This window comes from Pseudopodoces humilis, chromosome 1 (genome assembly GCF_049639895.1).
Source record: "Pseudopodoces humilis isolate 2021_Gansu_Grassland_sample_001 chromosome 1, ASM4963989v1, whole genome shotgun sequence".
Taxonomy (NCBI): domain Eukaryota; kingdom Metazoa; phylum Chordata; class Aves; order Passeriformes; family Paridae; genus Pseudopodoces; species Pseudopodoces humilis.
In genome coordinates, this window is record NC_142200.1 from 3,442,464 (window position 1) to 3,513,422 (window position 70,959).

Consider the following 70,959-nt stretch of genomic DNA (forward strand, 5'->3'; position numbering starts at 1 on the left):
TGGGGAAATGTGGAGATATCTGAGGAGAGAAGATACCCAGAAGTTTGGTGCTATTGCAGAGCACTGGGCTTGCTTTCCAGATTGAAGTTCCTGGTTCTATCTTGGATATCCTGTCTGAGTGTGAGGAAAGGAGGAGCTTCATTTCCAGCAGAAAAATCTCCCACTTGCAGAAGTCACCCACAGCCTCACCATCCTCATCCATGATGGGAACAAGCAGCAAACACACCACTTCTCACTGAATCTGGGCTGGTTCAGAGGAAAGCTGGAATCCATGGGATTGCAGGAGGGCCCGGGACATCAGCACTGCTGTCATCCCGCTTTGGTGCTGCGGGATTTCCAGGCACATGGAAATGTGGTGAGAGCTCCGGACCCACAGGCTCAGATGAAACACCAGAAGCTCCACAGCCCTGAGTGGGACTGGGCTGAAAATCTGTCAAGCTTTCTCATGAGATTTCCTCTCTCCCTTCTGGTTCTGTTTGGACTGGAAACACCATGAGAATAACTTTCCTCCTTGCATTTCAGCAGTTTTGCTTCCGGGCCTGGGCTAAACAAGGAAGTGCAGAGGCGTGGGAACCAAGGGGAGACACAAACACATGGGAGCACAGGATGAATGGCTCCAAATCCCTGCATTCAACTCTCTGCCTCCATCAGAGGCTCTCCTGCTAGCTGAACTCCTCTACATGGGCTGACACTTTCAGTTAGAGGTGGTTATCTGTGGGTCATATCCTTCTCTCCCTTAGGCAGAAAAGCACTCCCAGGAATAACTCAACTTTTACTGCTTTGAGACAAGAACATTTGGCCCAGGATCTTGGTGCATTTTAAAGACACATCAGCCATCCCACAGCAGAGCATTTGGACACAGAGCCCAGACCTCCAAACCTTTGTCCTTCTGTGGTAAAAGGGTTTGACTTCTTGATGCACTCATCATCTCAGCACCCTGAATACAGAGTCCATTTCAGGTGTGGAGTACCACAAACCACTTCATGGGAGGCTGACCCATTCCTCCAGGATCCAAACTTCTTCACTGCTCCACGCCATCAGCATCCACTGGCAAAACAAGTTGTGCCCACAGGAGCAGGTATGGCATGCAGGGATGAATAATGATCCTATCACCACACACATATTTCAGGATAAAATTCCAGCTTCACCACAGCCTAATGCACCACCCAACTTGTGTTTACACCAAACAATCAGTAACTCAAAGCTACAAAGAATGAGGAAATGGGAAGGAGTTTTTCCCATCCCAAGCAGCTTGCAATTTAAGGCATTGCTCTCACCCATAAGTCTCCACCAGATTGGCATGGAAATCTCTTTGGGATTATGTGGATCTATTCAGCAGTTCAAAGGTTAATTGGAGCTACACCAGAATTATGAGCAAAAAGGAAGGGACAATTTCTAGCAGCAAGGTCATGTATCTACTGAGCACTTCCCTCTGGAGCATTCATCATTATTTAATTATCACTGTACTAATAGCTAGCATGAATTAAAGTATTCAGGGTCTCTTAGGCTTTGTGGAAGAAGAAAACCTTCTGGGTTTTTTAAGAACCTCACAACAGGAGATAGTGGAACATCTTCCTGGCCCTGTCTCTGAGCACTTGGGGCAAACAACTGAACTTACTTGACTCTACATCTTCTAGGCAAGACTGGCCCAGACCACGGGCAAAGTTCCAGATGAATCTTAAGGATGTACAGACAGCACTGGCACAAGCCAGGAGAGGACTCAGTGACTAGAGAGGCCATTTAAGTGGCTTTAATTTGAACCAGAATAGGTTTAGATTAAACAATAGGAATGAATTCTTAATAGTAAGGGTGGTGAGGCCCTGGAACAGGTTGCCAAGAGAAGTTGTGGGTGCCCCATCCCTGGAAGTGTTCCAAGGCTGGGTTGGATGGGTCCTGGAGCAACCTGGGATAGGGGAAAGTGTCCCCTTCATCCTGCCAGAGGCTTCACTGAGCAGGTTACATCTGAATTTTAGCCCATTAATACCTGTTGCAAAACCACCTTTTCCATCTGGATGATGCTACCTGGTAGCAGCACCTAGACAAGTTCTGCTGTCCTCTTGTCTGCATCATGTTCCTGCTCTGAATACATTCCCAGGGGCACAAGCACAGCTTCTCCATGTCCTTGGCTCAGACAGAGAAGCACAGCCCTCAGCCATGTCCTCCTCTCCCTGTCAGAAGAAGCAAGAGAGGCAGAAATGCACCCAAGAGACACCCTGTGACTCTGGTCCCTGCCAGCTCTCTCCAATCTGCCCTGCCCAAGGCACTTTTCCCTGTCACAGTCTGGCACATCTATTTCAAATGCGGAGGATTGCCACATATCACAGGGAACAAGAAACAGATTCCCACCGGGGAAGCGGAGCCCTGGAGCAGAGTGGCGTCAATGACATGCCCTTGAGGTTCAGAGAAGGAGGACACAACCGCTTGTTAATCCTGCTTCCCAGCTGGTGATTTCTAGGGATAACCTAGCCAGGGAATTCTAGGGAAAATGTTAAAAGAATTTCTAGTAATGCACTGTGAGAATAAAATCCCCATCGCTGCAGCTCACAAGGAGGCAATGCTGCTGGTTGCACAATAAACCATGTGAATCACCGGACACAGATCCAAGGATCAGGAAACAAGCAACAAACTCTCCAGCAAAATCACCTCTTTCATTACTTGGTTTTAGGAACCCAGATGTGACTTTGCATGGTGGCCCCAAGCCCACCTTTCTACCCCACTTTTTGTGAGTCCAGTATTTTCTCATGTTATTTTGTGCTTTTAATTATTCATGTTCACATGTTCACCCCTACCACATTTGCCCCCTTGCCCTTATTTCAGGCCCTCTCCCCAGCTTCCTGAGCCACCATGAGCCCTCAGCCTGTTCTTGACCTCTCAGCGTTGCAGTCTTGAGCTCTTCAGACTTTGCTTGTGACTTTATGCTTCAGCACTTTTATTAATTCAGAGCTGCCTTGTCTTAGAGGACAGAAACCTGGAGGCACAAGGCAAGGCCACATGGTTGCAGCCCTAGAAGACAAGCACATGCTTCGTGCCCAGCTAGATGCTACCTGGCACAGTTCTGCCACTGAGGGCCAAGAAGTGAATCAACAGGACAGTGCTGCACCTTTACACAGGCAAGGAAAAGAGGTGAAGGTAAGTCACGAAATCAGAGCTGCATTACTCAGCATAATCAGTTTGTCATTGCAGCACAATCCACCACCTGAGTCACAGGAGTAGAATTCATTCCACTTAAATTTAGACCTCTAAAATGTAGAATCTTATGTCTGGCCATGCAGATTCAGCTTCCTTTACAGTCTGTGATTCATCTGACCTCCTTCACACACTATTGTAGATTGAATCACACTCCGGTTCTTCCTATTTTTCTGCATTGGCACCGAAGAGAGCTGACAGTGACTAGTTCAGCCAAAGCCAGACATCTCAGCTCTACGTGCCAAAATAAGAGCAAAGGAATCCCACTCTGGGTATTATCATTTCTCCCTAATTGAAGGGCTTAAAACTTTCAAAGCAGAGGAACAATGACAGCTGAATTTGTGGCGGGGCTTTTCATGCCAACATTCAGAGACTCTTTCTACCCTGCCAGCTCACTCAGTTTAATTCATGGGTATGTCCAGAAACAGGAACCCCTGGAGCACAACAAAAAATTGAGACAGGCTCTGTAATTTCTGTGAGCAACCAGTTCTTAATTATTTGACTAACACAAGCATTGTGCAGCAACCATATGCATTGAGCGATTTGTGGAAGTTTCTTTGTCACCTGTGTACAAACCTCCACAAGGGTCCAGGATTTCTGCAGAGCTTTGGGTACAAGAGCACAATGCCAAACTGCAACTCTTCTCATGGTGTTTGAGGAATTTACAATGGAACTGACCTTAAATGTAATTTGGGTCAGGAAGGATCAGAGCACCTGGAAAGATGGGCTAATGCTCATCAAGTAGGAGGTGTATCATGGGCATGAGGCAAACCCCTACCAAGTTCTGGAAAGGGCAGGAGCATACTGGAAGCAGGACTGATGGGAAAACCACAGGAATGGAGGCTTCTGCACAGAAGGGACAAAATTACCCTGGGAGGAAGCTGCAAAGAAGCTCTCTGAGCCATGAATATGGAAAAAAAATCACTCACAAGCCCCTGGATATTGAGTACCTATGGAGATGTTGGCTCTCCCTTCACTAGGAAATAGGTCAAGTATGGTTAGAAATCCATCACATAGGGTTTTATAATTTCAGCTTCCCAGCCCCAGCAGTATTGCTAGGTGAGGACTCTGAGTCAGAGCAGAGCCTGTAGGGAAGGAAATGCCTTGGGCTGTGCCCAGGGGCTGCACTCGGACCCCACAGGGCTACAGCAGGACCAGGAGGATGGAACTGGGGAAGGAAGTCTTACAGCAAGGTCAGACAGCAGCTGTCTCCAGGAATGAATCCAGGAGCAGCATCCTCCGGGGATGGGCCAGGAGGATCTTGCATTGACTGACTGCCCTTCCTGAGTTTGGGAGGAAATTAATCTCCCACCATGGGCTCCAGTTTATTTTTACATTGCAATTTAGCCCAAAGGGAAAAAAAGAAAATCATAAAAAAATTCTGTTCCGTAAAAGGAATCACAAATTTCACAGCGACCTAAGGAGATTAGTCAAATCCCTGTGACCGTCAGCAGTTTCACTTAGGTCAAAGCCTGGCATAACTCAATCTCTGTGAGAAGGGAGGAGTGGCCTGAACTGCCCAGCTCTGTAGGCTGGCCAGCCTCTCCAAGAGGGCCCTTCTGCAATATCTGGAGGGAAATATCCCTTTTGCAGTCCCACAGCAAACAGCCAGACTGACCCGGAGTGCAGACTGCAAAAGGGAGCGTTATCTCTTGCAGATACCACAGTGAGACCTTCCAAGCTGGGAAGCAGGAGGAGAACAAATTTCCCAGGCTGGGAGACATCAAAGGCTGTGTGAAACCTTCCGAAAATGCTCACCCTGAATTTCTCATGCATGGGTGGGCATATGGGATAACTCTCCATAGGGTCAGGGAAATGTAGAAAGTGGAGCAGTCGCGTTCTGATTTGCCTCTTGCTCTGGGGGAGAAAATGAAGAGAATTTAGCTCAAAACCTAAAAATAAATATGCCACCACCAATAGGTTTGGCTTTGCGCAAAAACTGGCCTGAGCTAGGTAACCTACGGCATTTTTTGGATGAATTCATTTCCATCCCCTGGCAAAAATGTCTGTGTTAATGGGCTCGAAGAAGCATCAGCCCTTCAAGCTGTGCCTCAGACTTCATCCAGAGGATCAGTAATGTGGTGCTGCTGCTGTGGTGCTGCTGCTGCAATGCATTCAGTGAGCAGAGAGGTGCTGGAGAAATAAACTGAGAACAAACTTTTGGATTTGGAAATGTTAAAGACCAGGTCGGATGAGTAACCTGATCTAGTGGAAGGTGTCCCTGCCCCTGGCAGAGGGGTTTGAACAAGATGATCTTTAGGGACCCTTCCAGCTCAAATCATTCTATGCTTCTATGATTTCTCTAAGTAGAATTAGGGCTTTCAGCTCATACTCCATGGCTTTAAAAAAAATCTGCCTCCTTTTCAGTGAGGAAGGGGCCTCTTGATAGAAACCCAACAGAAAGTCTCCTGCTCTCTTGTAAAAATACAGAATTTGCTTTACATGGTATCATGAAACCAAAAAGAATAAGAAGTTCTAGTGTTCTTTCTCCACTGCAAAGAGGCAGGAGACTTTTGCAACTGTTTCTCTCTCTGCTAAAGTTGTTGGTGCAATTCTTAAATGAAATAACAATTTTTTGCAATTCTTAGCTCTCCTCCCAGAGACACTCTCTCTTTGTGGCTTCTCCATCATTTGAACTCTTCCAGTAGTACCAGACCTGAAGTTTTCAAAATTACAAGTCAGGAACTAGAAAATCCTTACACTGATTTAGAAACTAAAAGATTAAAAATGAAACAGCAAGAGACACACCAACTGCAGGGACTTTTGAGTTGTTTCTGGTCTTTGACCTAAAACCAAGAGTGGGACAGTCCCGTTGCATTTTTTTCTGAGTACTATCACACCTGCTCTATCTGCTGCTTCTTTCCTGGTGTTGAGTTCTCTTCAGACCAGAAAGCATATTTCTGTCCTATGAATGTGCAGCATTTTGCACAAGGTGGTCTTCAGGCAGCATGCATCTTCTGGGCACAGGAAAAATGAAGATGAATTGTTAGGATCAGGTGTTTTACGTACAAAATACATAATCCCAGAGTAAACATTTGAGAAGTGAAGACAGCAGCTGGGATAAGGAAGACAGACAGCCTTGTTGTCCATCACAGGTGGAAGCACTCTCACTCTTCAGTATTTGCTCCTGACCCAGTGACAGCTTTCCAATGGGGGAAAAGGAGCAATAAATAACAGAGAATTATAGACTTACAGAACGGTTTGGGTTGGAAGGAACCTTAAAGATCATCTCATTCCAACTCCCTGCCATGGACAGGGACACCTTCCATTAGACCAGATTGCTCAGGGTCCCATCCAACTTGGCCTTGACCACTTCCAGGGATGGGGCAACCACATCATCATCACCATCATCATCATAATCAAAAATATTACTCATTGTCAACACATCAGAATATCCTCTGCTATTCCTCTAACATCAGGGTGACCAAAAACATGAGTTTGTATTAAGTGGGTTCAGATTAGTCAGAGGTAACATGGCCCTTTGCTCCTGATGATTTCACCAACATGACATTTGTTCTCATGCCTTTCTTCAGCCTCCATCTCCCTCAAAAAACCTGGAAATGCAGTTTCCCTAACTGGAAACACACATTTCATAGTAACATTTTCCAGACCACTTTGCAAGAGGTAAAGTGAGATGAATTTTTTCAGCACAGCTTTTGTAGAAGCTCACAGTTCTTACCTGGCCCTTCCTGTCTGTACCCTCACATACACCTTCACTAATCCCCAAGTCCTCTTGGCTTCATCTTTTTGTGGTGTTTGTTTCTTTGCCCTTCTTAAATAAACTATTGGCAGTTCCTATGGTAACCCGCCTCATTCTTTCTCTCTCCTTCCTAAAAGTCTCTTCCCATTTAACAGGCTTTTAAAAAGGCTCTATTTATACCTTCTTTTGTTATGCTGCCCCTGCTCCCTTGCAGTCAGACAAGGGCAGGCACGGAGCATGCACTACCCTGTGTTACTAATAATGGCCATCCATAAACACGAGAGCGAGCTGTGGGGATCAAAGCTGTGACCTTCATCGGGAGATGCTCTGCTTCTTCGAGCAAAAAGAAAGGAAACCTGAGACACAGCTGGCTCGGGAGGGAAGCACTGTTTGCAGGGGCCATCCCCACCCTCCCACTCTCCAGCAATGCACTGAGGAGCTGCAAGCCCCCCAAACCAGCCAGCATGTGAAAAACAGCCTCGCTGTCTCTGCAGGCAGTTTCCACCTCCCCTCTTTCCTCAGTGTCAGACATTCATCTACATTACTGGTAATTGGATAAAGAGAAAAATATGAGCTGTGCTTCTTTTTGCTTCCTATTCCGTGAAAAGAAAGGCTCCCCTCCTCACTGTGCTTTTTAGTTTTAAATCTCAGGGCTATTACCAAGCATCAAATTTATTTCCTTAAGGTTCATCATATAATTTAAATGCAGATTACAACTTATGTTAACCCTTAGTTGAAGCAGTAGGTGGATTATTACGATGACAACTCATTGTTTCTCAGGCATTTCTCCTAATGCAAAACAAAGGGTCTGAAACAGTCCAAGTACAATTTGGTTCCTTTCTTCATTGAGAGGTTTCACTTGTACAGTCAGGCTGGTGCCAAAAACCACACGTTTTTTGGTCATCTTTAGGGTGTTCCAGGAAACATATTGTCAACAGATCTCAATTTTTCAGTAGGAAAAGCAAGTAGAAGAATGACTCTCCACTCCAGCCTTCCCCTTTTTTTCTCCACATGAAGACAGCTTTCAGGGCTTCTTTATTGATGAAGAATGACTCCAAACAGTTGTAAATCCTTTTTTTTTTTTCTTGCTTATGATCTCTCCTACCTGGCCAGCACAAGAAACTGTGATGCCCTCAAAGTGCCACTGCAGAAAGGGTTAAGGTTTATCAAACTACAGCCTCAATAAGCAGCTCGCAAAAGTGTTCTGTCCCCAGGGTAGGATCAGTGTATGAGAATTTGCTCAGATCATTTAATGTTTGTAACTTGATTTCCTGCCGGAAAGCTTTGGTGGGCGGAGTTTATGCTGAACCAGACAGAACTAGAGCTATTTCCTTCTCCAGATTGCTTGTGCATGTCCAGTCAAGCTCAACTGAATTAATAGCAACTGCCTTGTTTCCCCCACACACTCCTACCCATTCACCTTTTGCAGTGAAAATATGGGAAATGAGTGATAATCTTGATGTCAGGGCCTCAGGAGATGGGATGATCCCACAATCTTGGGGAAGTCCTGTTCATTCTCTGCACCTCTGGTCCACTTCTTGTTAAATTCTGGAGAAAGGATGCTCTAATGACCCCGCTCCCGCCCTACTGATTTCCTACATGACCTTGGGAAAGTCACTTAACATTTGCCTGCCTCCACCTTCCATGAAATGGAGAGGAAATCATCAGAAGGCTTCGCTCACTCTGCTGCCACCACCAGTATTTAATCATGGCCCATGAGGACTGAAAGTATAATTCTTTCTCATTTAAGCTTAAAGACAAGTTGCTGTTTTCTTCTGATCTGTGTTGGATCACCTGAAGTACTTCTGCAAGGAAAAACAGCCCTGTTATCCCCTACCACGCACCTAACTGAAAATTGATTCACTCATCCCCTGTCTTGGCTATCCCAGGAACCATGAGTTTCTTTCACATTCATCACTGGATGCAACCAAACCTCCTGGGAAAGGCCAGATCCTGTTCCAGGTGCTTGGTCTTTTACCAAAATTTTAGGTTTAATTGAAGTAGCCTGAGCTAAACCCCACCAAAGATGTTTTCATCAGTAGTGAAAACAGAGGTGTAAATGCAGGACCAGCCAAGTGGGATCCTACAGATCTCACAGGAGAACAAATGGCTGGGACCATTTGAGAGATCTACCCCATGCACAGCCTTGGGATTTTACTGGTTTAAATGGTGTCAGGTCAATTTAATTGAGGTTCAGTTGAAAATCCAGACACTTCATTGTTGAGGTGAAGGTGGGCAAGCCCCCTTCCCTCACTCAATTTTCAGCAGCACCATTGGAAAATCCTCCCCAGAGAAAACAGCAGTCACTCCAAACAAAAGAAATTAAGCACTGTGGGTTTTTTTTCTTTAACAGGATCAAAGAGGAAGCTCCTTTGAGGCACAGAGAAATTTCTGAGTGCCTTTTCTCACCCTTTTCCAATGCCTGTCTCCACACCAGCCTGTGAGCCCCAGTGCTGGATGCCTGGGGCAGCACCCTCTCCCCCCACCCAGATAGTATCCTGCCCTTAGGATGTGTCTACACTCCCAGGTGGAGCCCATTAAGCAGAATAGTCCGTTCCTTAGGCCTGGCTAAATCTGGAGGCCTGGGTGTGAGACAGAAAGTAGGCACTGTTCCTTATCATACAAGAGAGATTATGCAAGAATGTCCTGTAATGAGGAAAAAAGGTACTTTGAATAGGTATGTGGGGTTGGCTGCAGGTAACTTCTGGCAACGGTAGTGCTCTTGCAGCAGGGACCAGCCCTGGTTTCCAGTGCCAGATGAAGTGGGGCAACCCGCTGCCCCACATCAGCCTCCCTAAACCAAATGATCACTTCAGCTTCTATCAAAAAAAAAAGCACAAAATTTGAGTACAACATCAATGAAGGAACCATCACCAGGATCTAAAACTCAAAATCTTTATCTGCTACTGTTACTTCATCCTCCTTTCTGATTGCTGGCTCGCGTGCATGGGAATGCAACATGTATGGTTTCATTTTCCTAATTGTAATTATCCTGCAGACCACCTTCAGGCACACTGGGGACCACCAGTAGTGCAGGGACCGCATGTGAAGAAGCCCTGCCCTGGGAGATCCATCCCGCCTTCCCTGATGTGGTTAAAATGCCATTCCTGATTGTGGTGCCTGCAAGGATTTAACGATGTTCTCAGCCCAGAGGAGAGCTCTGGACTATGCCCTGTGCCTGAGAAAGCAGGACTGAGCTTCAGCTGTGTAGGAGGGCAGCTGCAAGAAACCAGGATATCTGCAGCAGTGGTGGAGTTCCCTTTATAGCCTACTGCATCTCTTTTACATCCAAGCGCAACCTCAGAGTCTCTGGACCGAGCTCTTTCTGTTCTGAAGCCTTTGCTGGCTATTAATACCTGGGGAATCTGTGAAGTAGGCAAACAAGGTTTTGATGAGTGTGGGAAAAAGGAAGGTGTTACCACGTATGAGTAAACTTCAGTTTCGCTCGTGCTGAATTAGTCAGTGCCTTCAAGTGAATTCCAAGTGCTGGTCCAGCTATTAAATGACTTCTTGAAGAGCTAAGTGTTCCATTTTTAGCCTCTACTGGAGAAAAAGCTAAATTTAAAAAATAATATTTGAACCAGAACTATTGCAAGGCTTTGGTGTTGTGTTTTTTTGGTGTGTTTTGGGGTGGTTTTTTTTTTGCATTTTTCAACTTTTTTATCTCTCCCAGAAAAAAATTTTAAAAAATGTAACCAATAGTCAACACACAGCAGTTTCTGGGACCTCTGCAAGCTGGAAAAATCCAGGTCACTTGTCATGCCCATGAATGTGATGTCTGAGTCAGGAAACCTCAGTGAGATGTTGCAGCCCCAGAGGAACATGATGTGATAAATGCCTCACCAAAGGACCAGAAGTAGCTGGTGTAGAGGATCAAGACACAAGCTCCAGTGACTGAGAAATTCGGTGGAGGACTTGCTCTATTTGAACATTTAGTGGATAGGAAGGAGGTATCAGTGCTGTAACATCAACACTGACATCTCAAGAATTCATGTTTCACTTCCTACCCTGGAGGAGTGGTTCCTCCTGCAACCTCTCCAACCCAGAGTTATCACTTTTCTGCTGCTCCCCCCTCTAACACAGCAGCTGTGAGAAGTGCTGTCTGCAGATGGCAAAAAGCAGAATCATTTTTTACATCAGTTCACTGTTAATGGTGTTGTGGCTTGAAGAAAGTTGAGTTTGATTGAAATGGAAATGACAGAAGGGGCAGGAAAGAAAAGTTTACAGAACTTCAGACAAAGCAGGTGTATGGATTGCATTTCTATCCTTTCTGCAAACATGGAGGCTGCGTGGGCTAGATCCAGGGAAGTGTCCCAGCTGTAATACGAGCACTTTGACAAGCACACATTACAACATAGCCAGGCTTTCCACTAACACTAAGGCAAACACAGCCTGCTGGGATTAGCATCTGTGCAGAGGTTAAAATCCTTCCACATTGCTTTTCAGTGCATTAGGCTGAAAAACATGCTCAAGGATGTTCACGTGCATGGGAGATTGTCGATATTTGTGCTGAAAATCCATTCAAATTCAGAAATCACAGCTAAGATGAAGACATTTTGATCCTCTTAAGGCTGTGACCTGATTGTGGAAACATTTCTCTTTGCCTGTTTTTCTAAAATACAGAGAAGCAAGGCAGAGGCTTGACTGAAGATAGATTCAGTCTTGCCAGGAAGCCTGAAGGTGTTCCCCAGTTGCATTGCCCATCAATTTTTAATGCTTCCATTTCCCCTCCAGCTCACAATGGACAAAAGCTCCCCTAGTCAGGATATTCTCTGATTCTGTGGTGCCCAAGAGTGTCAGCCAAACTGGTATGAATTTACACCCCCGGCCAAGAAACAACACTCCCAGGCACAGCAACCCTTCAGCCTCACCCATGCAAAAGGGAACAAGCTGGGTTTGACAGCACTTCTGAGGGAATGTGGTGGAGCCTCATGCTGTTGGCCCTTTTTCTTCTGCCAGAGCTGTCAAGCTGAGGCTGTACTCAAGCACTACAGTTTGCCATGTGACATTTCAGATGGGAAGCAAAAGAACGGCTTTGCCAACCACCGCTCTCAGGTTCTCCACTAAATAAAATCCAGATTACTGACATTTGCTGTGTCTGAGAGAAAGGCAGGTCTGTCATTTTTACAAACAATAAAGGGTGCAGAAAAACAAACGTATTCCCTCAGAGCCAAGCACAGTTCCCTTCATGCCTGGGAATCCCATGGAAGGGAAAGGCATCATGCTGTTCTAACAAGAAAAGATTTGACCAAAAATACCCAACCAAATTCAGCAACTGCGACACTTTTCTTTGGATTTGTTTGTCTGTTTCAGTTCTCAGGTTTTTTGGCTTTTAAAGAAAGCAGTCACAGGCAGACTTCTCCGTGGGTCCCACCATCACCTCTGCCCTCCAGAGCTTTCCCTGGGCTTTGCCAGACTGATTTTAGCACCACCAAAAGTCACGCTCTGAGTTTCATTAAAAAAACGCTGATGTGAAAAACAGATAATTTTCTCACTTTGAAAAAGTAGCAGGGAGTCAGACAGCAGAACCTAAATGTCAATTGCAAGGGAAGTCACAGTTTTTTTCTGTTCTCAGCAGACTTCTTTCCAAGGTGTGAATTTGCTGATGCCTAACCAAGGTTAAACTTATGCTCTGTGTTGAGAGGGGAAGGGGATGGAGAGAAGGAAAAAGCATTTCATCCAGCGGTGTGTTTCAAACTTGCAGACACCAAATGTCTTGAATATCCTTTGAAATCAATCAACAGATTCCAAAATTTTTATCCAAGGATCCATTTTATACATTTACACATATAACACTGTAGTTGCATAAGATTCATGGTGTTAAGAAACTTTGGTAAATTTTACTTATTTCCTTTACTCTTTTGAAACCATCATATGCCAAATCGCCCTTCTCAAGTCCTGCTGGAGGACTTGCTGTAGGTCCTAACAGGCTGGGATGTCAAGGCTGTGTTGTGCAACAGCCTGAAGCTGTGTCAGGGAAGGTTTAGGCTGGATATTATGGAAAGGTTCTTCACTTAGAGGGTGGCTGAGCACTGGAATAGGATCTCCAGGGAAGTGGTCACAGCACAAAGCCTCACAGAGCTCAAGAAGCATTTGGACAAAACTCTCATGTGTGACTTTTGGGGTTGTCCTCTGCAGGGCCAGGAGTTGAAGTCGATGATTCTTGTGGATCACTTCCAACTGAGGATATTCTATGATCTATGCTTTCAGGTCATCCCTTAACCACAGAGGAGGACTGCATACTTTGAACAATGTTCGCAGAAGCATAAAGCACTCTCAGACCATTCTGGTTTAGAGGATACCAGTTTAGTGCCTTTCAGGGAAGAGGTAAAAATATCCTTAAAAAGCAATAACATCTGAGGATCTCCTGATATTCATCTCTACATGTTTGTGTCTACTGAGGAATCACCTCATCCCTCTGTGCCTGTGACCCCAAGCCCCCTATTATTCTTTTTCAGTTTTTGAAGCCCTTGGCTGCCTCTGCAGTGACTTCTGGTAAGAGAGACCTCGACAAGTTAGAAATGAATGAAAACTTGTGATGGCGTCAGGTGCTCTGCTCCTGTTGCTCTGAATTTATGGTGGTTCTTTACACCACAGATCTAGACATGAGTTGTAGACACAAAGGTTGACAACCTGAGGCAAGGGCCTTGGCTATAAAGTGACATCAGCTCCTGAATCCCAGCTTGAGTCTGTGACAGCTGGGTCACCCCTGTGCCTCACACATACTCAGAACCACTAATGGGAGTTGTTAAATATATCCTGTATAGCCTCAGGAATGGGCAGCCTCCTCCCTTCATCCGTCAGGGGACTAAGGGCATCTCCTCTCAGAGGACAGGGGACACTGCTGCACTCAGCCCAGGCCTGTGTGGTCTCCCCTTGACTCTGCCCCCAGGCTCTTCTTTGTGATCTTTGTTTTCTCCTTCTTCTTCTTCTTCTTCTTCTTCTCCCTCTTCTTTCTCCTCTTTCTCTTTCTCATCACTTTTTTCATCTTTATCATCCTCCTCTTCCTTATTTCTTCTTTTCCTCCTCCTCTTCCTCCTTGTCATCACCATCTTTCTCCTTGCTCTTCTTCCTCCTCCTCTTCCTCCTCATCATCTTCATGTTCTTTTTCTTAGAATCATAGAATATTTTGTGTTGGAAGCAACCTTAAGGGTCATCCAGTTCCAACCCCTGGCCATGGGCAAGGACACCTTCCACTATCCCAGGTTGCTCCAAGCCTCATCCAACCTGGTCTTGAACACTTCCAGGGATGGGGCAGCCACAGCTTCTCTGGGCAACCTGTGCTAGTGCCTCACTACCCTCAAAGAGATTTTTCCTAATATCCCATCTAAACCTGTCTTCTGCAGTTTAAAGCAATTCTTGCTTCTCCTGTCACTCCACACCTTTGTCCAAAATCCCTCTCCAGCTCTCTTGGAGACCCTTTAGGCATTGGAAAGGGCTCTAACTTTTCTGTGAAGCTTTCTCTTCTGCAGGCTGAACAGTCCCAGCTCTCCCAGTCCTTTTTCCACAGCCGAGGTGCTCCAGTGCCGCTCTCTCCATTTCTCTCTCGTTCCTTTCCCCCCCTTCCCTCACACTCCCCTCACCCCCTTGACCCCGCCCACTCCCATAGGCCCCGCCCTTTCCCCGGCCACGCCCACACAGACCAGAGACCACGCCCCCTCGGCCGGCTGTTATCTCCTCATTGGCTGCTGCAGGCTCCACGTGACGCGGCGGCGGCGCGCGCGGGGGCGGGGCTGGGTGCGCGGGCGCGCTCGGGGCGGCGGCGGTGGCGGCTGCATGTGCGGGCGGGGGGCGGCGAACGGGGCCGGGCGGGCGGCGAGCGGAGCCGGGCGCGGGGCTAGCGGAGCCGGGCGCGGGGCTAGCGCAGCTCAGAGGAGCCGAGCCGAGCGGAGCCGGCGCGCAGGTCAGTGTGCGGGCGCGGAGGCGGGAGGGCGAAGGGAAGCGGTGGCGGTGGCCGCACGTGGGTCCGCCCGCGCAACAATGCGGGCGGGAGGGGTCCGTGCGCCGCCGGCTGCGGGGCCACCGCGGCGTGCGGAGGAGGCTGCGTGGTGCGATGTCCGCCCTGAGCGGGGTAATGGCTCCGCTGTAGCCATCCTGGGGCTGTGGTGGGGGGGCAGCAGCGTGCGTGCCCCCCCCCCCCCCCGATCCCCAGCGAGGCGGTTCACCTTCAGATTGAACCCAAAGTTAAGGGAGAGGAGTTACAGCCCCGGTGTGCTGGCATCACGCACGGTGCTTCCTCCCCGCCGTAGCCCCGCTGGGAGCCCACGCGCGATGCCGCAGTCCCCCACCCCATGGTGCGGACACGGAGCATCCCGGCGGAGCCCATGCCGCCGCGCTCCGTGGGTGGGACCCAGCGTGGGCACTGTCAGGGCTCCGCAGGGCCTCTCCACCCCCGTCCGGGGCCGGACGCAGCGATCGGTGTCACAAGGGGCCCAAGGGGGGAAGCACCGTGTTCCAGGCTGTCCGGTCTCGCCATCCCTAAGGATGTTTCCCTCTTCGTCAAGCGAATGAGGCTAACCTGCGTCGGTAGCTGCGGCAGGGATGGCCTCTCCTGGATCGTGTTTGGAGCAGGCTGCCGAGGGAGGTGGTGGAATTACCATCTCTGGAAGTGTTCAGAAAACATGTGGCTATGGCACATGGTGACATGGTTCAGTGGTGAACATGGTGGTGGTGCATTCATTAATGGTTGCACTTGGTGATCTTGGAGGTCTTTTCCAACCTGGATGATTCTGTATTTGAGCCTGTCTCATTAGGCTAACAAGCCATTCCTAGCCTTGCTATGGCATGGGGGCTTGGGAATGCCAGTAGCTGCCATTCCCTGGGCAGGCAGGTCACATCGTAGGAGAACAGCCCGTGCCATGCCTTTCTCTGCCGTAGCTAAAGTGGATTTTTGCATGCGCCTGGAATTACTAATCCAAGCAATTAGCTGGAATCTGTCAAGTTTGTGCTGCTGCCAGTTTCTCCAGTTCATTTGGTTACAGCTTCATCTTTCTGGTCAAAGAACTCAAATGTAAATGGGCAACCGAGTGTCTGGAGCTGCTGGGTTGGGTTTATGTACGTCTTTCTGGCCAGAGGACAATCAGCAAAAACACTGAGCCTTGATGAAGTTGTATGTTTATTGGCAGCACTGGAAAAAGAGTAATGTGAATAAATGGGGCTAGTGGCTTGTTTGTATACAAAATGTCGTGACTCTCCCTACCAGGTTGTGAGCTGGATTTAAACTCCACTGTTGTAAGACTCACTCCTCTTTTTTTCTTTTATTTTTTTTGTCACATCATTTCTGATAGCGGATGTTTAAAATTCTGCAAGTGGATTTAAAGCTGAGGGCCTTGTGGGCTCACCAGTGTTCTGCACCAGTATTAACAGTTTGTTGTCAGTTGGCTTCAGAGTTAACCACCCAGGTGCTGGCTGGCAGGGGCTGATGCAGCACAATCCCCTGACCCAGCCACTTTCTGGGGATCTCAGATGCCAGCAAATTTGACAGTTGGGCAAGTGAAGAGACTTTTAACCTCTGGTAAGTGCTCCAACCTGAAATTTGTTCCTTTTGGGAATATTAAAACTTTAACTTTGGTTAACTTGTGTCAAAGGTGTGTGCCTTTGACATGATGAGGCATCACCTTGTTGGCTTTGCTTAGGGAGAGGGCTGCTTACAGCAGCAAAAAGCTTTTGTTACAGCTATTTTATTTTTATGTGTGCCTTGATAGCTCAAAGGCTTCCAGTCAAGGCAATCCTGGGTGAGAACCATCCGCTGTGATTGGCCTGTTAAGTGCATTTCTTTGATTTGACAGCAGAAGTGCCTAGAGAAACATCAAAAACCCCAACATTAAGGCATGTTTCCAGCTTCATCATCTCTTGCAAGCCATGGAAATCAGTGGCTTGAAATCCAGCAGCACTTGATGTTAAAACAGTAAACATTGTGTCCTATCAATAACTTTAATTATGGTTTGGGTTTTGTCTTAAATAGACACACATTGTCATAGGGAATCAAAGTTTAGCATCCAGATGTGCTCAGTGGGGTGGTAGCGTCTTTGGACAGGGTGTGACACGCTTTTATAGCTTAAATTAAAATAAAAAAGGGATTTAGCAGCGTAGCATGCTGTTGTGTAAGAAAACTGCCAACTTTTGGGCTGAGACTGCGTGGTTTCTGGGCATCGTGTGCTGTGGCGTGTTGGCGGGTGGTGTTCCCAGGCAGCTTTGGATGGGGAGAGCAAGTTTTACCACTCTACAGCTGAACCCTGATGGGGTTTTTCAACCATAAAACGAAGTGCAGAGGAGGCTTTTTCTGTGCCACAGATAGCCAAATTGAAAGCAAAAATAAACACCTGTGAAAGCTGGGGTTTTTTGGTCATTGACAGAAAAGGAAAGTGCTGGTCTAGGGGCGGGTGTGAAGTCCAGTGTTCATTACGTTCCTAATCTGGAAAATACAGACTGTGGCACGTGGCAGCAGCCTGCATGGCTAATTTTACATCTTGTCCTTTTCCCTTTCTGATTTAATCCAAAATTAAGGAAAGGAAGCAGCACCCATTGGCCTATTAAATGTTCATTTTTGCCAAGTTACACCACTTTGCGAACACGAGACACAACCGGATTCCTGTGGCAAGGAGCCCTTAAAATTTCAACAGCTCTACCTATAAATATAGTCACCGTGAAAGGCAATCCGGCTTTAAAAGAAAAAAAAAAAAAACAACCATGCTCTTTTTTTAGTCCCACTGTATCTGCTTGACTTTAGTGCCATGCGATGCATCTCCAGCCGGGCGGTGAAGCCGAGGCGGTGTGGAACATTCAGTCTCCTGATTCCTCTTGCTAATTTATGTGAAGAATGGGTGCAAGCAGAGGAAAAAAAAAAATCGTTTTAGTTCTCCTGAAGATTTCTGGAGATGGGACAGTGGGGCTGGATCTCTGCAGCCACATCATGGCCTTTTGCAGAGGGACCTTTGGTGATTGCTTGGTCCTGGTGAGCTCTCAGGAGCTGCTGCTCTGCAGGGCCGTGTGGGATGGAGCCTGAAGCATCCCTTGGCTCTAAAGCAATGTCCCAGATGAAAATTAAAGGGAAGAAAGAAAGAAGCTGGCTGCCACCTCACCCCAGAGGTGTCTGGGCTCACCCACTGCTCTCTGACGCAACCACAGCAGCTTGGGGAGCTTGGGGGCTGGTTTTGGACATGCCCAGGGTTGCCCAGGGACAGGCTGGCCTCGGGAGTGGGTACAGCATGTTCTGGGCACTCCTCCAGGCCAGTGGGACCCCCCACCAGCCCCAGATGATGCAGTGGGGTGATGGCCACTGGCACATCCTGATGGAGAAGACAGCACTGCCTGCAGGGCTGGGATTTAGGTGGAGAAGCTCCAAGGGAGGGTGGTTTTGCAGCTTAGTGATGCTTTTCAGCTTGCCCTGTTTGCATGGCAGAAATCCACCTTTGTGGCCAGAGCAGCTGGGTCACCTTGCAGTGCCAAAACCTGCTGGGTACGGTTGGGATGGGGCACGGGCTGGGAAGCGTGTGGGAGTGGGGAGGGAATGCTCAGAGCAGGGAATTGCTGCGTATGCACTTGGGTGAAGTGCTGAGCCCGGGCTGTGCGGGAGCTGCAGACAGAACCCACACGTGACCGTCTGAATTTCAGATGATTGCTGGACCACTTTGCCAACAGTGTCTCGCAGCTCATCAGCTGCAATATCACTTCTTTTCTCCTTTTTTTTTCATTTCCTTTCCCCTTCCCCACCCTGCCTGATTTCGAAGCCGAAGCAGGAGGGATGAATACAGCACGGAGGGTGGCTGCAGCTGCGCGGGGTTTGTATCCAAATGGTTTCCTGGAAGGCAAGTTTTTTGTTGTTTTTCAATCTTAAAAATATTTTTACAGTGCGTGTCTCATATCGGGGCTGTTTGGATGTCAGGTTTAGTTTCCCATGACATGGAGTGATTAGAGGAGGGAGGGGAAGGAGGAGCTGGGTGCTGTTTTATGTGCAGATCTCTCTGCAGCAGTATCGTTGCCTATTGATGGTAAATGTGTTTCCTCTCATCTCTGTGATAGTTCTCGGAGATTTCCTCTTTTACGTCACTGCAGTTAATAAGATGTTTAACTTATGAGCTGGGGGCAATGTGCTGCGTTATCATGTTGCAAGGAACTGGGGGATGACGAAGTCCCGCACAGACTTGTGCTGGGAAGATCATATCAGTGCTGGGGAGAACAGCTGGGTTTGGAGTCAAACCATTGCCTTTCACCCTTAATGAACCTGACCTGGCTGCATCGCATTTTTTTTATCGTGACAATTATTATTTTCCTTCTAATACTGAGAGAGGCAACTCAGTCCTCTGTCTCTGCTGCATTGCTGGAGTCAAGGGTGCACCTTGATTTTTTTAAGCAGATTGTATCTGCCTGGCTAGATTTAAGTCCTTTTTTCCTCTTTTTTGGGGACCACTGAAGCATTTCATGAGAGTACCTGATGGCTTTTTGTGGTGATGCTGCAAGTGCAGTAACTGCAGATCCAGAGCCCTCTCCAGGAAAGTCCTTGTCTATGTGTTTTGCGTGTCACCGGTTGATTACAGAGTTAAGAAAGTGTTGCTGTTGTACATGCCTTGACCAGGAATAGCCTCCTTCCTGCCACAGTTTGCAAGGCGAGCTCATGGAGGGCAGGCAAGTTGGTCAATAAACGGTCTAAGCGGCACCCTAGGGAGTTCTGAACCAAAATGGGAACACTTGTGTCCTTCAACTCCTCCTTCCTTGCCAAGTTGATTTCTTCCCCCAGCTCCTTCTCCAACTTGCCACTCAAACCCCCTTCATTCTGCTGTGTTTTTCCACAAATGTTTTTCATGTGTGACAGCAGGGAGAAGAAAGCCCACAGGTGCTGCAGGGGGCTGCACTATCAGGCCAACCCTTGCCTGTGGCTTTGGGGGCCCTTTCACTTTGGTGACTTGGTGGCTGCAGGTGGGTTCACATCTGGCAGTTGTTGGGCTTGGAGTTGTCTCTGTCTGCCACCAGACCCAACCCAGTCACCTGCACCTATTCCAAGGCTCCCAGCTCATCCCCAGGGTTTGAGTCAGGTGGGGTGGCCATGGTATGCCTCTGGTGTGGAGGAGAGAAGGGCTCCGTAGCCTTATCAGGTAAATGGAGACATGGAGGGTTTGCAGGAGGAACAGCCACAGCTCTGGTGGTGGCATTTTCCAGCCTTTCATCAGGACCTGTTGCTCACAGGCCTGATGACATTTAGCTGCTGACTTGCTGTCACTGATTTTGCTCAATAACCCTTTTCTTTTTAACACTAAAATGCTGCTTAAGAAACAACATGCCACCAATATGTTCGGATGTTGATTTGGTTTTTGGGAGGCTCAGAGCCTCCCAGTTCTGCTTTTGCTCTGGGGAAGAAGCAACATGGTTGAGTGCAATTTTCAGCCCTCATGGGAACAGGGTCTTAAAAGATAACCCTACCACATCCCAGCTCATGCCCTCGCTGCTGGATGTGGGAGTCAATTTTTCTCACTCCTGCCATGCACAACAGCCCCTCTCTGTGCTTTTGCTGCGAGCTGGGAAAGGGGGAATTTCGGGTGCAACTCCAGGCGGTGCTGGCTCGGCACATGTCCCCAAGTGTCCCAGCTGGGTGGCTGCCTGGGGCCCCCTTCATGCAAACAGGGTCAGCAGCTGGGAAATAGCAGAGCAAAGTGCCTCCCTGGTAATTCCCAGCTGCCATTAAAGTGGCTTTAAAATAAATTCCCTCAAAGAGCAATTCCAAGTATTTGAGGGTTTGAACTTTTCTGGAGAAGGGTTTGGGAGCTGCCAGCTACCGCACTGCACCCTGGCACGCTGAGGAAAGGCACCAGGGCAATTGCCCTGATTATCTTAACATCTAAAAAACACTTTTTTGATGTCTAGATGATGTTTATTTATTAGCTGCATGTGCAACACAACTGTTGAAAATGAGGCACTGCTGGAGGCAGAGTTGTGCTAAACTGGGAAGATGGGTGGCTGGGCAGTGTCCTGGGCTGGAGGCAATGCCCAAGCCTCAGTGACCCTCACTGTGCCGTCCTACCTGGCCACCAGTGCTTACCCAGGGGTGCAGCACAGCCGGGTGCCCCTCACTGCACATTCCATGGCCGGCTCTGCTTGGTAACACGGGCACAACAGAAAACAAACTTTGCAGCAAGCTTTGCTCTCCCAGAGCCCCTGAAGGTTGCTTAAAAAAAACAAAACAAAACAAAAAACTTCAGAGCAATGTGGTCTTTCTTTTTCTCATGCTCATGAAAATTCTCATACCAAACCAGTAACCTCCACTGCCCCCAGTTCATTATTTTTTAAGGTGGCGTTAGGGGGCATTTAAGGGAAGGCTTGTCCCAGCCTCTGTGTCCCCTCCTCTCCTACATCCTGTCACGGCAAATTACAGCTTCATTCATGCTTGTGTGACAGGCACTAAAAGGGGGAGGTTTGGTCAACAAACTGGAAAGTTGGTCTCATCCCTGAAAGGCTCTGGATGTCCCTGTGCTGGTGCTCTCCAGGGTGATGTGTTACTGCATCCTGGCTGGTGCAACTTTTTGGTCACGGGAATGTCCCCGTGAAGCTGAGTACCCCGAGCTGGGGACAGCCAAGCTCTTCCCTGCAGACACAGTGCTGGGCTCTTGCCCAAGTCCCCTCTCCAGGGCCCTGGCACCAGTGCAAGTGCAGCCAGGCTGAAGGCTGGTGATTAAACCCATGATCCAGGTCACTCCTGCCCCTCTCAGTGCCCCAAAAAATAAGGATGCTGATAGAAAACTACATCTAATTGGGGATATCACACCTCTCTGAGTGGTTCAGTGCATTTGGGGGTGAACTGAGTTAATGTGGGGTAAAAACACCCTAGAAAAAACATTGCAGCAGCAGGTTCTTCCCCACATACCCTTCATTGCCATGGCTAAGCTGCTCTCAGCTCAAATCGATTTTGTTCATGGGCTGACCTTTACTCTGGCAGCTTCTTGCTGAACTTTCTATCTATCATATATGTAATTTTTAATTTTTTTTTTTTTTCTGTGTGAACGTGACAGAGCTGTCTTCTGAGGTGGCAGAAAACACAGCTCTCCCCTTAAGGACAGGTAGGTAAACCTGCACATGGTACAGGGAGGTTTGCTGTGGATGGGACAACACTGGGTACAGTCCCAGCCCAAAGTCACATCTACTGGACCACACACTTAGCTCTTTTTTTTTCTTTTTTTTCTTTTTTCCCCTCCCAAGCTAATCCCTCCAGCCCCTTAGGCTTTTTTGTTGTTGTTGTTGTTGCTCCTCTCTGAATTCCTTCTAATTTGCAGGCACACTGCCAGCATCCAACGCACTATAAAAAGGGGACTTGTTCTTCAAGCTTCCCTCTGGTACAGAGCGTTTGCACAAATAGCAACACGCTTGACAAGTAGGTCTGATTCCCCCTGCTATTACCAAAATGCTCGTAGGGTGCTCAGGGAGTAGAGCTGCTGTCTCAAGACAAGCCAAGCTGAATTTCACACAGGGCCCTGAGCCCAATTCCCAGCCGGTGTTTAAACTCCTGTCAGCTGGAAAAACGGAGCTGTGTGTTTTTATTTTCCTTCCCGTGTAGCTTCCCTCTCTCTCCGAGAGCGAGTGGATGCGGCTGCATCCCTGCGTATCCCACCTGCACAGGTGGGATGTGGGCTGTGGCTGCAGACCCGTGTCCTGCTAAGGCAGCCCCAGGGCAACCACCAGTTTTTGGCTGGTCTCCCCCCTCCCTCCCCACCCTCACAAGCAGCCGTGACACAAACCCCTTGCCAGCTTCCTTCTTAAAACTAATGAGCTGTTTGACCCTGGCAAGTCCTCTGGGAAAGCTGTTGCCAGAGCCTTGCTGCTCGCACGGATACAAACTGCTCTTGTTTCCAGTTTAAATTTATTTGTGGATGACTCGTACCCATTTGGCCTTGTTCTTCTTGTACCCACAGTGGCTTTTAGCTTGGATGGCTCCTTTCCCTGCTCTGGTATTTATCCTCTGGCAGGCTTTACCAAGGGCCGTGGGTCTGCCAACCTAAATAACCCCAGAGCTTCTGGTGGAGCATGGCTGGAGGGGGTGTAAGGGCATCTAGGCTTCCTCATTCCTGTGGTGGAGACAGCCTCAGTGACTTAATTTGCAGCTCACTCACTGAAAAGGAAAATCCACCATGCCTCCTTTTGGCATCCTCATTGGGGATGGTCTGCAGAAGGACAACCCTGACCATCCTCACCACTGACAAAGGCTCTTCGATTTGAAACCATTATCTAATTTCATTAGCACACTTCTCTTTTGCAATGCAAATGCCATTTTGGCAGAAGATGAGCTTTTTTTTCCTAGTGCAGCCTTCAGTAGCACCTTTCCCTCTCCTTTCTGGTAGTGCCAGGGCTCGTGTTGCTGCCTGTGCTAATCTCAGCCCTGGTGTTGTGGAGCAGACATTTCCCATGCACAGCTGTGCCAGGCACTTTGCTCAGAGGCTGAAGTGGATTTGAAATGTGAAAGTTCACCAGGTCAAAATACACACATGGCTCCTTACCACTGGTCTGCTTTTGGACATGTTGAACCATCCAGGATGTTATGGGAAGAGCTGCAAGGTGTTTGCTTTCTGCCCAGGACGATAATTTTTCACCACACCTTTACTGGCATCTTTGCCATGGGTTTTGCCTTTTATGTGCTTTCTTTGGGAGCTCTGTGCTTATTCCTGGTGATGCTGAGATGCTGGCTTATCCATCCCAATTTAGACCCCGGCCTTCTTCTTGGCAGGTAGAACTTGACTGGTACCTTTGATGGAAGGAAGAATGCTTCAGGTGCCATCACTCACCAGCTCCTTATTTCCTCCAAGTTTCCCTTTAGTTAAGAACCTCTTTTTCCTTTTTTCATTTTGCCTAATCTAAACTGCACCAGCATGTGTCCATTTGAGGCAGGATTTTATATTCCCCTGCAGTGTCCTTCCATCATTCTGTGCCCTCGTTAAACCACGCGTAAATTGGCATCATTGAGGAGGAGCTGGCCTCTGCGGTTATTAGCAGGATTGTTCTCATCTCCTGGTTTCCAGTGAAGCTGCTGGGCTGGTGTAACACAATTCCCACTAATGCTCATCTCCACTGTCAGGGAGAGCGATGCTGATGGGGCACTGAGCACCAGCAGCAGATACCAGGAGGAAACCAGCAGACCCCTTCACATCTTTCCACATTAAGTGATTTTTGAGCCCCAGCTCCTCTCCTTCAGGCCGTGGTTGTTTAGCACATCACATTGGGCATGAACTTCCCCTCCTGAATCTTTTCTGAGCAGCCTGTGGGCTCCTTCACAGCTGCAGCTCCAGCACGGGAACGCATCACATCCTGCGCTCATCGCTGGGTTTGCTTTGTGCATCGTGTTTTCTCGCTGCCTAAATCAGCATCCACAGCCTCCAGCACTCAGAGTGGGTACAGCTGGGCATTTTCTGCCTGCAGTTGATCTTCCTTGTTCCTCTCTCCCTGATTATTTGATTTCTCACTGTATTTAAAGGAGAGGTCACTGTGTGTTTTGCAACCTTCTCCTATTACTAATTCCTTAGAAACAAAGGGGAAAGAACCACAAGCAATAAAGAGCCTGAGGTTTGAGGACTTGCTGTTTATTTGTCAAAGTTAGAAATGCAGTGACTCAAGAGGATGAGAGAAAATCCTCAATGCAGATGTACCTCATTTGAGTTTAGGCTTGTGTAGGTCAGATTTGGGGGTTGTGGATTTCCTCCCGCTGCAGTTTTAGATGGAGCTGTTATCACTGCCATTACTGCAAATAACATCTTAGTTTTGCCTTCTGTACCTCGTTTTTGCACCCCCCAGCCTGACCTTCCTGCACCATGCCCATGTGAAGCTGGGGGAGCAGTGGTGCCCATCTCAGTGGCATCAGGGCACCCCATGCAGTGGGATTGGATTGCACATGGCTGATGGCAAGTGGGTGACAATAAACCAGTACTAAGGGTGCAAATGTTGCCAAGGAGGCTGGGACTGGCCATCAGCTGTCAGGAAGAGGGGATAAGGAGCAGCAAGGGTAGCTTAGATTCCAAAGCCAAAGATGCTCAGAAGCCCTAAAGGGACAAAAATAGGTGTCTGGGTTATTCAAGAGGGTTTGAGGACCGCTTAAGATCTTTTCCCCTCAGAAGCAGCAATTACCAGATGAAAGGGAATGTCTTCAAACAGGCATTTTGGAGCATCTGGTTTGTATTTGGCACATTTACTGGGGAAAGCAGGGAAGGCTGGAAGGCTGCTGGGTGGGTCGGTGGCTGGGCGAGGCAGAGGTTGTCCTTCACAGGATGAGTCTGGTTGCTTATGAAATGCATTTTGACACCAGGAGTATTCCCACATCTCTCCCCCTTTGGACTGCGTTGTCAATAACTTTCCAAAGCATTAATGCTGGGCATGAGCTGGATTTCTGCTTGTGGGAGGTTAAGGGGTGTCCCCACATGAAGTGGGGAATAGGGGGATGCACAAGTGGTTTTCTTTTTAGGTTTCGCCCTTCCTTGCTACAGAGGAGGCATTGGCATGTAATTACCGCCAGCTTTAATCCAGCCAGACCAACTGCCTTTCTGGCAAACCCAAATACAATAGGAGCCAAAGGTTATTGCATGCCCTAAATAAAACCATTACAGCCCTGTGGCCTCACCCAAGCCCAGACCGCAAATCATCCAGGACTGGCTCCATTCAGTTTTTCTGAGTCTGGAAGATCTGTATTGATGGCAATGACCCATAACATTTTTTTTTCATTTTACTTTTTTTTTTTTCCATACTTTCCCCCTGAAAAGCCACCTGCACACTCACAACCACTGTGGCACCTGCCAGGAGCAGCACATCTGGCCAGCCTTAGTGAGCTTTCCAGGGATGCACTTGGTTCAGTCTTTTCTTGCTAAAATCATTAGTGGCTTTAATTGAAAGCAGAGATAGATGAAAGCACGTCACACAGACACACCATGGCGTGCATGGCTCAGCCCAGTATGTGGCTGTGACCAGAGTCCTCTCAACCTGCTGCCAGATACAGCCCAATGTTCCTCTCATCCATGGGATGCACTGAGATTTCAGGCACATAAGGACCCTTGTGGCCTGGAGTAGCCACCAGTTACTGCTCCAAACTGGAGTAACTGGAGTAACTTTACTCTGAAACCTAAAGGATTTTACTCTCTATCCCTGAGCAAATACAGCCCAAAGAGATGCAAATGCATGACCTCACCCGCATCTCAAGAGATAAATATAGCATCTCAATGAGCACACCCCTATCTTTTGCCTCAGTCTGAGACACTGAGTCCATCCTGATGCAGGGACTAGCCAGGCCAGGGAAGAAGTGTATGGTGGAAAAGGCTTTCTCCTCACCTCCCAGTTTATTTATTGGTGTCTCATGTTTGGAGCATGATGGACACTGGTCCTGCTTCCATGCAGGGTTGCTCTGGCTCCTGGCATCCCCACAGAGCTTCTGGCAGGGAAAAATTACATTTCACAACCCGTCTTTCCAGGCTCCCACAAGACTACTGGAGGGAGAGGAATGTGCTGAAGAAAATATCCCAACTGCTGTTAAAAGGCACAGCTTTCCCTGCCCCTTTCTGGGATGGCCATTCCTTCACTGAACCAGACAGTCTACTCCAGCTGGCAGCACCCAATGGAGCCAGCACTGTGTCACCTCCCCATATCACCCTGGGGTGTCTTTGTCCTCCTGGCCTCCCCTTCATGTGCAAATAATTGAAATTGTGATAAGCAGGCTCTTTTATGGAGTAATTCTGCTTTTCCCTCAAAGTGCTCCTGAGACAGAGCTCAGTCACTTTATATCTGGGCAATAAATCTCCAGGCTCTCCAGGGCACACCCACCACACAAGGCAGTAATGGGCCTGCCAGATGCTGTTCTGTCTGAGTGAAGAGCTTGACAGCCAGTGCAGCATCTGTTAATCATTTGCCAGGAGAGCCCAGGCAGTGAGGGAGTCTCAAGTTAAATCCCTGTTGGCCAATCCTTTTGAATCATGGTGAAGGTTTCTGGGCTACCTGGAGCTGAAACAACCTGTGAGCTGCAGCAGCCTCTGATCCTGGGCTGAGAGATGCATCCCACACATCTCAGGAGGAAGGTGAGAAATCTTTCTCCTTGGTCCTTCTTCTTCTAAGAGGGATAAAATCTTCACCAGGCCAAGGCTGAAGTAGCACTTTTCCTTGATCCCACTCATCTACTTTTGCTTCAAAATTCTGTGAGCATCAGATGAGAAGTGGCAGTGAAAAGTTCCGGGGAAGCTTGAAGTGGTTTGGTGTTGAGTCATCTCCTGGGTGATGGCATATGGACAAGGCTGAAAGCAGGGATGGCTTTCTCTGATGAGTCTTCTTTCAATATTCTACAATCCCAGTCCACACATTTTGCCTCCAGAAAGTAGAACACCTCCAGGTTCTCTGCAGAAGATCTTGTTGCATCTGGGGGCGATCTGTTGCACTCGTTCTGATTTCTCTCCCAGGCTAATTACAAGCCTCTTGGACTCTCTCAGGTGGCTTTGGCAAGTGCTCTGCTTTTCTGCTGCTGGTGCTGGGGAGCCCTGGCCACAGCCATCAGGTCTTTCCCCAGCTATTAGAAAGCAGTTACGCTCCTTGTGTGTCTTTTCATTGCCGGAAGCTGGTAAGTGGATGGATCCTACACAAATAAACTTCTCAAGGGCAGAGAGTCAAAATATCCCTGGGCTTGTTTGGTGGGAAAAGGTTAACCAGCATGAAGTCTATGAATTGCTGCTGACCCGACTGTTGACAAAATACAGTGTTATTAATTGAACTTGCAGGCAAACTGCCTGGGGCTGTTTAGAAGGAACTTGTCCATCGCCAGGGCCGAGATCTCCCTGGGAGAAGATCTGTCTGGGCTCTTTGGAGATGCGCCTAGGCCTTGGCCATGGCTCTGGTTTGGGATTTTGTTGTTGAGGATAAGATGTGTCAGAGTCTCAGTCTCCCACACTGGCCGTGGGGCCACACAGATTCACCAACAGCAGAGCTGTAGCAGAGAAGGACAGGAGGAGCCTGTCAAGAAGCCTGGGACCAGGTGACTGAATACTGGAAGATCCCCTTGCTCATTTCAGGACTAAATATTGTTGGGCTGGACAACATTTGAAGTTCCTTTCCAAGCTGTTCTGTGATTTTTGTGATGACTCTAATGAGGCCTCTGGGTCCCCAAATTCAGGTGTCTGCTGTCAAGCTGAATCCTACACAAGGCATCATTACCTGGACAGGAGCAGAAGCTTCATGATGAAGGTGAAATTCCAAAGTGTGACCTGTACTGTTCCCAGTGTGGTCCTAAATCCCAGCAGCTGTTCACTGCTGCATTGACGCTGATGACACTCACTGTCACCCTACCCTCAGCCCAGTGGCTTATTTTTGACTGTGGCAAGGCAGCAGTCAGTGCATGTCCCTGGTGCCATCTCAGCCTTTCAGCCACCATCATGGCAGCTCCAGAGCCAGCTGCTCCTCCCATGGCTGGCAAGTTCCTTCACAGCATCTCACGGCCCTGCATGACAAACAGCTTGCTTCTCTAGGCCTGGGAGTGAGCAGAACACCCGCGCTGGCACCGGCCCAAGACAGAAGCTTTGGGAATCCTCCTCGACAGCATGACAGCAAATGCTCCTCTCCAGCAGGGCCAGCGCTGGGAGGCTCCCAGCAGCAAAGCCCGTCCCAGTGCAGGAAGAACTTGCCTTGGGCTGTGAGGTTTTCTGCACCTGCATGACTGAATGTGCTGGAAAACACCTTCCATGAGTGCCAGAGTGGTGGAATTCCAACTGCCAGCAGATAAACATGCCAGTGCCTGTCCTGCCATGCTTTGAGGAGGGGGTGGCACCTAGTGGAGGTGGGCAAAGGGGCTGTGCCTTTTCCTCAGTTTCTCTAAAAAGCTAACAGTTGCCTCCTAGGTGAGGTCAGCCACATCCAGGTGGAGCCTCATACAGGTTAACTGAGCTCCTCAAGAGTGGCCACGTGCCTTGTAGCCCACAGGTGAAGCCACCTCTCTGGGATGCTCAGCCTTCTCTAATTCAAGTTGGGCCATGCAACAATTACCTAGAAGAGCCAAAGGGAACAAGATCCATCTGCCTGTTCTTCTTGCTCAGCTTCTGGATGTGGTCTTGCCCAGGCTGAAGTGATCCCAGGGATGAAATGGTCCATCCAGGCTGGAGTTCAGAGCAGCTTGACCGTTCCCTGAGAGCAGCTGTGGCAAGCAGCCCACGTTTCACAAGTGGGGTTTTCCCATCAGGCTCTCCAGCTGCTATAAATAACAGGAAATGTTTTGTCATTTTCTGCTCCAGAGAAGGTCAGGAGCTGGATTCTGTGGTCTTTGGAGCTTTAATAAGGTTGGAGATTTATGCAGTGTACCCAAAACTCCCCTGAGACAGCTTGCCTGAGGCTGTTTGGCTCCTTGGCTCTAGGAGAAGTCCTGAATGCCAGCCTTTGACAAAGTTACCTTAGCCACCCTTTATGAGCTGTCAGGTCCTGCTAAATCCTTAATGTGTTCTTCATCTCCAGGCCAGATGCTAACCCTTGGATTGCTGCCGAACCAGCTCACGAGATGTTTGAACCATCCTCTATCAATGGTAGGAAAAGCTTCCACCATGGATCCCCAGGATGGATGGATCTAGAGACCAGCCACTGAGCTCATGAGCTTGCTGAGAACTCATCTTCACAGAATTATAGAACGTGCCCTTGTGAGACCCCACCTGGAGAACTTTGCCCAGGCCTGGTCCTCAGCATAAGAAAGACATGGACCTGTCAGACGTGGTCCAGAGGAGACCACAAAAATTATCAGAGGGCTGGAGCACCTCCTCCTGTTTGTGTTTGCAGCAGGATGGAAACCGAGCAAATTGAGTGGGAAGATCCATCTGGGGGTTTCTCAGACATCTAGACAGCTTTTCTGGGTCCTGAAGAGCCCCAAGCTCAGGTCTGTGCTGCCTGTCACCCCAGCAGCCACGCAGGGAGGAGGCAGAGCCCTGTTTGCCACCTCTCCCATTTCCCCAGCAGATGTAGGAATGCTTTGATGTCCACTTCCCCAGCCCCAGTGCCCAGCACCAGGATTAACCACCAGTCAGATGCCTTCATTGACTCCAAATAAATCTTCTAAACTCAGACAAGTACCACAAGAGGGGTCCCAGCATTCCCCTCTTGCAGAATGAGGGTTAAAAGTAGTTTTTCCCTTTGCACCTGCCCCTCTGAAGCCAAGGCTGTGTTTTATTTTTAAAGCCCAAGTTTCTTGGTGGTTGGCTCCTCTCCTGGGGCATACAGGCCATGGACAAATAGGAAAATTGTCCATCTCAGTGGTACAAACAAAGTGGACAGTATGGAACGTGCTCACATGGGTTGGAAGAAACTCTTCCCCCCCCTCCCCCCCAGTCTCTTCTTCCTGTAGCCAAAACAGAAATGCAGCTCTAGGGATGATCCTTCAAAAAATACTGAATTTTGCTCCTTTTTGCATGTTTATTAGAGTGTTTTATTTGTCTCGAAGTGGTTTTTGGGTCAAAGTTATCATGCCCTGTGCAGATCTCTGAAGTCTGGGTCAGTCCCACTTAAATGGTTTCAGCGAGGCTGAATTATTTTTTGTTAAAGCCCATGTGTTTACATTTCATAAGCTTATTTTAAAACACATATGTATACAAGAGCAGGCTTATTTATATGGCAAATTGGCCTGCTGTGTCCTTACCTGACTTAAGTGTTAAGGAAGCAGCCTTTTTTTAACTTTCTACAAGCACAGTTTAAAATAAAATACTGGTTTGCTCTGCGCCAGTGAATATGCCCAAGAGAGGAGGTCAGGACAAGGTCTTGTTTTCCAACTGTAAAATGTTATTTTGCTTATTTACAGAGCTTCCTCTCACCAGCCATCATTTTAGGTTAATATGTTAATGACAGCTATAGGTAAAAAAAAAAATCATTTATGTTCCCCAGAGTCTTGGCAAGCCAAAATCCCAAAGTAGCCAGGCTTCCCTGTGAAACAGCTTTTGGGAACTTTCCATCAGTAAAGCAGGATTTGCTGGGTGACCCATTCTACCCAGGTTCTTGGCAAGATTTCTGACTTTAAGTACCCCAAGAAATACTTGAGAAAAGCCTTTGTGGAGGGATCTTGGCATTTCCTACTAGCCTTGGAGGAAGGATTTCATTCCTGATTTTAATCCTCTGAATTGGTAATGCACCAGTCAGGCTGCAGGAAGGTGAGGATCACTTCTGGTGGTGCAGTTCAGTGATGGAGTGTGAGGAGATGTGTGTGGACCTTAAAGCAGGATGAGGAGGGTGAGGAGAGCCCCAGGGAACTACAAATTTACACAAAAGCAAAGGGAAGCTTTGACTGTGGGACATAAAATTCATCTTTCCCAAGGGCTGAGAAGCCCACATGTGTTTTTATGCCTGTGCTTGGAGAACTTTTTCTGCTTCTGTCAAGCTTCCACGTGGGGCTGGTGGATATGGACATGAAGTCCATAGCAGGTAATGAGACAAATGTTGACATTTACACCTAGGAGAGAGCTGGAGCAGACTCAGAGTTGAGGGATGGTTTTCCATCCAGAGAAGCTGTAAACCAAAGCCCTGACCACTGCTGGTTATTTAAAGACTCCAGCAGCACTTCCTGACATGGGAAGGTGCTTGGCCCACGTTCAGCCTGGGCGACTGCTCTCTGCAAAGCCAAATAAACAGCAGCCACTTGAACTTTCCACCTTGCGGGCTCAGCCAGATGCCTCATCCTGGACCATGACCGGGCACCATGCCTCGGATGGGATTTGTGGATGAGCCTCTGGTGGATCCAGAGTGATTACCACATTTTAGGGTTGAGGGAGCATTTCCTGTCTCTGAAGGACCCTAGTGAAAGAGTTTGTGGAGCTGAGAGAGAGCATTTGGGAAGGGAGATCTGTGTCTCCATGCAGCTCCATGTCCTTCAGTGACCTTGGGAAGAGCAAAGGGAGGAAATCATATCCTTTAACTCCAGAAATGTGCTTTAGATGCTACATCTCCTCAGAGGTGCACAGTTCAAGTAGCCAGGACCAGGAATCTCAGCCATCAATCAAGGCATGGCAGTAATGCGTGACTGCAGTGACAATGTGATCTGCAGGATGTCCATGAGGGTGCCAAGGCATCAGTGGTGAGATGCCCATAGCGATGCTTCACCCCTTGGGGAGGTTGGAGGTGGTCCCTTCCAACCTCAGCCCTCCTGTGACAGTCGATGTGAGATGTCAGACAGTCCTCTGTAGGTATTTTCTTGCTTTTATTGAGTTGTAGTCAACATGATGCATGTCCTTCCCCACTTCTGACCCTTCCCCAGCAAGCTCAGATGTTTCAGCAACTCACATGAGCCCTGCAGTGGATGCTCCTCACATTCAGCTCCTCAGCCTGGGAACTTTTGCAGGATTTGGCAGCAGGACTGTTGCAGGAGTATTCCACACAGAACCCAAAAATATTGCTGTCAGTGCAGCGTCGGCCGGCCTGGCCGCAGGGTCAGGTCCCTCTGAAATCAGACTGTTGATGAACAAGCTTGAGCGCATACAAATGTTTCGTCTGATTTTCTTGGACTGCAGAGTTTCCAAGGGAGCCAAAATGCTGGCTGCTCCTCTTGTTGACTCTTCAGACCAGAAATACAGTGGAATAAGGACGCTCACAATTCTTGTACTGGTGCAGCAGAGAGGGGGAAAAGCTCACTTTGGAAAAACTCAAATGTCTAGAGATAAAAATGAGTCCAAGGTGGTGCTCTCTGACAGTGATAAGCATCAGGGCTTATGTGGTTGCTTGGGCAGCCCTAGGACCAAAATCCTTGCTTGATGTCCCTCTGAATTTCTGGCAAAGAGGCAAATCCAGGGGCATTTCACTTGATCGGGTTCAAAAAGTGTCCACACAGGCTTTTGGGAGTGCAGAGAGAAGCTGTGTCAGCGCTGAGCTGGGATGAGAGCACAGGAGACTTAAGGCAGGAGGAGAGCATCATTTTAAACTGCAAATGAACCCTGAAATGACAAAAAACTTGAAGCAAGCCCACATTTTGGGTCAGCCTGGCTATGAATCAGCTTTAGAAAACGAAAGACAAAACTTTCTGATTTCAGTTTGAGTTACGAACTTACAAACTCTCATTTATCTGGTTTAATGGATGTGAGCCAGAGACATTTTTTGAGGTTAGTGGATGGGACAGCTTCCTGAAAATGAACTCATTGAAAAAGGCGTGGTTTGGAGACAAAGTTAGTCTCAAATTCTCGTATTGTGCGAGGCTGGGTTAATGTGACATGGAGATACTTCCTGTGTATCCCAGAGCTGCTCTTGAGCATCCTCCATCCATTTAGTGCTCTCTGCTAAAATGTACAGGCGTTATAAATCACTTCCAAAAATGGAAAAAAAAAAATAATCAAATTTTAGACCCATCTGAATGACAGCAAATGTGCAAAAAGCTTTTGCAGAGGACAGCCATGTAACCTTACTCCATTCCCCCAAGATAACAAGGACAGAGTGGCAGTAAACTGTGGACAAGTGGGGCAGCCCATGGTCCAGCTTTGTGATTTCATGGCCCAGAGATAGGGGTCAGAATAGGAGTGTCTCACATGTTGGTGGTTTCTGTCAGCAGATCGGAACAAGGCTATTTCCCCCCCTCTGTTTCCCTTTAAAACACTGATTTATTTTTATCGTTGCTTTAAGAATGGCTGTGTATTCCCCACAGCTGTCTTCAGGCATTACAAAAATCAGAATATCTGCCTGAAGCTAGGCATAAAAATGCAGCAGAGGCGTCATGCAGGCAGCTGGGCTAAAATTTGTATCGTCTAAAGTTAGGGGAGATTTCATGGAGCTGTTGTTTTATTGAAGTGGACAGGTTGAAGATCAGGGTTTTATCACTCCCTGGCATCAGAGGATGCACTACTGGTCCTGGATTCTGTGAATCTTCCTCATCCTTGGTGCTGTGGCTGCAATCTGAAAGGGTGGCTGGGATGTGCTCCTGGTGAGGAGTTGGGGATGTTGTCACCAGCTTTGGTGATGCCACAGTGGTGCTCCTACCTGCAGCTGTGCTGGAGAAATGGGTGAGCTCAGAGTTGATCCTTAGTGTTAACTAAAAGCTCCTATTCCTACACTGTGCCAGTCTTCTGGGAGCAGATTTGGGGCAGGTGTTCCTCTGTGCCTGAGTTAGGTGATGGGTGCACCCCTGCAGATGCAGATCACCACAGTCCTGTCAGCTTGCAAGGCTCAGACAGGGTCTGAGCTATATGGGAGAGGTTGGTTGGCATTTGCAAACCCTGTGGGGGAAGTACCTTGCTGAGGTCCCCACAATCTTTCAGGTGCCACTGTCTGGTGGAGCTTGAGGGAAGTCCCTCTGCTGCGTTTCTAGTAAATGCCAGTCCAGGACGTGCTAATGACAGCAGAGAGGATGTGCTCCATCTGCCTGACGAATGACACTTACAGGAGATCTGGAAACAGGATGGGGATGTTTTATCGACCAGCTGATAAAAGAAAATGCCAGAGAAATTCCCATGTGGGAACACACAGCAGAGTTTCACCCCATGCCTCGGCATTGAATTACAGTGCTCATTTAGCAACCCTTGGCTGCCTGTCCCAGTGCTGCCCACAGTGTCCTGCCAGTACAGCTGCCTGTTTGTAGAGAGATGAGCTGGGAACGGATCAAGCTGAAAATAAACTTTTTTATTTACTTTTTAACTCCCCCAAGTCAAGATCAACTCCATGGTGCCTTTGCCAAGATGGCCTTGTGCTGGTAGAACTGAGCCAAACCAGCACCTGCTGGCTTTGCACTGGAGCTGATGAGCCCCCTGTGCTGTGGCTGGAGGGGACATCTTCAGTGTCCCTTTTCTCTGCTCCCTCTGTCCCACTGTGGTCCAGACCATGCCAGGCTGGTTTTGCTGTTGGTTTTCACGTGCAATTCCAAATTTAAATTATTTGTGAAGTAGCAAAACAACCTTAGTGCTGGCTGCTAGAGTACTCCGTACACATCTGTGCATATAGGGTTTTTCTTCTAGGATAGTTGGTATATTAATAGGAATGCCTTCATTTTGCCTTTCCTCTGTACCAAAGGAGTTTACAATGGGGGAATTAATTGAGCCTTAAGTCAGCACTGGGAGACTTCTGCGAAGTCTCCATAGATATTTGTCAATGTTTTGTTTCCTGTTTGCAGCAGCCTGGCTCTTTAGGAAGTAGCATGAAAAAGAGATGGAGAAAAACCCTCCCAAGATACACCCATGGCCAACAGAATAGGGAATGTCTGTCTGCCTCCTCCCCAGGCTGAAACCCTCTTATGTGCCCCTGGGAGCAGAGGGACAGGGACCACTCTGGATGGATCTCAAAGCCTATATTAAACCCAAACAGCTTGTTACTGCTCTTGCTTTTTCATTCACCTCCTTTCCCTTTTTCCCTGCTGAGAGGCAGAGCATGTGCGTGTACATCCCCAGAAACATTTACTATCATCAGTCGGCTTCATCATAAATGATGAATTTGGTCTTGCAGCTTTCTTTACCCAGGGAAGCTCATTTGCTTTCAGCTTGATTAGAGCCTGCTCCAGTGCAGCAAGGGTGGCTGGGAAATGCCACCCACGCCGGGGTGTCAAAATGCCTCAGAAACCATCCGGGAGCCAGGGAGCCAAGCAGAGCCGGGAAACCAAGCGGAGCCGGAGCAGCTTGCATGTCTCCAGGCCATTAAAGCTCACCCCTGGGGCTGGGGAGGATGTGCAGAGCACGGATGAAACACTGCATCCTGCCTGTCCCATCCCTGCTGGATCCGGCCGTAGGAGCTGAGGAAGTTTTCCTGCTTAGCCAGGGTGGGGAGGCTTCACATCTCAGCCTTTATTTAATTTTCAGGTGATAAAAGCGTCGCTTCCTTGCCTGGTGCATCAGAGCAGCCAGCACCTTCAAACGCTCCCCTTTCTCCAGGGAATTTGCATTTCCCTAAAGGCAGCACCAGATTTATGCAAAGATCTAGATGAAAGAAAGTCAAAGGCAAAGCATGCTCATGAGTAAGCTTTCCTGGGCACTTCCTGAACAGTCAGATGCTCTCCTTCCACCCTTTTGGCATTTTGGGGAGAAGTGATGCTTGACTACAGGTTCCTCCAGCCCCAAAAACACTTGGTGATGACCACTTCACCTCCACATTGTCCCAAGAGTGGTATCAATCTGGAAAGGTGCTTTGAGGTTGCGACATCCCACTGCTGAATTTGCTTTTCCTGGGTGCACCATTCCATGGGATGTGACATCCCCTCTTGTTGTGGTGTTCAGGTGGTGTTTCCACTCTAGACAGAATGGATTTCTTCCTCATCCTGCCATTCCCCTGAGGATCCATCTCCTTCGGTGATCTCCAAAATCACCTGGGTGTGGTCCATCAAAGCCAGCTGGCTGTGCTGCATGACCTTCTCCTTGCTTTCCCTCACAGGATGGGAAGAGCACCAAGTATCATCATCCCTCAGTGGCTCTGACACAAGCTTTTTGCTCGTGCAAATCATTACAATTTCCCTTCCTGAGATACCAGGGAGTTTACTGGCTTTTACAAAGCCACTGCTGGAAATCCTTCCTGTGAATGACAGGAAGAGGATTGGATGACTGTTCATCTTCTGTATCGAAAGACGGTTCATTTAAGTTCAAGAAGCGCCAGGATCTGTATAGTTTGCCATCTTTTTTTAGCTGGTTTTGCCTCCAACAGTGGCTGGGAGCAGCCTTGGCATGCCAGAGCATCACTGTGTGACAAGTGAGGATGTGATTTAAAATGTGTTCATCTGGGGCTGCAGCAGCTGCTCTCTGCTTCTAGTGTGGAGTCCAGAAAGGAACAGTCTTGATGGTAATTGGGGAGCCCATTTTTGCGGTCCAAGACCATGTCCCAAGCTGCAGCATTGTAGAGCTCCAGCCCAAAGGATTTTTCACCCCATTTACCTAATTCTCAGAGCATCCTGTTCCAGCAAGGCTTTTTTAATTCCTTGGTTAAACTTGAATCCAGTTTGAACCCCACTTGATGAAGAGGCAAGTGGGAAGCTGGGTGGGAGCTGATGTGGAGAACCCAGGGGAAGGATCATGGTGACACCCAACCACCCTGGCCATCAGGCACTCAGAAAATCATGCAATGGTTTGGGATGGAAAGGACCTTTAAAGATTATCTAGTTTCAACCATGCTGCCATGGGCAGGGACACACCTTCCATTGTAACCAGGTTCCTCAAGGCCTCATCCAGCCTGGCCTTGAACACTTCCAGGGATGGAGCAGCCACAGCTTCTGGGGACAACTTGCTTCAGTGTGTCACCACTACCATCATAACAAATTTCTTCCTTATGTTCAAGATGAACCGGCCTTCTTTCAGTTTAAAGCTGTTGCTTTTTGTACTATCACTACAGGCCCGTGTAAAAGTCTTTTTCCATCTTCTCTTTTCAACATCCCTTTAATACATTGAAAACCTGCAATGAGGTCTCCCTGGCCACCAATTCCTGAGCTGTAGAAAGAGCCACAGCCACATCCCCACCTTTTCATGCCTATCTGAGCCCAACTGCAAGGTGCATTTCCAAGGGGCTTTGAGTTCTGTAGTTGGAAAAGTTCTGAAGTTGGGAAAAGTTCTGTAGTTGGGAAAAGGCCTCAAGTTGCACCAGGGGAGGTTCAGGCTGGGTATCAGGAAGAGTTTCTTCACTGAAGGAGTTACTCAGTACTGGAATGGGCTACTCAGGGAAGTGGTGCAAACCATCCCTAAAGTGTTCAAAAATGGGTAGACACGGTACTCAGGAATATGGTTTGGTGGGCAGGATGGTACTTGGTAGAAGGATGGGCTTGATGAGCTTGGAGAGCCTTTCCAACCTGAACGATTCTACAATTCTGTGATTCTGGTTTGCAGACCCTGAGCAATCTGAGCTTTGCACTGGCTTTATCTCCTTCCTCCAAAGTCATGCTTGATCCTCCCTCCTTCCAGTTTAGTCCCCCATCTCCCATGTGGACAAGGTGCAAATCAAGCTGAAGACATGAGGCAGTGCTTTACACACTAGGCAGACTTTGCAGAACAAGTGGAGACATTTATGTCCCTGCAGCAAGAACAGCTGTGACTTTCAGCATTTCATGCCCTTTAATCTTTTATTTGAAAGAAAACCACCTTTGTTGGCTCTGCGAGCTCCCATGGGTGGGGGACAACTCTTGGCACAGCTCTGGGGTTTTGCGCAAGGGCGGCAGAACCAAAGGGTTTTGTCCCTGTTGCTGAGGATGGCTGGGTCCAGGAGGGTAGGAGAGGGTGCAGGGGAGCCAGAGAGGGTGCAGGATCAGGCCATGCTGTAGCCATGCATCCAAAACTTGCAGCTTGGAAGTACCCACCTTTGTCCCTAGAGCTTTGTGGACACGTTGCTTTTGCAGAGCACTTGTCCTGTAGCACCCATGGAGCTCTGCTGTGGCTTTTTGCTGGAGCTAAGGAGTTTTCTAGAAGAGGGTTTTAGGGGAAATCATCTCTGCAGCACCTGGGCTTAATGGGAGGAGCCAGGAGCATGACATGCTGGGGTGTCTTGATAATATTGCCAGACCTTGCCACATCCCACCTAGGAGCAGCCTATTTTCCCATCTCACTTCACTTGCTCCGTGGCTTTTAGTTATCCTGGCTAACACTCAGTCATGTTTCCCCCAGGATCTCTGTATTGTTGATAGTCCTGAGGGGACACCTCTCACCTACATGCAGCATCTCTGTCCCATGCTGCTGGAAAAGGGACATCCCTGGAGGGGCTATTTCAAGGAGCATCTTCTGCTGTTAAAGTGACAATAGCCATAGCTGAGGAGGATAAGAAGGATACAACCCAGGTGTTGTCTGCTGTCCCATTGGGCTTGGTGGCTGCCTTCAGAAGTGCTTTGGTGTCCACCACAAAAAGGAGAGGGCTGGTAGTGCTGCCACCTCTCATCAGCCTGTCATGACATGTGTGACCCTGTCTCCATGGAGTGAAATGTGTAAACTAAATAATGCAGAGCAAGAACGAGATGGTTTGGGAGGACAATCCAAGGCAGCACAGGGTCTGGATGGTGGAGGAAGCTCAGAGACCCATAAACACCATCTAAACCTGGTGCCATTGACTTGGAAGAGATGCCTTTCTCCAGAGCTTGGCTTCTCTGGGCAATCCTGACCATAGCTTGATGCCACCAGAGATCTTTCCATGGGACACATCACAGGCAGAGCATGTTCTGTCCTGTATTGCATCCCCAGCATGTCACAGAGTACTATTTCAACATCATCTGCAGGTCAAAATCCACCCTTTGGGTAGATTTGAGTCCCCTGGAGCCCCCTTCATCATCAGCAAACTTCCATCAAAGCCGCCGCAGCCTGTCTGGGTTGGGGGTTGTGCAAGAGGCACCAGTGACGCAGACAGAGCTCTCTGGTGGCCTTGGGTCAGGGCTGCTGCTGGCTTGACAAGGTAAGACCAGGTAATGCAGGGACAACTTCCCATCAGGATCCCACCACCAAGGAGGGACATGGCAAATAGCAAAGGTCTGGTGGCACAGGCTCAGGCTCAAACTGACCTTAAAGGGGAGGTCATGGCAGCTCCTCCTTCCCAGGAGTGTGCTGCTGTTTCTCATGTTTCCCCCAAAAAAACTGCACCATTCTGCACCCCCACCCCCAAACGTTGCCACCTGCCACAACTATTAAATTAGCTCAAAATACTTTGAGAAACCACAAGAGAAAAGCTCAGCTGCACCAGAGTTTCAGGGTGGGAGAGACACGTGGCAGTGGTACTTGTTGGGGAGGACTACTGGGTCAGTTTGCCCCCAGTGTGTGTTTTGGGGTGAGGATGCTACATTTGGATTCTTTTCTTTACAAAGATACTGTTGGACAAGGCTTGAAGCCTGGAAATGCCCAATCATACACAGAATTGCTTTTTTTTCCCGATACTTCTGGCCAAAAGAAATCCCTGGAGGACGGGGGGAGCTGGCCCCCAGTATTTGGGGTGCCTGACTTCCCCATGCATCAGGCACCACAGCGTGGAGACCATCCGTCCCCAAACAACCAAGCCTTTCACCCCTCCCCAAAAAAGCCCTCTAGGGCACACCCTCTGCAGATTTGGGAGGCAGCCAGCCCCAAGCCTGTTATTACTTTTCCCTTTGGAGTTGGCCTCTCTTCCTCCCCCCTTTCTTTTTTTTTCCTCCTTTCCCTTCAAATCCAAGCCAGGAAAAGCCTCTGACGTTGGCACCACGGCTGCAAGCTCCTTGTGGCTGCTGGGGGAAGGCAGTGGAGGGGATATCCCAGACCATAAAACCAGGATCTTGCTGTGAGCAGGGCCACCGGTGGCTGCCTGTGAGTTGTCCACTGCTGGGGACAGGGAGGGAGGGATGGATGGGGGACTGTGTTCAGCTGGGGGGGTTCCTTTTCCCCACAGTGTGGAAGTTTTTGTGCCTTTCTGTGTTTTTTATGATCCTCTGATGGCTGAATCTCTTCTGATACCAGAAGGAATTAGATTAAAAAGCTGTACATGGAGACCTCAAATTCGAGTTGCTTGGGGAGGGAATGCGTGTGAAGGGAAAAGCAGAAATTCCAGATAAAGAGCTGTTGAAGGGGTGCTTAAAGCATCATGTTTCCTTCAGGGCATTGTCCCATGAGCTCTGGAGAGGAGAAGCAGCCCTGACACTGTTGGCATCAAAGGAATCCCAATGTGGGCACAAGGTCCATGTCCAGGGGTTGTGAGTCTGGGTGAGAGGGAAAAACAACTCCCAAAGGACCTTTGTAGACACTTTCCACACTGCCTCAGCCTCTCTTCAAAGACAAAAGGTGCACATACAAGATAAGAAAGGGTTGATCATGTTACCAGTGCCTCTGGTGCATTCCCCAGCTTGCTCAGTACTGGAAGGATTGTGCTCTTTTTTTTACCTGGCTGGCTGGCTTGCTGCCTCAGCTTCCCCATTCCTCTCTCTTTTCTGGTGTCCTGAGTCCCTCCTGCTTGCAAATGTCCACGCCAACATCATACCGGTGTCTTTTCCTCCTCTCTAAATACTACTAAACTCCTTAAGTCCAACTGGAGCTGTAAAATCAAGGGCTGCACAGCTCTCTTTGGTGAAATTTTGTGTTAGGTGGTATTTACTGCACACCAAAAAGGAGGTGGAGAAAGATGCATGACCTGGTTTATCTTGCAGGTGTGTTTTCATGGGCTGCCAAGAGCCCCCTGTCACTCTCCCTCTGCACCTGTGCATTTTTAATCCTCCTTGTCACGTTTTGCTCAGAAAACATCACATGCAGCGAGAGAAACAACCTAAAAAATAACCCCACGATGCTTCCCTGGCAGATGGTGCCGGGCACTGCTTCACTCCTGGCAGCAGGTACCCCACAGCCACCACGGTACCCAGCATGGCTTTTCCAGGACATCCCATCTGCTTTGTCCAGCTCTGCACCTGGAGCAGGACGTGCCAGTGGCTGCTTACACCTCTCCCCACAGATTCCGGCTCCTGCCGGGTGTTTTGTTTCCGTCGCTCTCCTCCTGGACCTTTCCTGTTTCCTTCCGTGCAGATGCAACTGGAGGAAATCTCAGCACATTGGCTGTGTCCCAGCTGCAGCCACAGGCTGAGGACACAGGAGCAGGACTGTGGCTCTCTGTGTCGTGGGACCTGTCCTCCCTGGCAGTGATGGCGATGGTGGCAGTGGTGATGCTGCTAGTGCTGGTGGAAGTGGTGGTGCTTCTCATGCTGGTGAAACCTGGTGGTGGCAGTGCTAGTGTTGCTCATAGTGGTGGCAGTGGTGACATTGGTGGCAATGGCTGGAATGGTGGCAGTGGTGGTGGTGCTGCTGATGTCTGTGGCAGTGGTGACGTGGTGTTGGTGGCAGTGGTGCTGCTTATGCTGGTGGCAGTGGTAGTGATGCCAGTGGCGCTCCTCCTATTGATAGCAGTGGTGACACTGGTGGCAGTGGTGATGCTCATGGCAGTGGTCATTGTGCTGGTTGTGGGTGGCAATGGTGATGCTGGTGGTGTTGCTCATGCTGGTGGCAGCAGTGACAGTGGTGGTACCACTGGTACAGATCTCATGTGTGTAGTGAGCCTCACAGACCTGCTCCCCATGGTCACTCATGTCAGTGCCAATGGATGTGTGCAGAAACTTTTGCATGGGGATAATTGAAATACTCAGAAACCTGGAGTCAGTTTTTGGGGTGATGGAAGTGCGTGTTGGGAGCAGGGAGAGCAGGACTTCATCAGCCTTAAGGGGAAAGAGCTGGTCAGTGTCTTGCTACATGAGCTGAAAGCAGGAGAGAGGTCAAGAAAGCATGACACAGCTGGGTGTTTTGTTGGGTTTCTCTGAAGGTGAACTTTGAACAGGAGATGTGCTCACTCCAAGATTGCTATATTTATATACGGGTGACATACACATTGTTTGGGTAAGTAAGAGCCTTTGTTCCGAGTCCCACTGCTAAAGCCCATGTGGAGCGACACTTTGGCTCTGCAGGGCTTCCTTTTCCTTCTGTTGGGGATGTGCTGTGTTTAGGAAAACTTGACTCCACCATCTGTGTCTCACTAGCCGGGTACCAGCAGCACAGCTGGCGGGTCAAGCATCTGCTCACCGCTCCAACCAAGCTCTTGCATTCACTGGGTGAAGAAGATCTGACCTCTATTTTTTATCAAGTTGCTGTGAGGAAAATCAGCCTCATCCCTCTGTTGGAGGTTCAGTCTCTGGACATCTGGGATGAGGCCAAGACATTTGTAATGGTCTTGCCACACTGCAGAGGAGTATTTTGGAGAGCCGTGTGATCTCCTCAGCTTTGGAGGTGTAAGACAAGGAGACAATGGCTCAGTGGTCCCCATCCCCTAGAGCAGCATCGTTCACTCTCTCTTGCCACACTGGTGTGTGTTCATGTGGGATCCTCAGTGGGCTCTTGGCTGCAAAATTCTTGTGTAAGAAGCAGAAATTTTCACAGGGTGAAAAGAAAATCACAGAATCATTAAAGCTGGAAAAGATCTCTGAGGTCAGTTGTTAACCTAGCACTGCCATGTCCGCCACTAAACCGTGCGCCACATCCATGTCTCTTCTGAACACTTCCAGAGATACTGATTCTGCCACTTCCCTGGGCAGCTTGCTCCAATGTCTGAGCACCCTTTTAGTGAAGAAATGTTTCCTTATACCCAATCTAAACCTCCCCTGGCACAATTTGAGGCTGTTTCATCTTCTCCTGTTGCTTTGTTGCGTGGAAGAAGAGACCAGCCCCCACGTGGCTACAGCCTCCTTTCATTGGGCTTCTCCAAGATGGGTTTGAGCCTGACAGGCCAGTGCTGCATTTCTGAGCATCCTCATCCAGGGTTTGTTCACTGTGTCCTCACATGCTTCCTCTAGATCCCCCGGAGTGCTCAAATCAGAAGGATTTATATTCCACTTGGCAGGTTATTAATACTAGCTGAAATTCCCTTTTCCACATTGTTCTGCCATGCTTAATATGGAGATCAGCCTTGCAGCCTGAAACGCCAGGGATGATTTGTGATTGAATATCCATTAGGGATTTACGGGCTTCGGGGCTGAACTGCTGGGACGTGCAATTGCCAAAATACTTGAAACGCTTCCACTGGAGAGGAGACCTTGTGGGAAAGGAGCACTCTCTGTTCCCGTAGGCAGGCGGTTCCCACTGAGCCTCCGTTACTGGCAGCAAGCACACCCAAGCCAATAAAAAATTGTCCGGGATCCGGAGCGCCGATGGAGCATGAACTCAGATGATGACAGGGGGCAGCGCAGGCATTGGTGCTGGCAGCAGCTGCCAGTCCCATGGGGTTGCTCAGTGGGTGGGATTTAATCCAGGACATGGGTAAACATGGGCACAGTTCGTTTTAATGTCCCTGGCAGCCAGTTAGAACAAGGTATGAGGTTGTTTGGAGGGAGAAAAGTAGTTTTTTAATGCTTTCCCTTGTGCACTTCTGGTGCTGGTGCATCAAATCAGATCGATCATCAGGATCAGATCAAATCATTAGGACAGATGGCATTAAACACACTGGAAGCCTGCAGAGCAAAGGCATAAGAAGTAAAAGCAAAAGATCCTCAAGTCCTTTGCTTCAGAGAAACTGGGCTTTCAAGGTGATGTTTTGGGGCAATTTCTGTTTCACATCAGCTCTTCCCTTTATGCAAGCAACTGTGGCTGCCCACCTCTCACACCTCCCATCCCTTTGGAGGGTTTTAAGCACTCTTTTCCTTGGAATGAAAAAGATGAACTTTGCTGAGGGGATTGCCAGCAGGCTTTCTTTGGGAAACATTCACTCACTGGCTTGCTGGCTCTTTTTGTGGTTGTGCTGGCCAGCAGATGGGCAGCTGGACATGTAGGAGCCACATGGCCAAAACCAGCCCAAAACTACCCTCCAGAAATACCAGACTGGTTTTTACCAAGCTGTGGTGAGATTGTCTTGGGGAGAAGCAGATCCCACAAACAAAGTAATGGGTGGGATCATCACTGAAAAAGCATGGTGTACACTGTGAGGAGAGCAGGTTTCTGAGCCCATCTTGCAGGATCATTGCAAGCTTTGAGCAAAAATTCCAGCTGCTGTGGTCCAGGGGGGAGGGTCATCTATCCTGGGGGGGTTCAGCGTCATCTGTGGGCTGAGCTGCTCTGAATCACACCTAAAATGCTGCAGGGACACAGCTCCCACCTCACTCCCATGCCTCAGCCAAGCTCCCAGCCTCCATCAACTGCTAAAATCTGATTTCTCAATAGGGACTGGAATATCTTTCCCCCTGGGTGTCCCACTCATCCCCTGTAGCTCAGGCAGGGTCTGAACTTTGCAGAACATCCTCGCAGGGCTGTGGGATAGCATTATCCCCTTTTTTATGGGCAAAAAAAATGAGTCAGGTGTGACGCTTGTTGGGAAGAGTCCATGATTTTGGCAGCCAAACTGGGCACATTTAGCAGAGCATCTCTGCTTCCCTTCACCTCATCTGGCTTTTTTCCTGTTGCTATTTAACTTTTTAATTCCTGGGTACCACTGGAGAAGCAGGAGCTGTTAAACATGTCGTAAATGATGCTCAGGCCTGGATGAACTCATTGTCAGTGCCCAGGTGCTGTGATGAGCTGCTCAAGGCTCAGCTTATCTCCCTGCTCCCACTTTGTCTCATTGCATAAGGGTGAAGCAATCCAGAGGGGAAAGTTTCTGGCTGCTGTGAGGAGAGGCAAGGGGGTGCCTGCTGGCCTGGCTCGGGTTACTTATGTGCTTATGGTCTATTTTGAGGCCCTGGCCACCCAGCACTAAGCAGCCGCTGACCTGGGGAAAGGACCAGCTTCAAAACAAGAGTCCAGTGGGGAAAACCTGGGGAGGCTCCAGCTGGGTTTTCCTCGGCTCTGAGTGGGACTGGCAGAGCCCTTGCCTCCCTGCTGGGCCAAATATCTCATTGATTTGGGTATTTCCACAGTGGGAACTGATTTTCTTTTTTAATTCTTCCCACTGCCATCCTTGAAAGCAAAGATGCCACGGGTTGAGGGACCGGTCTCCGTTACTGGGAGTGATGTGCTGGCTGTGTGGGAATGTGGATGGGCAGGCTGGGAGACACATCCATCACTAACCCTGGCAAAACCACACACACACAACCCCCTCCTTGCCCCCCCCTCCTCAAGATAGCTCATTTGCAGGCAGCTTAATTCTCCTAAGAGCATTAGAGGTGCATTTGGTGGACATGAGCCCAGCACCAGGAGCATGTGGCCGATTAGCAGCAGTGGCAGCTGGTTTCAGACACAGCGTGCATTTGGGGTGGAGATACTCAGCATGCTTTTTGGGGACACAAAGGTGAGGTCTGGGGGGTCTGGATGGGTGTCAGGGGGTCAGTGGGTGTGGATTGGGTGCTTAAATCCACCAGGAGGTGCAGATGTTGGGTGGCATATTGAAGCAAGGCCTTCCCTGCCATGTGCTTTTCCGTTCTGCGGGTGAAATGTGAGTTACCCTCTCTGGATTTTTAGTGCCATTTCAGCTCTCCAGATGATATTTCAGCTTTAGCTTTAAATACTACCTTGCTTTCTAATCTGTGGTCTCCTGTGAAGATGCCAATGGTCAGGGATGCTCTGGTCAGGGATGCCCGTACGGGATGTAGAAAGTGATGGTGCCTTCAGGGGCACCCACACCAGGCAGGGGCTTCCATGGGGAGGAGGACACTCTCACCACTGTGTTTCCCTTTCTCTCCCCTGCAGCCTCGCTCTCCGCTGGGATTTATGGAGGTGCTGAGGAGCAGCTGTGAGCCCCGCAGCCCCCGGCAGCCCGCCCTGTGAAGCAGCCCCCGGCCGCCTCTCCTCGTCTCGCCCAGCACCCCGACCCTCCGACTCAACCATTCAAGGCTCCCGTGCATGGATCGCCCCAGCGAGGCACCGCTGCCGGACGCCGCCGACGCCGCCCCGTAGGCTCCCGGCCCCCCGTGCCGCCCCCAAGTACTCCACATACCCCGATGGGGTAACGTGACGGGGGTCACCCTCCCGCCACCACCACCCCCCATATGCAGAGGCCTTTCTAGAGCGCCCGGGAGCGCGCGGCACCGGAGGCAGCAGCCGCTCACCGTCGCGCACACGCAGAGAACGCCAACACTACAGCAAAGGGATTTTTTTTTTTTTTAATTATTATTATCATTAATATTATTTTTTTTTTCCCCATCCGGCTTTTTTTGTGCCTGGGGGAGCTTGTGGTGTGTCAAGGAAGCCAGCACGCTCCCAGGATTTGGGATTATTTGCACAACGTCTGTATATTGAGTTCTCGATCCTGTTTTATTTTTATTTTTGAAGCGCAGAGGGGTTGTTGGGTTTTTGTTTGTTTTGGGGTTTTTTTGCCCCTCCACACCACACTTTTCTTGGGTTTTTCCCCCACCACTGTCAGCACCACCTCACCTTCCCACTGTCCCCACCATGGCACGGATGAACCGCCCTGCACCCGTGGAGGTCTGCTACAAAAACATGAGGTTCCTCATCACCCACAACCCCACCAATGCCACACTCAGCACCTTCTTGGAGGTAAGGAGGGGAGACTGGAAGGTGGGGACCTGGGTCCAGTTGTATCTTTTGAGGCTAAAAGCTGATGTCAATGAGAAGACAGCACATCCCCTTTGGTGCCACAGCCCCAGGTGCCATCCTGGGGCAGTGGGTCTAATCATTGTCAGCTTTTTGGGATGGGATGTTTTTCAGGACCCCAAATGTGATGTTTGCACACATTAGAGATGGAGCAGAGTTTCCCCATTCCCATTTCATCTCCTGCCAGATCCAGTAGCACATCATGTCACAGGGCTTTGGAGTGATGCACATGGGTGCACACAACCTGCCCTGTTCCTCCCAGCACCTCAATAATGTCTTTTCATCCCAAATGTCACAGCGTATTTCCAGTGCCCAGAGTGTGCTGGGTAGTGCTGGAGAGCTTGGTGTTGAAGAGCCAACACTGGTAGCAGCTGTGTGAGTGCCACTGCCTCAGGGTGACAGGCTGTGATTTGGGGACAGCCACCCCATACTCTGCATGCTGTGCACCAAGCAATGGGACCACACCAGTGGGAAGAGAGAAAAGTTTCCCTTTCCTCCAGTCTTTTAGACTTTTAGCTGGGCTGCTGAGCATGTGGGGCTCAACCACGGTCTGGTGAGCGCACATGGGGAACAAAGGAGGTGGATCATTGGTAGGGATGATCTCACGGTGCCTGGAGAGGCCGGCGCACCGGGCACGTAATCCGGGGGCAATCCTCTCGCCGGGCAATGAGCCATGCTGGAAACATCCCAAGTCCCACGCCTGAGCCTGCAGCATGTTGGAGTGATGATGGGATACAGCAGCGAGGTGGAGAAGGAGCCCCTGAGCCATCTGTGAGATGCTGAGCTCCATTTGTGGGGCATGCTACGACTCCCCCCACAGCTGCCTCCATGCATTTCTGCATCAGGAGTGTGACCTCACCAGGCACAAATTTCTCCTTCAGAGGACTTGCACCCATGTCAGGGATGTTTCTTTGCCTGGGGTGTAAAATCTCTGCTGATGTGACTGTGAGGGTTTAAAAATAAATGGCTCCATTGGTACTTACGAGTGAGGAGTCATGAAGATGCTGGTTAAAAATCCTACGAGGCCACGTGGCTTTGGTGTCCTGGGATTTCATGTTTCCTTGTGCCTGCCAGGCTGGGTGGACCACGGGTCAAAGGTTCAGAGAAGGGGCACAGCACTGTTTTAGGGTCCATACTGCTCCACATAGTCATAACAGGGCTTGGGTGTGTTGGGTTAACTGGGGTGCATCTGGCAGGATCTGTTCAGACCCCTCCTTCTCCTTCCCTCCCCAGGACCTGAAGAAATATGGTGCCACCACGGTCGTGCGAGTGTGTGAAGTGACCTATGACAAGACCCCCCTGGAGAAAGACGGCATCACTGTCATGGTAGGTGGGCAGCAGGATGGGCACTGGGGGGGCTGCCCCAACACCGCCCTTAAATATCTCATCCCTTGGGGCTGTTCAACACCCCAGTAGCCCAATACAGTGTCACACTGAGGCAGCAGCAGAGTTGGAAGCCCAGCTGAGCTGAGCTGAGGCTGGTGCTTTAAAAAGAGAAGTGCTGCCCACGCAGCCGAAACTGTGACTCACCCGGCTGAGTCGGCAGCTGCCTTCCCTGCCTGTTGCTCAGGCTCTGAAACATCCAGGGATGAGAGCGCCTGATCCCACGTGGAAGATGCGCGTGGTTCTCATTACCCGCGGCGTTATCTTATCCTGGGGGGTGCTGTGAGGGTTTTTTGCTCTTCCAGCAGCCGGCTGGTGCAGCTGGGGGGGATGAAAGGGAGCAGGCAGCAAGCTGGGAAAGGCAGAGCAGGCAGCTGCCTGGGCTGTATCTTGGCTGATAAGTAATTGGAGATGATGTCAGGCATGATAGCCCTGCCAGGGAGTTCAGCTCCAGCTGGGAAGTGAGGCTCTGCTCATTATTTAGGGAAGGGTTTGGAAGTGCCTCGTGTCTCCTGGGGTGGTCCTCTGTGTGTAGGACCTCTTCATATAGCTCTGTCTGTACAACGTGTATCCTAGAGAGGAGGCTCTATCTTAGATCCTCAGGGATATAGGTGGATAATCCCGTGGCTCTCTAGATACAGATCCTCCAGATGCAGATGTCTCTAGATATAGATGCAATCTGTGTCTCTACAGGATATATCTTGGAAAGATAGCTGTATCCTACATATATAGAATCCGTATGTTGGAGACCATATCTGCTCACTTAGACACCAAAGTCTGCATTTTACCCCGTTTCTAACTGGAGCCTCCAGTCTGAGTTTCTATATCTAGGATATATGTACCTCTTTACATCTCTTATGTCTCTCTTATGTGGAGAGATACATATCTAGGATATGTTTTATATAGAGAGTTAGAGAAACTATACAAGACACTGAATAGAAATTAAATAGCTTCTATATCAAAGTTTCTATAACCACATAGAAAATATATAAAGTAAATCAAGAGATATCTATAACCTGTTTTTCTATAGATAGATGTATTTCTGCAGATACAGAACTATCTCTATAATTATATAAAATCTCTGTATATTTTATATATATATATACATATCATGGTATATATTTTTATTTGGTATACACAGTTTGTTATATTTTTTATCTGTATCCTGATATATATATTTGACATATAAACATATATTGGTGCACAAGTCTGATGAGGAGCAGCTGAGGGTGTTTAGCCTGGAGAAAAGGAGGCTTGGGGAAGATCTTATCTTCTCTACAACTCCCTGAAAGGAGGTTATAGCCAGGTGGGGGTTGGTCACTTCTCACAGGTTACAAGCAACAGGACAGGAGGGAATGACTTCCAGTTGCTCCAGGGGAGGTTTAGATTGGTTATTAGGAAAAACTTCTTCACTGAAAGGGTTGTCAAGCATTGAAACAGCCTTCCCAGAGAAGTGGTGGAGTCACCATCCTTGGAGGGGTTTAAAAGACCTGTAGATGTGGCACTTGGAGACCACATCTACATGGTTTACTGGTGGCCTTGGCAGTGCTGGGTTAACAGTAGGATTTGATGATTTTAGAGGGCTTTTCCAACCTAAACAATTCTATGCTTCTATATATAGACCATATATAGGTCTATATATGGAGAAGAGAAGGTTCTGGGGAGACCTTAAAGCCTCTAAAGGGGCTGCAGGAGAGCTGGACTATTTACACAGGCATGTAGTGATAGAACAAGGGGGAATGTCTTTAAACTGACAGAGGGCAGATTTAGATAAGACATAAGGAAGAAGGTTTTTATCATGAGAGGGGTGAGGCACAGGTTACCCAGAGAAGCTGTTGGCTGCCCCATCTCTGGAAGGGTCCATTGCCAGGTTGCAGAAACCTGGGATAGTGGAAGGTGTCCCTGCCATGGCATGGGGCTGGGTTAGATGATATTTGAAGGTGTCTTCCATCTCAGCCATTCCATCACAAGATGATGCTGTGGTGTGCTGTGTCATCCCTGGTGTGAGCCCCTGACCTGCACTCATGGTTGCAGGGAGGCCATGGCCTTGCAGGAGGAGATGGCCTTGCAGGACAGGCACAGGCCAGGCAGGTGGCTGGCTCGAGCACTACAAATACCCTGAAGAAGCCCAGCATGCTCCTTTACTATCAAATCCCAGCAGAAGTCACACCACCTGTTCAAACGCTGCAGTGAAGCAGCTTATTTTGCCATCTCACACCAAGGATGACTCCAGCACAGCAGCTTAATGACTCACCCCTCAAAATCTAGGATTAGGGCCTGGTACCCCCCACCCTTTGGGGCTCACCAAGCCACATTCTCTCCAAGTGATGCTGCCCTTCCTGACTCTCTCTTCCACTGCTGCATAGCCAGTGGCCAGGCTCCTCCTGACAAATCTGTTTTGGGAAAGAAATCACCATTTTACAACACCCCTCATAACTGAGCCCATGGCTGAGAGGTATCAAATGCAGAACCCATTTGACCAGCTTCCTCATCGTGCTCCAGTTTTGAAGCCCTGCAACTTGACAATAAAGCTCAGAAGACGGGATTTCTTTTTTTCTTTGTCCTTTCCTGAAGGATGGTATTTAAATGGCCCCATTTGGAGTGATCTCCCTCCCTTTGACTCTCTCTAGGGCTGTGCTAGTGGGTTGCAGGAAGCTGAATTTCAGCACTGCATCAAGCAAGCTCTGAGATTTCAACCATCTTCAAGCCACCTTCGTTCAAATCCCCTACAATGTGCTATGAAGTGCTGGAATTAGGAGCTGGCGGGGGGGAGGATGGGAACTGCATCACCCCAAAGCTCAGTGAGGTCATCTGGATGGGGAATGGAGCATGGGGTGGCCATCCTGGTCTGCAGAGGCAGGAGGTCATGGGGACCATGTTGCAGATCCTACAAGTGTTCCTAAAGGCTGAACCTGCCATAGAAGGTGGAAAGACTCCAGACCTGGATTTGTGTGGCTTCAAACCCTGAGCCAAAGCAGTCAGGCGCAGATGATGCCACAAAACAGCCTACACAGAGCTATGCTGTGAGCCCAGTTCTGGCACTCTTCTACCTCCCTGCAGCTGAGACCCCAAACACCATCACTCTGAGTGAAAAACAACCCCTTAAAGGTTTCCCCCAAAGACTTGACAGAGTTTCTCTCTTCCCTACCTTGCAGGATTGGCCATTTGATGATGGAGCGCCTCCTCCCAGCAAGATTGTGGAAGATTGGCTCAACTTGTTGAAGACCAAGTTCTGCGAGGACCCCGGCTGCTGCGTGGCCGTGCACTGCGTGGCTGGCCTGGGGCGGTGAGTCTGAGCCCAGCACCCCAGCTGCCACCCCTCATGAATGCAGGAGAGGGAAAACCATGCCAGCTCTCCTCTTTCCCTTCCCCAGTCCCCCTTTGAGCAGGGTTTTGTCCCAGCTGCCACCTCTTCACAAAGGCAGGAGAGGGACAAACATGGCAGTGGTCCTCCTTCCTTTTCCCAGTCCCTCTTTGAGCAGGGTTTTGTGAAACCCTAGTGGGAATAAGTGTTCATGGGGGGGATCTGCTACCTGGCCTTCTCCTTGACCTTTAAATGATGGATATCAGCCTCTGGGCTGTGTGACTGGGGAGTGACAGCCACTGCTTTTGCCTTTCAGCGCTCCCGTCCTTGTTGCACTGGCGTTGATCGAGAGTGGGATGAAGTATGAAGATGCCATCCAGTTCATCCGACAGTAAGTGAAGCAGTGTTGTGATGTTAGGGCAGAAAGTCCATCTCTGAGGGAATAGAGAGATCTGGCATGTCCTCCTAGGGTTTAGTTTTTTTGGTGACTCCTGGGTTGCTTTTCTCTTATTTGGGGACGGGTAAACAAGGTGTTGGCATGGAGTATCCTGTGCCTTTGCAGGAGGCTGGGGCAGCTGCTGGCAGCACCCCTGAGGGACTTTAAGCAGTCACCCCAGCTCTGTCCCACATCTCCTCTCCAGCTCTCCTTGTCCTGGGACTTGCTCCTAGGTGAGCGAGGAATGCTGCTGGGGTCAGTGCCTGTCTCCGTCCTTGGAGGGTGCACCTGGCTTCAGCCTCCAAAATCCCCTCCTGCTTCAGGCAGGGGAGCTCAGCACCCTAACAGGGGTTGTTTGGGGTTGGGGGGATCTTGTGCCACACTTCTGACTGTTCTGGCATTTCTCTGTCCCCACAGGAAGCGCAGAGGAGCCATCAACAGCAAGCAGCTGACATACTTGGAAAAATACCGACCAAAGCAGAGACTCCGATTTAAGGACCCTCATAACCACAAGAACAAATGCTGCATCATGTAACCTCAATGACCTCTTGCCAAAATCCGTGCACAGACCCCCAGGCACTCGCACACATCCCACCCCCTCACCTCTTCACCCAGCCCTGCGCTCCCCACGCGCCGCCCCTCTGCCAGGGCTGGGCTGGGGACATGGAACATCTCCATTGTGTTCCAGCACTCACAGCACACTCGTCTTGCTGGATCCCCAAAAAAGGCTGCTGTCTCCAGCTGCAGCCCTGAGGAGGGAAGGCAGCACTGCCCTTTGACTCTCGGTGTTAGCAGGCAATGAGCTTGTGTGACCGTTCTTCATCACCATCCTCCTCCCTCCTTTCCCCTCCCATTGCACTGAGAGGGGTGGACAAAGGGTGCTTGGTTTGGGGTGATGCAGGCAGGGCTGTGCCAGCTGAGAAGGGATGGGGTGCATAAGGCCAGAGCACCCCCAGAAAAACTTCCCCACCTCTTCCCCATAAATAAGGGCTGCAGCAGCAGGGATGGAGGTGGGGATGGCACAGTGGCCTCGGGGGGGAAAGTGATGATAGTGGGGAGAGGTGATGGGCTCTTAGCTCAGTGACCCTTGTGACCAGGGGAAGGGCTGAGCTAAGACCTCCAGCACCATTCCCTTTCTCCTGGCCCCTCTGTCACCTCACCACCTCCCTGTTGCCTCAATGCCAGCCAGGATGCTGCAGATGGGGCTCGCTAGGAACTTGCTCCAGTGAAGGCAGAACTGCTGGGAACCTCGGGGATGCCAGCAGGGCTTTGAGGCACTCAGCTCTGCTGGGATGCTGGATCAGTACTGGGTCCCCCAAAGTGTGGGGTACTCTTATTTATAGCTTCCAAATTCAGTGCCCAGGGTGGTGGGTTCTCTGCTGTCATGTCCCCATCCCTGAGCTGTGCCACAAATCCCAATTCTGGCTGCAGTGCCCTGGGGACACAGTGTGCCTTTCATGGCACATCCATGTCCACCACCACCACTGCATATGCTGGCTGAGGGGCTCGGCTGCAGCTTTCCTAGGGGATTTTGGGTGTTCCTGGCAAGAGCACATCACCTAATTTTGCACCTGCCTTTTCCATATCTGTACCAAGGCGCCTGGCACCCCTGGCACACACCCAGGTGGGGTGGGCTCAGAGCTGCCCCTGAGCTGGGACATTAAACATCTCTCAACTTTCTGCCTTTGAATGCTTACAGCAGTTGGAGCAGTGGGCACATAGGGGGTGTGGGGATGTTTTTTTTCTTTTAATGAGGATAAAAAGAAATTTGCTAATTAAAGGAAAAAAAAAAAACAACTTAAAAAATACCGTTTGTCTTCCGCACATCCTCTGGCATTTCTTTCTCCAATCACTGCCCAGTAGAGCCCAGGAGGTGACCCATGGTCCCCCAGACTTGATCCCCAGCACTGTCACAGCTGGCTGCCATCCACTATCACCAGGACATACATGTGGCCCAGGGCATGCTCCAGGTGGCCTTTGGGCTCGCTGCTGCTCACCCCTCAGCTGCAGAGCATCACAGTTGTTGGGACAAGGAGGGCTGGTCATCCACCTCGTTGGGTTTTAGGCTGACCCGCTTGAGATGCCCTCAGTGCCCTGTGTTGGATCTCTCCAAAAGGTTTGTGTGCCTTCCAGAACGTAGATATCCAGAGACATTTGCTTCAGGGTGTTCATCCTTTGGGACAGGTGGTGAGGAAGGCTGGTTAGACACCTTCAGTACCTGCAGAGGCTGGGGACTGCTTTGTACCACCACGTGGGTGGGCACCAGAGGTGTTTGGAGCTGTTTCCAGCACCACTTCACCTGTTCTGATGGGGCCAACCCCACTGCAATGCAGGGAAGGCCATCCTTTGGGATAAACTGTGGTGCTGAGTGAGGGGGACCTTCTGCACATGGCCCTGGAGTTGTCAAACCACACACCTTGGACCTGTCCAACACTGTGGGACAGCTCTCAGTCCCTTAAAGTCCCTTGGAGTCCCCTGCTCTATCCCAAGCTGTTGGTCCCCATGACTCATGGAGAAGGTAGCAATGGCCAAAGGGTCTGGGTTGATTTGGAATAGTGAATTGGGCTGATAAAAAGGCCTTACCCTCTATTACAGCACCCTGCTGGGTGGGTCACCATCCCCTTCCTGCTTGGGTCTGTCCTCCTGCTGCTAAAATAGGTGCTGCTTCTTCCCCAGGGACATAGGAGGTGGTTTGGCATTGTGGTGGTGACAGCCCCAATCTCTGCTAGCCAGGAAACCTCCTGATCCCATGCCCTTCCTTGTGGGACCTGTTGATTTATGGGCTTGGAGATGTTTCTGTCCTGGCAAGATCAGTTTTCCTCACCTGTGCTCGTGGCAGCATCACCTGGAACATTGACCAGGGCAAGAGGTCCTGGGATTCAGCCACGATGCCTTTGAGTTGGAGTCAGGCTGGGGACAGAGGGATTTGAATTCAGCCTCTTTTGGCCACTCTTGAGTGAAACTTCACTAAGGCCTCAACATGGGGGGCTGGCTTGGAGGGAACATGAGGGGGACAGGCTTTGCTTTATGTAGCATCAACCCAATCACCTTAAAATGAGGGAGCTTCTGGTATAAAAGCAGTCCTTGACCTGGCCATGTGGCCAAATCCTGAGGGCATCTGGCTAGCAGAGTGGCATCCTGATCCTCCTCAGTTTATGAGTCACTGCAAAAAACATCAAAAACAACCACCAAACCAAATCATGCTGATTTAATTGTACTAGGTATTTTTTTTTCCTTTTCTCATGGATATCTCCCCTTCAACCCTAAAATGTGCTGCTTCTGTGGAAAGGACACCTTGGCAGCCCAGGAGCTGCTGTTTTGCATGGAGGGCTGAATTCAAAAGTTTCTCTGGGTTGGACGGGCAAATATTTGCAGGTTTTTTATATGGACTTGGACTCCTTCCTCTGAGGTACCAGCTCCTCAATGTTTCAGCCTAGAGAGGGTTACAGAAGCAACAGGTTGGGGAAACTGAGAGGTCTTCCAAGGGGAACTTGGGTTAGAAAACTCAAGAGCTCAAAAGTCTTGAGACAGTTAAGCAGGAGGGAAGGTTGAAGCTCAGTAGACAACACCACAGCAAGGCTTAAGCAGCCAAGGGCTCATGGTTTGGGCTGGTCTTGGGTTCTCTTCTTGTACACTAATCCTCATTTCACCTCAAATGCCAAGATGCTGAAAGGAGAGCCTTAAAAATCTGATGTATTTGCCAATGCTGTCACTGCTCCGGTTGTTTCCATTGAGTCTTGGCAGATGTCACAGGGAACAGACACCCCCATGGCTTTGACTACAAACCAGTCACCTCATCCTGCCCTTTTCACCAGAAGCCAAGGCTCAAACTGAGTTTTAAAATTTCTCACCCCTATCCGCCTGCTCACCCTCCATGGAAAGCCACCACAATTTGCAGGGACAAGGGTCCAAACTGGTGTAAGAACTTTGGAGACCCAAGGGATGGCAAAGCAGAAATGCCATCAAACCAAGAGCCTGTAGCCTTTACCCAGGAGTCAGTCATGGCTGAGCCTCATGTGAGGGAATAAATCTGAGCAAGATCTTGTAGCTGTGTCCTCCCACCAGTGGCACACGGCACACATATGCCCTCAAATATCCCTTCTGTTGTTTGTTTTCCAGTCAGATGCAGCACGTGGAGGGGGTGGGATGGTGGGAAGGCAGAAAATGTGGCTATCACAAATGTCCAGCTCTTCATTTAAGAAAGTTCTGGTGACACACATTTAAAGACTTTGCATTTGTAAATTCATATTATGAGTCTTGCAGTAAGGCTGACACTGGTGCTTGGACTGGGAGCTTCAGAGGTTTATGAGGAACAGATTTCCCGAGAAAGCAGAGTCTGGCTCTACCCACAATAGAACGAGTCGTTTCCTTTTTTATTTTTTTCATTGGGTTTGTTTGGTTTTTATTAGTCCCAGTGGGAAAGCGCACAGGGAGATTCGTGACTTCCATGCAGTTTCCAAGGTCTTGTGTCTTATTTGCTGCCAGCACGCTGGGTAGGTGCAGCTTGGCGGGTGGGTTTGGATGGGATTCTGTCTGGTGGGAGACAAATGTGGCTGGTTTCTTGGCACAGAGGGGGGGTCCTGGGCCAGGCTCTTGCAGACATTCCCGGGGAGGGGGCGTTCCACCGCTTCCCTTCAGACGATGATCTCCCAATGAACTCTCCACTTCCCTGCTGTTTCTTTCTGTGCAACAAAGAACTGCATATTTTCCTTTTTAACCCCCTGGGTGACCATAGTAGTGTGTAGATTAAGCCCAGATGACTTTTTTTTTTGTTGGGTTTTTTTTGGTTTTGGTTTTTTGTTTTGTTTTGTTTGTTTGGTTTTTTTTTTTTTGGTCTGAGCCATAGCTAAATTATTGTACCCAAATGCTTTTTGTATCAGATGGCATCACTTTGAATATGCAGATGAGGTATAGGATCTTGACACTTTATAACCTTTTTAAAAAGAAACTTGTCTGTTTACTTAAAGTCTTGTGTAAAAAGGAAAAAAAAAAATGTATGCCTTCGGTAATCACTTTTTTTTTTTGTTTTTTTGAGTTTTATGAAATTACAGTGGTTACACTCCAGCAGCGAAATAAAAAGCATTCACTGTTTTGTACATCCCTGTGTGCCTGCTAATGGGAATTATCAGGATGTGGGAGGCAAAGGCAGAGCTGAACTCTGGCCAAGGGGGGAAGTGTATGGGGGAGTTTGTTCCGGCTGGAGAAAAGAGAGCTTCAGGAAGACCTTAGAGCACCTTCCAGTGCTACAAGAGAACTGGAGAGAGAATCTGCAAGGGCTTGGAGTGACAGAAAAACAGGGAATGGCTTCAAACTGGCAGAGGGGAGCTTTAGATTAGGTACAAAGAAGAAATTCTTGCCTGTGAGGGTGGTGAGGTCCTGGCACAGAGAAGCTGTGGCTGCCACATCCCTGGAAGTGTTTAAGGCCAGGTTGGATGGGGCTTGGAATAACAGCCTGATCTAGGAGAAGGTTCCCCTGGCCATGGTGGGGCACTTGGAACTCTGTGATCTTGAAGGCCCCTTCCAACCCAAACCATTCTGTGATTTTATATCCAGTAGAGTATGGCCTAACCTTGATTGGACACCCTGGAATACACCCAGAGGAGACACTACACACACTCCCCCTGATCTTCTCATGAAATCAGTTGGGTTTCAAACTTTGCTCCCATGACCAAGGAAGGCAAAGACCAGAGTCTCCATGGAGGCTGAGGAGTTGGAGCTTGCATAAACAGGCTGGTAAGCAAGGAAAGCTGACACAAAATTGTGCGAGCTCACAAGTAATTACATGGGGTTGCATGGAAGAGTAGGGAGGAAACTCCCCTTGTGCTGCTCTAGGCTCAGGAAGGCTTTTAAGCCAGGTGCCAGCTGGGAAGAAGATAGAGGTGAAGCAGTGTGGCGTGGCCAGAGCTGTCCTTGGATTCCCCCAGCACTTCCCAAATGCTTGGCACGGCAGATCCTTATCTCCTGCAGGCTTTGAACCACAGCTGCAAGGGGCACTGCCTCCTCCTTGTGCAAGAAGCAACTGGGCCTTCAATCAGCCTAATTGCTGCCTCTCCTCTCAAGCAGGAGGGCCAGGGGGACTGCTGAACACGGCTTGTGTGCTGGAGAAACACCCACCTGCACTCCTGCCTGTACATGCTGTCTCCTACCTGCTGCATTCCTCCTTGCTCTCCGTCACCCAAAAACGTGCACCCCTTTGCAGGCCAGATCCCAACTCTCCATGCTAGGCTGCTGCCACTCCATGCACAAGTCCCTGCCCTCCCTAAGAGGAGTACGATGAAAGTTCTTTAAATTGGGGGGGTTCTGGAAAAGGCTAAGCTGGCCACTTGCAGGGATCAGCCCAGAAAAGCTGTGGATGTCCCATCCCTGGAAGTGTTCAAGGCCAGGTTGGATGGGGTTTGGAGCAACCTGGTCTGGTGGAAGATGTCCCTGCCCATGGTGGAGGCAGGGGTAGAACTGGATGATCTGTAAGTTCCTTTCCAGCCCAAACCATTCTATGATTCTATTCTATGATTCTCTGATCTCTTCCAATCGGTGCCATGGTCCACAGTGTCTTAAATTGTTCTCAGCAGAGGATGTTGGTACCTGCAAGGCCTATCACAGCCCCACTGCAGTGTGTTCAGTCCTGCCAACAACAAAATCAGTGAGACCTGCCCCCACCTCAAGGCAGACATCCACAGTTTGGGTTATCCCTGACCCCCTTTCCAGTCATCAGATCAAGGGACACCACAGATTCAGGAGGAACTGATCTCAGATGGTTATGGACACTCCTTTCAGAGCTCCACCACCACAGAGGAACACCCAGAACTCTCAGCTCACACAGACACGTCCATACTGGACACCCCAAAGCCTTAGGAGATGACCCATGGCTCACAGCTTTCCCTGTCCATGCTCCTAACCCAACTCAGAAAGCCAGGACTCCACAGAGCAAGGAGACAAAGGTTGTAGGATCTCCAGTAAAGTCTAAACCAACCACAGTCCAGCCTCCTAAGACTGGATTAAAAAATTTTTTCCGAGGGGTGCCTTGGTACATTCTGAACCATGATGAAACCTTCCTTTGATTATTTTGGACTGCTGCTGGCTGCCATGGCAAACACTGGCTCTTCCTGGGGACAGCACAGATCTCATCACTGATCCCACCTACCTGCTGGGGATCAGCCCTTTTGCAACACCTCCACCTGAGGACATCCTGCTGCCTGAAAGGGTCTCCCCACTTCCCCCTGTGCCCAGGGAGTCTTGAACCATCAGCTGTGCAGGGGCAAAGGTCTCACCTTCCCCCAGGACCTGGCAGACCCACTAGGTCTGGGCACATGGTGCTGGAAGGTGGGAACCGCAGCCCTGCTTGCACTGCAGTACCTGGAAACTCCCATGCTCGTAAAGATGAAAATGTAGGGCAGCTCTTGGGTTGGAAAGAAAATTAAAATGTTTGCAACAAATATAGCTGAAAAGTCAAGTGGGGAATTAGGCACTGCTTGGCAAAGGTGCAGGAATGCGGATCACCAGGGGTGGGTTTTGCCCTGGGAGCTTTCCCTGGGAAACAGAACAAGGAGAAGGAGAAACTTTTTGCCCAGGCTCACACAACAACCCCCACGGTTCAGAAAGGGAATCCTGCAAATCCCTGCTCCATGCCATGACCACAGCAAGGAGCCTTGCTGCCCTGTCTGAGCCGCTCGCTGGGCAGAACCTCGAGGCAGAATTTGTTTTAACCATCGGAGAGAAGGAACATTTGAGTGGCAGGAGAAGAGGCTTGCAGGGAGCTTGGAAAGGGCTGAGTCACTCGCTGTCGGCGTCAGCAACCGAGGAAAGCGTGACTGCCAAGCAGCCACCTGGAGCTTTGTCAGCTCATCGTTACAAAAAAAAAAAAAAAAAAAAAAAAAAAAAAGGAAAAAAACTCAACTGATAGCCTCTCCTGCATCCCACCGGACAGCTGAATGTGCCACACGCAGCCGGGGAGCTCCGTGCAGAAGCAGTGGCTGTGAAAAATGCCCTTCCCTGGCTGCAGGTGCTGGTTTCTGTTGCAACATCTCCCTTGGGAGTCGCAGAGCAGAGGCAGCGCTGCTCTCCCACAGCAGCCGGGCAGCCTCCAGGGACGTGCCACGGCCAAGCCGGGCTCGGTCCAAGGACCGGGGGCGGAGGTGATTAGAGAGACCTGGCGGGTCGGCGCTGGCAGAAGGACGCAAGAGCTGCCTCCGCCTCGCAGAGATAACTGCGGCTGACTTCAGCCAGGGGCTGACTCACCTAAGCCAGGGCATCTTGTCTGGATATCAGGTGGAGACAGGGAGAAGCAATGCATTTAAATGAGCTTTGATCTTTAAAGCAAACAACGCGCCGCCTTGTTTTGCAGCGCTCAGGCAGCCGTGGGTGACAGGCAAGGACGGCCAGGCTGGTTTTGGGAGGCCCAGTCCAAGGCACTCGGTTTTCATGGATGGGTGCTCAGCACTCAAAACAAGGGCTGTGATAAAGGGCTTATCATGAAAACTCACCTGGAGCTGCCAAATACTATCTCGTGTCTCTGTCTGCGTTGCAAATCTGCCAGGCTGAGTGAGACAACACAGCTGGGTAATGCAGAGGCACGACTGTGACTACCCCAGCTGCAGAAGTGACACATCTGGGAAGAGAAGTCTAGTCCTTCTGTTTGCAGTTCCTCAATTTGTTCCATCCAGTCTCCACTTTGGGAATATCTCAGGGTAAAGCTGTAAGGAGATGGGCTGATCCCCATAACTGCCCTGCTTTGAGCAGGACACCTCCTTCCAGCCTGAATCATCCTATAGTCCTATGAAGATCCTGGAGAAGAAAGGACATCTTATAGCTCACAGAGTGCAAAACTGGGTTACTGAAGGAGATTCCAGAGAGACACTCCCCTTGGGGCATGTACCTTCTCCTGACACTGCACCTGTCTCCTCCAGCTCCGTCTGTCATGGTTAAAATGTCCATGGCTGCAGAGGGAATTATGTCCAGGCTGCCTGCTCCCCCCACAGACAGCTCAGTATCCTCTCTAAAGTGTGATTGTACTGTGTCACAGAATCCTGGGATCACAGAATGGTCTGACTTGGAAAGGGTCTCAAAGATAGTCTGATTCCAGCTCCCTGCCATGGGCAGGGACACATTCCACTATCCCAAGTTGCTCCAAGCCCAGTCCAACCTAGCCCTGAACACTTCCAGGGATGGGGCATCCACAGCTTGTCAGAGGATTTTAACATCCACAACTCATCAGATGTGGATTTCAGGCTCATCTAAAGCAGTTAAATCACTTCCCTACACACACCCTCAACTCAACCTGTCTTATGTTTTCTCTTGAGAGTGTTCCTATCATGAGATGCAGATTTACCACACTCAAAGCCCTGCAAAGGGATGTCTCTGCCTCCATCAGCTGTTGCCATGTGATCCATCACATCCTGAAGAGGCTGAGCTGGGGCCCCTCACATTTTGATCCCTCAACCCACCATTGGAGTCCTTTCCAGATGGATGGACTGAAGTCTGCAGGGAAATGCAGGTGCCAAAGCATATCCAGAAAAGGGCAGTGGGGCTGAGGGAGGGTCTGGAGAGCAACTCTGATGAGGAGTGGCTGAGGGAGCTGAGGCCTGGAGGAAAGGAGGAGGTTGGACTCAGGTGGGGTTGGTCTCTTCTCCCAGGTTACAAATAACAGGACAAGAGGAAATGGACTCTGGTTGTACCTGGGGAGGTTTTGATTGGACATTAGGAAAAACTTCTTTTCAGAAGTTTCTTTTCAGAAAGGGTGATCAAGCACTGGAACAGGTCAGCCAGGGAAGCTGAGGAGTCACCATCCCTGGAGTGGGGATGTGAGGTATTTAAAAGGCTTGTAGATGTGGCACTTAGGGACACAGTTTAATGGAGAACATGGTGGTTCAAGGTTAATGGTTGGACCTGATGCACTTAGAGGTCTTTTCCAACCTTAATGATTCTATGATTCTTAGCTTCATACTACGAAGGCCTGACCAGTCCCTGTGGGTGTTTGTCCTTTTCCACCCCATTTTTCTCCCATCACAGCTTCTTCAGGAGCAATTTCACATTTCTAGCTCACTGGAGAAAAAGGCTACACAGCTTTGGGCCAAGGATTTTCCAGTGAAGAAACAGATCCAGGCCCTGGTGATTGCCCACTGATCACCACTTTTTGAGATCTGTCAGACAGCCAACTCTTAGCTCATTCAACACGTGCTCTACTGATGTGTGGTGCTTTTTAGCCCCACTGGAACACTGCACTGTAGAAATCTAATATTTTACAAGCATGTTGCATACACAGTTATGTTTATGGGCCAACCTTATGATCTAAAGTAATGACAACAAAACCCCTGTTCCAGAAAACCACGTTGATTGGCATTTTTTTTATATTTCTGTTCTGTATGCTTTCGTGAATCAGATTCTAGATCAGACTGTTTTATTAACAATCAGCCTGTTGTTATTACTAGCCTGACATCACTCCTAGACATGTCTGGCCCACAAAGGCAGTTTTGCTGCTCAGCAGGCTCCTGAGGCTTAGCACCATGTTAGCACTGCTACCAGAGACCAGGAGAAGATGTTGGCCCATGCATCAAGGACTTTGCATCTTTCAAGGATCTGAGCTCCAGGCTTGCTTGGGTTGAGCCTGAGGCAGCTGTTCTACATCCAAAAACCGGTTTCCTTTGTCCTGAAGTTTGTATGAAACTCAGATAGAAGACAGATATTATGGCAGCCTCTAAGCTCATGAGGGTTCATTGTGTCTCTTTTCACAGTGCCCAGGGAGAGGAGATGGCTGTGGGGAGCCTGGCAGGATACACCAGGTGAGACCTGAACTCTCCTCCCTGAGCTGGAGGAGGGGCACAGCCACAGTGACCCTGCAAACCCCTTCGTGTATGACAGCAGAGTGCTGTGGTCCTTGACCCTTGGGCTGTGGATCAGGCTGGGTGTGATTACAGAATCACAGAATTATTAAGGTTGGAAAAAACCTCTAAGATCATTAACCCAGCACCATTGTGTTCACCACTAAACCATGTCCCCGTGTGTCTTTTGAACACTTCCAGGGACAGTGATTCAGCGGAAGGTGCACAGCTTTAGGATGCACAGCTTTAGGAGACTGTCCCTGCCCCAAAAAGATTAGGAAGCAGCAGCACCATTTCAAATACGTCAAATCCTACCCAAAATCAGAGGTGAAGCAGCTGATCTGCTGAGACCACTGCAGCACACTGTCAAACCCTGCGTGACCATTTCCATACAGACCCTCCTGTTGCCTCATCTCAGGCTCTGCCTGGGGCTGTTTGCCCTCATTTTATTCCACACATGCAGCTTCCTCCCCAGCATGTGCTTCAATTCCTGATCTTCTGGGTCCCCTGGAAACCTCTAAAAAACTTCACTGTGAAAAAGAAGATACTTTCAGATATTGAACCAAACCAAATCCTGCTGCAGAGTTTCACCTCCTTGCCCTGAGCTCACACCCAGCCCAGCCTCCTCCTCCTCTCGCAGCCTGTGCTCCAGCAAAATCATTTGCACACTAAAAGCCCCGCCAGACAAAGACCCAGCCGCCCACCCGGGCTCTCAGCCTGCCACCAGCGTAGAGAATCCCCGTCCTTAAGGACACAGCCTTGAACAAGAGCCAGGGAAATAAAACAAAATAAAATAAAAACCAACAACAAAACAAGCTTCTCTACAGCCTGACCTTTTATTGTCTGAACGGGGCTGCCAAACCAAACCCGTGCTGCGGGTCCTTGCCGCTCCTCGCATCCTGTCCGAGATTCCTCCCCTCCCTGCTGAGGCTCAGTCGCAGCCCTGGCTCTGTCACCGGGACTTCCCAGGAGTGAGGAAGACAATGTGGGGATTCTCGGGGTGGTGTGGGCGGCTTCCTCTTCCTCCAGCCAAGAAGGGCCTGGGGGTTGGCTCAGTGGAGGGTGGGATCCGCAGTTCCTGGCAGATGGAACATTGAGCGAAGTTGGAAAAGCATCCGCAGTGGGGTTGGCAACATTAGAAGGACCAGAGGGGACACGTCAGATTTAAATAATCTTCTCCCCTGAAGGGCCCATACAAGACACTTGAGGAGGAAAATAGATAGATAGATAGATAGATAGATAGATAGATAGATAGATAGATAGATAGATAGATAGATAGATAGATAGATAGATAGATAGATACATAGATAGATAGATGAATAAATAAATAAAAGAAGGAGGAAAGAAAGAAAGAAAATATAATCCCCCTGAATGCCTGGTGCTGGCTGCCAGAAGGAAAGCTTGGCTCAGGGCTGTGCTTGCCCCAGCAGAGCCTGTCTCGCTTTTACTGCCCTTCACATTTCCCCACCACCCCCGGCTCAGCCCGAGAACTCCTGAGGACACGAGCTGAGCTGGAGCATCCGAGAGCCCTTTGCCAGATCGTGGCAAACCCTGCCCTCCCTGCCTGCGAGCGCCGAGCTTGTCCACATCACACAGAGCCGGCTGCCTCTCATTAGCCATGGGTGATAAATCCAGGGGGGAGATGACAACCCAGAGCAATGAATCCAAGAGTCCTACCCTTTCAATTCTCCTCCTCCCATTGCACATGGCCAGGCTTGCCTGGTCCCATCATCTACTGATGGCTGTAAGCCATCGGCCCCGGATGGGGAATGAGCCCTAACAAATGGAGCATTTCCTCTGCATCCTCCTGTTGGGAAGCAGAGGTTGTCCTGACCTCCCTGTCCTGCTGAAGGTGAAAGGAGATGCCATGAGGTCTCCTCTATTAAACCATGGAGAGGTTCAGCCACGCTGTCCAGAACAGACTTGCAGTGCCAACTGGCCTGGAACACCAATTTGGTTTGAGAGACAGCTTGGGTGAAAAACCACCTGGTCTTGTGGTTTACTCTAGTGTCACTGTCCCCTCCTGAAAAACAGCTGCAAATGGGATTATGGAAGTGTTCTGTGGACGGCAAAGAGAGGTGGTGCCCAGCATCCACCCCTCCACAAGCCTTGATCCAGCCTGGCACAGGAGACTGGGAGGGGCTTTAAAAGCCGGTGTGCCATGGATGAGAATGGCTTCATGGAGGCTGGGTAGAGGCAGGTGGTAGAGTAGCTTCCATGGATCATTGAATCATAAAACGGTTTGGGTTGGAAGGGACCTTAAAAAGTAATCTAGTCCAGACTCCACTAAACCACATTGATCAGAGCCCAATCCAACCTGGTCTTGAATGTTTCCAAGAATGGGGCATCCACCAATTCTCTGGGCAGCTGGGTGCTGGTGTTTTACCACCCTCACTGTAAAAAAAAAACAACTCCTTACTAAAATTGAATCTAAATTGACCATCTTTCAGTTTAAAGCCATTGCCCCTTGAACCATCACTACAGACCCTGCTAAAAAGTCTGTTCTCATCTTTCCTATATGCCCTTTCTAGGCACTGGAAAGGTCTTCCTGGAGCCTTCTCGTCTCCAGGCTGAACAGCCCCAGCTGTCCTAGGCTGCCTTCAGAGCAGAGCTGCTAGAGGAGCCCTCTGATCTTTTTCATGGCCCTTCTCTAGACCCATTTCAACAGGTTCATGTCTGTCTTGTACCTGGATTGATAACAGGCATTGCCCCCACCCAGGTGCAGCACCTGGCTTTGTTGAACCTCATGGGATTCCCATGGCCCACTTTCCAAGCTTGTCCAGGTCCCTGTGGATGGCCCCAAGACGCTCAGGCACATCCTTCAGGGTGGAGAGGCACAGCTCAGGCCATTTTTGCACCAGTGATTCTCTGTCCTGCATCCTGCCAAGCACAGGGAGGGGCCCCTCAATGCCACAGTCCCAAGGGCAGGGGTAGTTTTTCCTCTGCAAATCTGGAGGGAATAAAATCTCCTTGGGGGCTCTTCTACTCAGTGTCATTTGGGTTTAAACTGGCTGGATTATTCACATAAATCTCCCTTCTTTAGGAAAACAAGGGAAAAAAAACAGGGCTGTGGTGTCAAAGCACTTTGCTGTGCCAAGAGATCCCTGCTGGGTTTGCAAAGCTTTCCCTGGGGCCTTGGAACCCCTCTCTGTCACTGGCACTTTGGGGAGACCATAAACCATCACTGGCCTGTCTTGTTTTTGGGAACCACCAGCCCCAGTGGTGTTGGAGAACAATGTTCTCTCTACACAAACTGCTCTGAGCCCAGCCCAGCCCTGCTGCTGTCCAGGGTGGACAAGCTGTGGATTCATCCCCTTCTGAGGAAAAAAAGAGCTCATGACCATTTCTCAGCTCTGACCCCTGAAAAGAAAGGGGGCACTTCACTGTGGAGTTTCTGCAAGCCCTGTACCATTGTACTTTGGTTTATGTTGCATTTTCCATCGCACCAGACTTGTCTGTAATAAAAAGTGAGAGAGGATGTAGGAAGGTGGAAGCCTCAGGTTTGGAGTTAAGTCAGGGTGGGACACATGCTGGATTGGGAAGGAGGAGCTGTAGGATGTGCCTTGACGCTCAGTTACATTTGGGAACACCTAGTTCCTTCTGGAGGCATCTCAAGACCCTGACACCAGTCTGGGGAGGAAAACACCACTGTGGGTTGGACAAGAGGCATCAGATGAGGGCATGGATATAGGGACAGAGAAGGCTGGAGGCTTGAGGTGCAGCCTCAAACAGCCACTGATCTGCTGGTAAATCAATCCTCTTTTGGAGCAGCCTGACTCCTTTTTGGAGCACAGTTTCACCTGGCTGTGGTGGGCAGTGGGACAGTGGGGCTGGCTGGGACAAGTGGCTGGGCTGGGAGAGCTGCAGGCCCAGCTGCTCTCCCAGCCCAGCACTGGCCCAGCCACATGTGGGGTATCACTGACCTCTCCAGGAGCCCTGCAGCACCATCACCCTGGGCTTCCCCACATGAGACAGCCAGGGAAGGGTCCTAAGGAAAACTCCATGGTCTTAGAGGAGGAGGCAGAAGAGAAGTAATTCATGACAAGTCAAACTCACTTCTTCTTTCCACCCCACTAACCTTCCTGGAGAAAACATCAAGGACAAATAAAAGGCTAAATAGAATAAAACAGATTAAATAGAACAAAAGAGAACACCTGGGAGCAGGTCTTTGTAACTCCAGCTGGCGTGGACTGTTCCTGAGCCAAGCCTAAAACACTTGAACAAGGCCAACCTGGCCATCTCCCAGGCAGGCCATGTGAATAAGTGCATCAGCCATGCTGGCAGCTCTCTTTCATGAGTTTCTTTATAAAGAAATATTATATAATTAACTGCAGGCTAATTAAACACATCAAACAATCATCGTTGATAACCTTCACCACCCTGTGCTGGCAGGAAATGTGAGAGCTGTAAAACAGGTCTGGCCCTCAGAGTGGGAGTAACAACTCACGTGGCTTGTGGATGTCAGGGATGGGCCATGGCTGGTCACCTGAGCACTGGAATGTCACAAGGCTCCTCCACATCTCCTGCCTTCCTGGCTCAGGTGGATGCCCCCAGTGTGGTTAACCAAACCTCCAGGCACCACAGCTCTGGGACACAAGAGAAGGAAGACACATAAAGTGAAACCAAGAGCCCTCCACAGGCTCCCGTCTGGATAGCCAAGGCCTTTTCCAGCCCCTGACACTCCAGAGCTCTCAGCTTGCTGCTGTAGCACCCACAGCAAGTTTGCAATGAATTTTCTTTAGTGTTTCTCCCCTGCTGCTCCAGGCTCTGGGAAAATTGCAGCCACTCACAGCAAACTGGTGCTGGAAAACCTACTGGTGTCAGAAAAACAGCACCAGGATGTCATTGTTCCAGACAGTGCCATGCACAGGGGTAGAAAGCCTCTGTAGGCATAGGTCTGCTGCTCCCTGGGCTCTGCTCTGCAGAAGGGTCTTTTGCAGCCTGGATGAGAGCAGATTCCCGAGGGCTGGTGGGCAGACCCTGTGCATAGCAAGGGATGTTTCTGTCACAATTGTTACAGAAGATTATTCATTAAATAACTTCACTGCTTGGAGCAGCTGGACCCAACCCTTCTTCAATGAACTCTGTCAGGGCCAGCCCAAGAAATTACTCCTGGATCCTGGTTTTCAGAAGCCTAACAATCTCCAGAGCAGTGGTCCTAGGAAGGTTCACCAGGGAAAGTGCAGAAGTTTTCCAAGAGGAGAACCACAGCATCTTGAGAACACTTTGCTTTTACTGAAGCCACACGCCTCATCTTGGACATTCAGTGTTCCCAGTTAAAGTATTCCTCAGGAGTGCAGAGGCTTGGGAGTTAGGAGCTGTCTCCTGGTGGGCATTTCTCAGTGGTAATGTACAGAAAACAGCTTCCCCAGCCTGGGATCAGACACAGGATAGGCTGGGTGCAACCCAAATTCAGCAAAATATCTAAGCACCCTTTCAGCTGACAGGTGGGGCTGGATGTTCATGGTGCCTACATCAAACTGGGTAAGGGGACCTGAAACCCCTGAGATCCCTTGTGAGTGTTGGCTCAGGTGTTTTTCTCCTTTAGGTCATTTGTAGTCATAACTATTGTGCCATTATTTGGGGAACTGACACTAAAAAATGGTCCCATCACATGGTGAGGCAAATAGATGTGAGAAAAGGCCTTTGATGTTTTGGGCTTTATCTTAATGACACAGTTTAAATGCTTTGGGGAGATATATTTCTGCTTTTTTTCCAGTGCAAATGGAATGGGCAATAATACCTTGTGCTTATAGGTAGCCATGTGATGTTCTTGCTTATTGGGCTAATAATTACTGGGAAAAGATTAATAAAGGGCAGATATTTGAAGAGCTAAGTACTTTTTATTTTTTCTGTTTTTGTTAAATGAGAGAAAGAGTCGAGTACCTTGACTGCTACACCAGCCACTCGTTGGATCCATAAGATTTGTGTTCCCTGTGTTCTTGGGCTAAGTTAACAAATATTTACAGGCTGGGGCTGTGGTTCAGCAGAGCACTCTCAGCTGTGTGCTCAGATCTCCTTGGCCTCAGTGGCGCTTAAATGCAACCTTGTGCAATGTGCTAGATGTGAGGACCTTGGATTTTCTGGATAACAAAGACAACATTTGTCATTGCCAAACCAAGGGTCACCGAGTCACTTTGCTGAACAAAGCCCTTCATCCCCTTTGTTCTCTCTGAAATGGTGAAATAGTAGCTGACTAGGTGATTTTCACAAGTTTCTACATTTTTTCTGTGTTTGTGTGTGAATGTTGTTGATTTCTAAATTACCTGTTTGAAAATCTTTTAACTTGGATCCTAACTTCACACTTACTTGATTTGCTTTTTTGTGCTGCTGCTGTAATGTAATCAGGAGATTTTCTCATATCCACCAGGAGAAGAAAGATTACTGAGAATGTCTGATGTCCCTTTTTTGTGAGAAAATGAGGAAGAACTCACTCAGCAGAAGGATCTCTTTTCCAGAGGGCTCATTCATCCCTGAGCCAGGCTCATGGAGCACCTCAGATCAAACCCCGTCACATTCAGTGTGTGCATTTCTCTTTTCCTTGCTCTTGCACTCCCTCTGCTGATCCCAGAGATCTGTTAGAAGAAAAATGCTGGTGTGAGAGATGAGCAAAGTACAGGGGCAAAACAGCTGTATAGCAAAAAATGAACCAACTCATCTCAGATGGAGAATACCTGAAGTTCAGAAGGCAGAAGAGAAAAAAAATCAGTGATAAATGAAGAAGTAGCAAATATAGTTCCTCCTATCAGCTGATTTCTTCCTTCTGGTCACCAGTGACATGACCCAAGGGAATGGCTGGAGCTGTGTCAGGGGAGGTTTAGGTTGGATATTAGGAGAAGGAACAGGTGGGATTTACCCTCCTACCAAAGTCACCTGTCTGCCTCTCACCCACCCTCCTCTGTAGATTCCTCTTGATCCTTTGGGGTCAACTTGAGCTCTACTTGCATGTTGAGTGCCTACCCCTCAGAGAAACTAAACCCAGAATTAGAAAACTCCTTGCTCAGAAAAGCTGTGGATGTCCCATCCCTGGAAGTATTCAAGGCTGGGCTGGATGGGGCTTGGAGCAGCCTGGGATGGTGGAAGGTGTCTCTGTCCATGGCAGGGAGCTAGATGGTCTTTAAGGTCCCTTCCAACCCAAACCTTTCTGTGATTCTATGATCTTTATAATTCCACTTTGAAAGCTTGAAGAAACACAGCCCACAGGGGCTCAGTTAACCTTTCCCCAGGCCTTGCCTTTCATAAGCCAAAGAGATAAAAACTAATGGGACTGCTGGAAAGCAGGGAAGAAGCACAGAATTGCTCTCTGCTGTATGTGTCCTTTGGAAGGTCCCAAAAGGAAAAGGTCCTTGACAAGGAGTTTATTTTCATTAAAAATTACAGGCCCGGCTCAACCAGTCAAATAAACAAAGCAAGTCTGTAAAACAGCAAGTGCAAAAGGTCCTGGGTTATTTATAAAGGGCTCCTAAGTATATTAGGCCTAACACCAAGATAAATCAACCCTGCTAGGATTCCAGAGGCATATCACATGTGGCCCTAGCTGTTGTCAGCTTTGTGCTGGAATATATTTAGTGGCCTGTTTCACTACGAACCTTCATGGCTTTTTCCCTAGTGACTCCCCCTTGAGAATGAATACACGGGGACCAGACACAGGTTTCTGTCTTCAGAAATTCAGAAATGACTTGATCAAATCCTTCATGGAATCACGGAATATTTTGGATTGGGAAACATATGGAAGATCATCTTGTTGCAACCCCAGCCATGGGCAGGGACACCTCCCACTACACCGGGCTGCCCAAAGCCCCATCCAACCTGACCTTGAACACTTCCAGGGAAAAAGTATCCAGGGTTTCTCTGGACAACCAATTCCTGTGCCTCACCACTCTCACATGGAAGAATTTCTCCCTCATACCTAGTCTAAATCTACCCTCCTTCAGCCTAAAGTCACTCCCCTTGTACTCTCTCTCGGTATGTTCTTGTCAAAAATCCCTCTTCACAACCATTCAAATTATGCCACTGCATTCAACAGATATTTTGACACTCAGTGTATTATAAAATGTTGAAGGATCCTGTTCAAGACCAGGTTATTGGATCCAACAGGACTGGATTTTTTTTTTCCCAAAACAGGATATCCTGTACAGAGGGCCACCAACATCTGCCACTGCACACTTCAGTTCAAATAAACCTCAGTGATTACGTCTCAACTGATCAGAAGGAAGATGAGGATGTTTGGGATCTTGTAGGATTTGTTCACATGTCATTTGAAGACCCTGGGCAAAGTCAGTGTTGGG

General features: G+C 49.2%; 1 protein-coding gene across 1 annotated transcript; it reads left to right on the forward strand.

Annotated features, from left to right (window-relative positions):
- The first annotated feature begins 14,647 nt into the window (after nucleotides 1-14,647).
- Nucleotides 14,648-53,681, forward strand: PTP4A3 (protein tyrosine phosphatase 4A3). Its single transcript, XM_005516876.3, has 6 exons — nucleotides 14,648-14,789; nucleotides 45,871-46,677; nucleotides 47,968-48,060; nucleotides 51,273-51,403; nucleotides 51,738-51,812; nucleotides 52,275-53,681. The coding sequence occupies exons 2-6, from the start codon at nucleotides 46,573-46,575 to the stop codon at nucleotides 52,390-52,392; spliced, it is 522 nt and encodes a 173-aa protein (XP_005516933.1). The 5' UTR covers nucleotides 14,648-14,789; nucleotides 45,871-46,572; the 3' UTR covers nucleotides 52,393-53,681.
- Nucleotides 53,682-70,959: the final 17,278 nt, after the last annotated feature.

Coding starts and splice junctions, on each gene's coding strand:
- PTP4A3 (XM_005516876.3), top strand. CDS start 46,573: ATGGCACGGATGAACCGCCCTGCACCCGTGGAGGTCTGCTACAAAAAC. Junction 46,678..47,967: donor CACTCAGCACCTTCTTGGAG/GTAAGGAGGGGA, acceptor TTCCCTCCCCAG/GACCTGAAGAAATATGGTGC. Junction 51,813..52,274: donor GCCATCCAGTTCATCCGACA/GTAAGTGAAGCA, acceptor CTGTCCCCACAG/GAAGCGCAGAGGAGCCATCA.